At 44.3% G+C, this 72089-nt stretch overlaps 3 protein-coding genes and 1 pseudogene across 3 annotated transcripts; all 4 read right to left on the bottom strand.

Moving 5' to 3' along the window:
- Positions 1–24884: 24884 nt before the first annotated feature.
- Positions 24885–25827, bottom strand: LOC138783937 (olfactory receptor 5V1-like; annotated as a pseudogene).
- Positions 25828–41036: 15209 nt separating this feature from the next.
- Positions 41037–41975, bottom strand: LOC138783932 (olfactory receptor 5AR1-like). Its single transcript, XM_069959267.1, has one exon. The coding sequence runs from the start codon at positions 41973–41975 to the stop codon at positions 41037–41039; it is 939 nt and encodes a 312-aa protein (XP_069815368.1).
- Positions 41976–48509: 6534 nt separating this feature from the next.
- On the bottom strand, positions 48510–49436 carry LOC138783923 (olfactory receptor 1G1-like). Its single transcript, XM_069959256.1, has one exon. The coding sequence runs from the start codon at positions 49434–49436 to the stop codon at positions 48510–48512; it is 927 nt and encodes a 308-aa protein (XP_069815357.1).
- A 10338-nt stretch (positions 49437–59774) lies between these two features.
- Positions 59775–60698, bottom strand: LOC138783918 (olfactory receptor 1G1-like). Its single transcript, XM_069959241.1, has one exon. The coding sequence runs from the start codon at positions 60696–60698 to the stop codon at positions 59775–59777; it is 924 nt and encodes a 307-aa protein (XP_069815342.1).
- Positions 60699–72089: the final 11391 nt, after the last annotated feature.

The following is a 72089-nucleotide window of genomic DNA, read 5'->3' as shown; positions in this document are numbered from 1 at the left end:
GCTGGAGTGGGGATGCAGTCCTTTTTTTGAACCGCCTCCCAGTTCCCGTGTTCAGCGCTGGTCCATTCTTGAGTACCGGCCAGGCATTAAGCACTGAGGGTGGGCCCACCAGCCCTGAGTGTGACAATCTCCTGTGACTCAGCTCCATTGATTCTAATGGAGCCTTGTTAAAGAGGGAAGGGTGTTTCGTTACACTGGGAGTCGGCAGGCACACCTCCAGTGCTTAATGCATGGCCGGTGCTCAAGAATGGACCAGCGCTGAACACGGGAACTGGGAGGCAGTTAAAAAAAAGGACTGCACCACCGGCATCCTCGCTCCAGTGCCGGTCTGTTAATGTAAAAGGCTCATAACGATGTATCCAGTGGTACGTTCACTTTAAGCAATATTAAAAGAAAAACGTTAAATAAGGGCTGCTATCATACATATGTATATGTCCTTACCACTCCTCTTGGCTTAACATATTACAATTTGTATGGTTTGAGACAACCAGCTTTGGACAAAATCATTTTTGCAATACAATAAAACGCCGTCCGCTCTGTGACCATGCTTTCTACTGCAGTCCCGGCTGGATGATCTTTACTTCAGCTGAATTCAAATGCGGGCGCATCAGTGTGCACCCGCAACCAAATTCCCTGAATTTCTAATAAAATATTAAGAAAAAAAGAGACTGCCTTTCCATTATCCAGTCTAGTGTCTCAAGCTTTGTCTTTGCTTAGTAACTAATAAAACAGCCTCCCAAATCTCTTTATTCCTCAGACTATAAACCAGGGGATTTAACATTGGAACCACAACCAGATAAAGCATCGATACCAACATGTCCTGTTCTTTAGAAGCTTCAGATTGAGGTTTTATGTACATGAACGTGACTGGTCCATAGAATAATATAACTGTGATGAGGTGGGAGGTGCAGCTGGAGAAAGCTTTCATCCGACCTGCTGAGGAACGGATCTTCAGTATGGCAGAGAATATAAAGATGTAAGATATGATGACGAGCATGAACTGCGCAAAGGAAATAATGAGAACTTCAAAGACTATAACAACCTTTGTGCTTGTAATGTCTGTCGAGGAGAGAACGAGCAATGAGTTCATATCACAAAAGAAATTATTAATATTGTGTGAATAACAGAATTGTAATATGGCGGTAAGTACTGTCATCATCAGAGAATTTAGAGCGCCACCTATCCAGGAGGAGGCCGCCATTGAAATATACACATTCTTTCTGACTATTGAGTAATATTGTAAAGGCTTACACACTGCCACATAGCGGTCAAAGGCCATTGACGTGAGTGTGAAAACTTCAGCATCAGCGCATAAAATGAAGAAAAATAATTGGGCCATACAGCAAGGAAATGAGATCCTATGATCTTGAGTTACTGTTATTGTAAGTAGCTTAGGGATGATGGAGCTTGTGTATGTGATGTCTACAATGGCCAGGTTACACAGGAAGAAATACATTGGAGTATGTAATTTTGGCACCATACACACAAGAAAAGCTATAGCCAAATTTCCCAGTATAACAATCAGATAAATGATCAATATGCTGACAAATAGTTGAACTTGTGCCCAGTTCGGCATAGAGAAGGCAACAATGTAAAATTCATTTTCCGAACTTCCATTTGGACAGTCGTTCATCTTGGCCTGGGGATAAAATTTTTGGATAATTCTTTAAACTTACAATAATAATGGGGAAAAAACATGATTTTTTTTTTTCAGGATTTCATCCTCCTTCTCATTCTAATAATCAATGAAAACCCATGCCCCACCCGATTAAAATTTTGTCTCTTTGGCATACAGTGAGGTCCAAAGGCACCAAAAATAGGAGTCTGGAGGCAGAAGTAGAGGAGGATGCATGCTAGCTTAACAGCAATCCTAAATGCTGGTTTCTAAACATGAAACAGCAAGAGAGTCCAACAACATCCCATGGTTTAACATGTTGGACCCTCTTGCTCTTTCATGTCTCTCTCTTTTTTTTTTTTTTTTTTTTAAGTGACAATGACACTTCAAAGACCATACCGTAATGGTCCTTTTAGACGGAGCGATAATTCGCCCGATCACACGATTAACGATGTTGAATGAACAATGTGTTTTTTATAACGATCAGCATTTGGACGGAACGATACATCATACGGAAAAATCGTTTTGCGATCGTTTTGCGATCGCTTAAGCCTAGCTCACACATAGGGTAAATCGGTGAACGACTGTTTAGACGGAACGGAGTGAATTTTTTGTGAACCGCAAACGACAATTTAAGAACATGTTGAAAGATCAAAATGATTGATTTATCGCTCCTCGTTTGATCGTTCGCAGTGTTTACACGTACAATTATTGTTCGAATCCATATATATTTTATATATAGAGAGAATTTTTTTCATCTAAACTATAAATACAAACAGATACTGTACATGCCATTACCAGATTATATATTATGTAATATATAATGATATGTAATTCCACAATATTCCCTCTACAATGAACCCTCCCGAGCAATACTAACTGGAGTGGAAAACCTACATACCTCTATAAACACAGAGAACAATATACAGTGGTGCCTTGGATTACGAGCATAATTTGTTCCAGGATTGTGCTTGTAATCCAAATCCATTCTTAAACCAAAGCAAATGTTCCCATAAGAAATCATAGAAATGCAGACAATTGGTTCCACACCCCAAAAATAATGATTTATTATTCTGAATAACATAATGTAAAACAAGTGAAACAAACAATGAGAAACAGCAAAATATGTGATATTATAAGTTACTGTACAGTAATGGAGAGGATGGGAAACAAGGGCTGACAGAGACTGCAGGGAGTATGAAGGAATGAGCAGTGCAGATGTGGGCACATACATACCGCGCTCTCTGTCCGGGAAGAGAAAGGTTACAGCTATGAAGAGATTACCTCCACAGTCCTGTCCCCTGATGTAAGCCCCAGTCTGAAGTGGATCTGCTATGATATGGAAGGTGAGGGAGACTTCCTGGGTCAGAGTACAGTGCTGTAGGCCCCACTATGCAGACCATGCCCCTCCCCAAACCCCCTCCTACACTGTACAGGGAGCTCTTAAACCAAAGCAATGCTCTTAAACCAAGTCACAATTTTAAAAAACTGTTAGCTCTTAAACCAAGGTACCATTGTATACCTATATGTACCCTGATGCTGTATTGTTCTCCTTTCTATCCATCCTGCGGCTTTTACTGAAATACATTTGGTATAGTAGATAAGCATTAATAAATAATAAACTTAAAAAAATTACATCCAGAACCTAAATCACATAAAATTTTAAAGATGAAAACCTACAATGGAAAGATAATGTGGAAAGTGAAATTCGCTTTAGGTGCAGTGTAGCGGCTGACAGTTAGGATGTTCTCTCAGTTGTGAGGATTCTGTTTTATAACATTATAATCTAATGGGGATATTTGCCTATTGAGATTTGAACTATAATTTAAATAAATTTATTAAATGATAATTGAGTCTGAAGAACTGTCTGTGTCATTATTTTTCATACACTCAAATTGAACTGAATAAATCGCTGTAATTATTGGAAATTTTTTAAAGTTTGGTTTGGCCTGTTCACCAAAATTTGGCAAAAAAATTGGTTTAGACTAATCTTATTCTCTAATTATTTTTGATACAATGTTAGGCTGGGTTCACACTACGTATATTTCAGTCAGTATTGTGGTCCTCATATTGCAACAAAAAACAGGAGTGGATTTAAAACACAGGAAGGATCTGTTCACACAATGTTGAAATTGAGTGGATGGCCGCCATATAACAGTAAATAACGGCCATTATTTCAATATAACAGCCGTTGTTTTAAAATAACAGCAAATATTTGCCATTAGATGGCGGCCATCCACTCAATTACAACATTGTGTGAACAGATCCTTTCTGTGTTTTAAATCCACTCCTGGTTTTGGTTGCAATATGAGGACCACAATACTGACTGAAATATACGTAGTGTGAAGCCAGCTTAAAGAAACTATTCTTTCTTTTTCGAGTATCAACAGATTTGACAATTTGAAAAACCAATGGCTTTTTGCAAGTCATCAGAAAATTATTATTATTCCCCCCCCCCAATTTAGCCTCAATGCCTAATAAGACATTTTCCCAAAATTCCCTAAGTTTGCCACAGGACCATATCATATGTTTAAAATTACTACCATTTTCTCCACATCTGGGGCAGTTACCACCCTTGTCTTTCGTAAATTTTTTAAGTACGCCAGGGGTGTAATACAGTCTATGGACCACATGAAACTGAATAAGTTGATGTCCTCCCGAAGGGGACACATTTTTTATATTTTGGTAAATTTTGGGCCAGTTCTCTATTTTCCCTATTTCCTTCTCCCACCCCTGTTGACTCCTAAATGGAAAGAGGTCTCCCACTTGCAGATATTTATACAACCCGGAAATACTCTTTTTTACAAAGTGACCCTCTTTTATTCTGTCTATAATAGGGATCTTCACTGTAACCAATTTGCCGGAACGTTCCGTGGTTTTTAAAGCATTATACAACCTCAAGTAGTCGAACCATCTATCATTTTTCAGACTAAATTCATCTTTTATTTCCCTCCAGTTCTTAATTTTCCCATGTTGCACCACATCTCCTATTGTTTTTATACCTTTACCGGCCAGAGATTTTTACACCCCTATTTTTTTTCACTTCTGTTAAATTACTGTAATTCCATAAAGGGGTACTTTCCAAATATGAATGAGTCCCCACCTCCCTTTTGAGTGCCCTCCATAGTCTACCCAAAGTTTTCCCCAACGGGCCCTCATCTATCATTCCTGCTTCCAGCCTCTGAAACACATCATAGTCCAGCTCTTCATCTCCTTTCCCCAGTTGTGACAAAAAAGTGCTATCCCTCCACTTCAATAACCAAACCAACTGAGAGACCATAAAATATGTTTCAAAGGCCGGAAGTCCAAGACCACCTCTACTTCTCGGAATAGTTAAAAGCTCATATGTCATTCTAATCCTTTTTTGCCCCCAAATCAAGTAATTCATCATAGTTATTATCCTCTTAAAATGCCTTTTCTCTATCCAAATAGGAGCAGCCCCAACACATAAAGAAGTTTTGGAAGACAGACAGCTCTTAGCAAGACTATTCTGTCTATTTTTGCCAAGGGGAGTCTTCTCCATACCTCAATCTTCAGTTCCAGTTCTCTCACAACTGGAACTAAGTTCAGGCTGTTGTAGTCAAGGATATTTCTAGATATATTTATCCCCAAATACTTAAAGTTTCCCTCATCTTCCAATACCTTTAGCTGGGGAAAGGGTCCCAGAAAATCCTTATCTAGGGGCATCAATATTGACTTGTCCCAGTTAATTCTAATCCCTGAGTAACCGCCCACCTCCCTTATCAAATTAATCACTCTTGGAACTGCTGTTACCGGGTCCTGCAAAAATAAAAGAATGTCATCTGCATAGAGTGACACTCTATCCCCCTCACCCTCCGCCCTAAACGCTGCGATGTATGGATCACTTCTTATGAGGTTTGCAAGGGGTTCTATAGTCAGGGCGAAGAGCAAGGGGGAGAGAGGGCACCCCTGCCTTGTTCCCCTACCCAGTCGGAAAGGAGTCGAGCAGTGGCCGTTGACATTGACCAGGGCACTTGCCTCACTATACATTAGCTTTACTAGCCCTATAAACTTTTCTCCCAACCCGCACTCCTCCATCACCGCCCAGAGGAACTCCCACTCCACCCTGTCCAGTGACAGGATGGAGTGGGATCCCCGGCCACCAGCAATCTGCATGTTCTCAAACAGCCTTCTTAAATTATTTTTGGACAAACGCCCAGGAATAAAGCCAGTTTGATCAGGATGTAACCCGGGGTTGAGCTGTCCCCCGTTCTTGCTAGAGCCTCCTCCAATTCCACTACTGTTATGGGAGCGTCTAACCTATCCCTCTGATCTTCATCCAATTTCTTCATTGCTGCCTTTCTAATCAGGTCTCTAAGACCTTTTTTATCTTGGGCACAATCTGACGTATATAAATTCTCATAAAATTCCTTAAATTGATTTAGTATTTCATCTGGGGAATTGACTATCTTTCCAGAAGATGTTTTAATTGCTAATATTTCTCTATTCCCTCTCTGATTTTTAATAATATTCATTAACCCCTTATTGGGCAAACCAGCGCCCTCAAATCTAACCTTACCCATAAACTCTAGTTTGTTTTTTGCTTTAGTAAGCAAATAATTATCTAAGTCCTCCTGACTGGCTGTGAGTTTATTTTTCACCTCAATTGAAGGAGTGTCCTTATACTCCCTTTCCTGTGCCTGCAAATTATTTCTTAATTCCATTTCCCTAGCCTTGTACCCCTTCCTTAATTTACCAATTGTGCCATAATACTTATCCCTAATTATTGCTTTAATTGCATCTCAAACAGTGTTAGAGGAAGCGGAGTCCCAGTTTATTAAAATTAAATCTGACAGCTCCCTTCCGATTTCATCTTTATTCTCTATCAATTTTAACCAGTGCGAATTAATTTTAAGAATTTGTGTACCCCTAACTGTGTTCCTACCTGTTCTGTGTCCCTACCTGTTCTGTGTTCCTACCTCCACCACTAGGGGCTGTGGTCAGACAGACACCTCGACATATATTTAATATTTGTGATTCTATCCACCATATTTTTATTTACTAAAGCTATATCTATTCGTGACATTGTGTTTTTTGTTTTATTCCAGCAGGAGTAACTTTTTTTGGGGGGGGGGGTTTCTACACCTCCATATATCGATCAGTCCCATCTCGTTCCCAATAGTGGCGAGGGGGGAGTGATTAGGGCTCTTCAGGGGACCACAAAGCCTCAATCTGTCCATCTGCTCACACATCACTGCGTTTAGATCACCAACCACTAATAAGGGGCAACTCTCCCTTTTCTTAAAATAAACCGCCAGAGCCTCCAGAACCGCTGGTTTAAATGGAGGGGGTATATATACAAAGGCAAGCACACATTCTAACTCCTCAACCTTACAGTGAAGGAATATGTATCTGCCCTCATGATCTATCTTACAGTTAAACAACTCCCATTTCAAGCTTCTATGCACCAACACCGAAACACCCCTGGCGTAGCTGGAAAAACAAGCGTGGTACTGTTCCCCCCACCATTGTTTATGAGTTCTAGAGGTTGATTCCTCTGTCAGGTGCGTCTCCAAGAGGCATACCATACCGGGCAGGTGGTTCTTAATGTGATTCATAACTGCCATCCTCTTTCTACTGTCCCCCATCCCCCTGATGTTCCAAGTTATGATTATAAAACCCATTTTAATTCGAGTTCTATTTCCCGATCTACCGACCCAGGCCCAAGACCGGGACCTGGGTTCTGGGACCTATATACAGTAGTATGGGGGATTTGATGGCAAGGAGTACCAAAGGGAAAAAAAGAAAAAAAAAAAAACACACCCATCCCTCCCACCACCACCCCTCCCCCCACAACCCTCCTGCCCCCCCCCCATCCCACAACCCTCCCGTCATTATTTCTGACCCCAGAGATCCCACCTGAGATGTCAGTCCGTTAATAGAAAGCTCACATTTTTTAATTGCACCCAGTATTTCCACCAGCCAGCTGGGTTGCTCCGGGGTACCTCCATCCACTACCCCCAAGGATTCCCTCCTGTCCTGAGCCATATCACCACCACTTTTGTCCACTCCCTTTCCCTTCACTGTGGGGGAACCAAAGATTTTATCAATTTTAGCAGTGTTCTTCCCAGTCTTGGTGTTTTTTCCTGGGCTTCCCTTATTGGCTTTGTTAGACATTATGCTCAAGTGTACACTCCTGGTTGCTTCTTATAGGGTGTTTATGCAGTAGAAGAGCTAAATATTTAATTAACCTCTTATGTGCTTTACTAGAAGCAAGAGAGTGTTAGTTCATTCACATTCACACAACTATTAGTTGCTTTTCAATAGCCAGCTCTCAATCAACTCTCCTATATACCAATGTTAGTCAGAGGTTAAACAGCAGGAAGCTAAGAGGTTAAGATAGTTAGGTATTAGTTCAGACAGAAGGCTCTCGCTTTTATGTGATTTCCAATAACATCCACTCTCCTTAATGAGGTTTTAGTCACACAGAAAACAGAGACCAAAATTATGGGGTTTGCACCTCAATCATGCCCCCCTGCTTGCCCCGATACCGTCTTATCCAGTCAGGATCGTGTCTCCCCTGCGAAAGACCAGGGCCTCAGTCACCGCATCATATCTCAGCTGAGTCCACTCTAGCACTGCGGGCCGCTCCAGACAGAGGAATTCGCTTCAGTGCTGGATCTCTCTCACTGATCCAGACTCCGCTTCCACCTCAACTGGGCATAAGGAAGGCTGCTCACACCAGCCCACCCTTTTAGACCTACGCTGCAGCTGGCTCCACCGTCTGTTTGCTTTACAGCTCCACCGTGGACCTGGACTCTGCTACTGCCGCACTCAGGGGTGAGCCGCTCTCACCAGCCCAACCACGTGTTCCGCAAGCCACTGTTGTGGTGCCAGGCCGCTCTCACCGACCTCACCGCAAGGTATGTTTGAGGCAGACACTTTTTCTTCCAGGCTTGTCTTGTGCAGGGATGTCCGTTTCACCAAAGCTCAGACGGGGCAGACAGGTTAGGCATACCGAGGCTGCAGGGCCATGCCACGCCACATAGGATCCGGAGGTCCGGCAGCGGAGGCGTGACCTAGTTCCGCCTCATGCTCCACCCACTCCCATCAGAAAATTATTTAATTTTGGGGAATATGGAAAGGTTTGATATTATGGAAAGTAAAGAAGAAATTACCTGTTTTACAAATGAAAAGCCAATAAAAATCTGGTTGATCTGTGATAATACTAGTGAGTTGATGGCAAGGGTGTTGGTAGCAATGGGCAGTTAATACCAGAACTGCAGATAAAATCAGTGTAACCAGGTAGCGGTTTTAACATCCTCACAGTTCCATGCCCTACATTTCCGCAAATGCAAGTTTTTCTAATTTTCTGGCAGCAATTATTTGCTGTAGGGTGATGATTAGAGATCATGAACTTTTCAAAAGTTTAGTTCAGCTGGTTTCATAAAAATTTGGCTTCAAAATTTGAGTTCGTCCAAACCGAGCCTTAAACAAACTGCACTAAAATAGCTAAAATATGGCACCTACACTGGTGGGACTTTTGCCACAAAAAAGTGATTTTTATCTTACATTGCTTTCTATGGATAAAGCGGCTGTTTCAAGTGTTTATACATGTGATTTTTGTGGCATAAACCCCACTACCACAACCACCACCACCAACAACAACAACAAAAATGCATCAAAACTAGTAACAGGGAAGCCTACTAAACAAGATTAATAAGCTGCACCTTCACCCCTGTGTTTACTCCACAGTGGAGCTGTGTTTCTGCCCCTGGAGGAAAGTGAAACCAGAGCAGAAAAAATTATGGTGGCAGCTTTAGCAGCATGGTGCAAGTGGTCGTGAGCAACGTGCATACTGCAAGTCTGGTAATCCACAAATCCTTACGGGTTGGCCAGACAATAGTATGGTGGCAGGTCAGCAGCATGGTGTAAGGGGTCGTGAGTGATGTTCTTATCGTGAGTCCAGTCATCCACGAGTCCTTATGAGGTGGCAAGAGATGAGCTCAGCGAATCTGGTGAATAAAAATTCGCTGAGAATTGGGCCATCAATTTTCTTTGCCCTGCGAAGCGAATTCCCGCCAATTTGTTAAGGAAGTTCTGGACATTACTGGGCAGGAGAAAGGGATTAACCATAATCCCTAGCGCCCGTCCAATTGTCTGTAGACCCCTCTGTGATGTCAGCACTTCCCCTTACCCTCTATATAAGGTGGTTTGTTTACGGAGCTGGCCCGTCGGCTGTGTGTGGAGGAGAGCGCAGGATTGCAGCAGGCAGATAGAGCAGAGCAGGGAGACTAGCAGAACGATACAGGGACAGAGAGGAGGCGAGAGGAGAGGATAGGATAGAAGGACTGATTGTACATGATTTTTTTGTCGTTGCTGCCAACTAAGTGTCCACTAAGTGTTCACCAATTAACTGGGTGCCTATGGGAATTCACTGGGACCAGTGAAGACACAGTCCACATTATTCACTCACTGGGCACTGGGCACTGTAAACTCCTATTGAGGTATACCAATTTACTGGGATCAGTGAATGGGGTGTGCCCCTTGCATGATCAGTGCTCGCACTCCTCTCCTACTGTGTTAAACAAATTTGCTTTTATTACTCAACTGAGTGTGGGCTTTACATAATTAATGCTCGCACTCCACCACTCCTACTGTTATACAAGTTGGGTTTCATTAGGTTGGATGATTGACAGCTGATTTACATTTTTTTAATTTGTAATTTTCCAATCTTTGACACTTTCTCAAGAACATGCGTTAATAAAATTGTCCTTCTGTAATAGACCCAGTACTGTAGCTACTATGGTTTGGCTGTTGTATTTAAATTAGTTAAGATTCTGGCTGCTTCGCTCATCTCTAGAGGTAGCCTAAGGAGGATGAGGAGCCTTGACATCCACTGGTGCTTCGTGGGTGGCTTGAGGAGTATTAGAAGCGCTTACTTCCAACCGTGCTTTGGGGTAGCCTGTGTAGAATGAGCAGCCCAGGCCCTTATTGGGGGGAGGAGGAGGATATGTCACCATGTCCCTTTCCACCACTCCCCAGCTACTGGGAGGCAATAGAGTCCGGCTGGGATTAGGAGCCAGATTGATGCAGTCCACCACCATCCTACTGGGAGAAAGCATTGGGAATTGAAGTAAGTGACTTGCATCTAGAAGTCCCAGAGAGACCATCAAGCTGTAAGCATGCATCATTCTGAGAAGGGCCGGAAAGCTGTGCACATGCAGCATTCCCAGATGGACTGTCAAACTGTGCGTGTGCGGCATTCCCAAAAGAGCAATCAAGCTATGAGAGTGCAGCAGTCTGATTGAGGCTGTCACCATCTGTTGCACCAGCACCAACACATTCTACTCTACCCATGAACTTGCATACATAGTTTGGACAGAGGAAGTAACAGGTATCAGGAGACTAGTGGAGCAAGCAGAGTTGGGTGAAAGTGTTTAGTTGTGCAATATTGGCCACAGAAAGTGCCTGGTTATTAGATCATGTATGTGGCAGGAAAACTGCCTATTGTTATTGGGGGGAGGGGTAGTTTTGTTGAGGTTTAGAGTGTAAAAACATGCTAGTACAGTGATTGCTACTGCAATCTTTTATAAAGGATTATGTTTGGTGACTGTTTTATGGACACTACTTGTTATGGGCTAGAGAAACTTTATCTACAAAAAAAGGACTTCTAATTCATAGGACACTATACAGATTTATATGGGCTAACATGTTATATTATCTCATCACCACTACAGCTTTTGCTTACAGGTGTTTATAGAACAACTATAATATGGATGCTGTGTCAAGTCACTCTTAAAAGGTAAAGGGGTACTCTGTACCATAATGAATGCTGATTACACATGCTATTTAACATTGGCTTATCAAGGACTTTAAATGTTTCCCATTGGGCAGAAGACATCCCACTTTTTAACTTATGTTTCTATTTATTGTTATATTCACGCCTATTGCACTTTATTTGTGAAAATTCACCTATGCTATTGTTATTTTGCATATGAGGTATGTTTGTTATATTTAAGAGAGATATTTGCAATTATGACCCATCTGTTGCTGGTACTCAACATATAAAATACTTTTACCCATTTTAGTAAAGTCACTGTTGAATGATGATACCTTATCTCCTTGTTAGCTGATATCTACTTCACCTCATCAACACCAAGGGCATCCCTGTGATCACCTCACCTGTGATGACTCATTATACGTCAGTGAACCACCGACATCCTCCGTTTACCAGGGTGAAGTTAAATCTGTCAATCACATGTCAGGTAAGGTAAGGTGTCCTGTTGTAAAACCGTGTCTGGCAGCAGAATAAGTGTAATTGTCAATAGCAGGAAGGAGTCATGACTAGGAGGAGCATGTGTGTGTAGCGTGACCTGACGCCCCTCACCCCATCAACTCTACCCCCCTGCATGATGTACTGATGCCGATGGACGGGACTAAGATAGTGTTGTGCTGATCTGGGACACCAGTAAAAGTTCGCTGCAGTGGGGCATTCTGATGTTGGGATAAAAAAGAAAGAGAGCTCAGGAGGTGTGGGAGGACGCCACAACTGTCAGGTGCTGCTGCTGGTGCCAGTCAGGAGAGAGTTACGGTGACATCTGAAAAAAGTGTAATTGTCAATGACAGCTATTCTGCTGCCAGACACAGTTTTTCAACAGGCAACCTGAGGTAACTTGACAGGTGACTCACTTGGTTTACACACAGGACAGCTGTAAACAGGGTGCACTAGAACACAAATTGACAGGGCAGGAGCCTTTAACAGATACACAGCTTACACTACTACCCAGGCCCAGACTGGTAATCTGGCAAGCCGGGCAAATGCCCGCTGGGCTGGCCGGATTACCAGTCCGTGGGCCGCCCGGGTTGCACAATAAAAAAAAATCACTGATGCGGCCCGCTCCTCTCCTCCCGGCCCGCTCCTTTCACCGCAGCCCGTCCCGTCCTGGCCCGCTCCTTCCACCGCAGCCCGCCCCTGCTCCTGGCGTGCTCATCCAATCAACTTGGAGCAGGAGCGTGGGGCCGCTGCGGCTGGCTGTGGCGCACGCGTTGTACATGCACAACAGCCAGTCGCAGCGGCCCCACACTCCTGTTCCACATTGATTGGTTGAGCATGCCAGGAGCAGGGGCGGGCTGCGGTGAAAGGAGCAGGCCAGGACGGGACAAGCTGCGGTGGAAGGAGCGGGCCTCACGGAAAAAAGCGGGCTGCGGTGGGAGGAGCGGGCCGCACGGAAAAAAGCGGGCTGCGGTGGAAGGAGCAGGCCACGGAGGGGTGAGGTGGCAGAAGCGCCGATTCGGACAGGTGGGGGGAGGCGGTGGCAGGGGCGGGATTGTCAGGTGGAGGAGTGGAGAGGGGAGGGGGGGATTTGTCAGGTGGGAGAGTGTGAGTGTGTGGGGGGGGATTTGTCAGGCGGGATAGTGTGAGTGTGTGTGTGGGGGATTTGTCAGGTGGGATAGTGTGAGTGTGTGTGGGGGGGGGTTGTCAGGTGGGGTAGTGTGAGCGTGTGTAGGGGATTTGTCATGTGGGGTAGTGTGTGAGTGTGTGTGGAGTGTCAGGTGGGGTAGTGAGTGTGGGGGGGATTTGTCAGGTGGGCTAATGTGTGAGTGTGTGTGTGTGTGGGGGGGGGTCAGGTAGGGTAGTGTGTAAGTGTGGGGGGGGATCTTAATTAGTGTGCCCCTGTCAGCGGCCGCCCCTCCGAAACATCATGCTCAGACTAACGATAGTGCCGCCCACCCACAGCCCACGGGACCGCAAGTTTATTGGGAGGATACGGCCTGCGAGGAGATCAGAAGAGAGAAGGACCCGCTGTATTTCAGAATAAGGTGAGTATAATGTTTTTGTTTGTATTTGGCAATGCGGGGTGGGGGGGGGAATGGGGGCTGTATTATGGAGCAGAGCACAGGGGGATTACTGTGGGGGTGCAGCACGGGGGGATTACTATGGGGGTGCAGCACGGGGGGATTACTATGGGGGTGCAGAACAGGGGGAGTACTATGGGGACAGCACAGGGGGGATAACTACTATGGGACAGAGCACAGGGGGGATTATTACTATTGGGGCACTGCACAGGTGGCCTTATTATTATATCGGAGCACAGCAGGGGATTCTAGTGTGTGTGTAGGGGGGGGGGGGGGGTCAGGTGGGGTAAGTAGTGTGTAGGACTAGGACTACAAAGCCATCAGCAAAACCATGCAGCACCAGAAGTCACACTCATGCCTGATAGAGAAAAGACACGCGCTGCCGGGAGAGGAGCTGCAGGAATGGGTCACAGGAGAGTTGTTGTTTGTTTGTTTTTTTCTCTGGTGGGGGCACTGTGGGGGGGACACTAGTAATTGGAGCATAGAGGGGCTTTAATCAAATATATGGGGCACAGATCGGACTTGAAGTGAAAAATATGGGGCATAGAAGAAGGATGTAAATATACACGTGGTGTAAACTGCCCACAGCAACCAATCACAGCTCCTCTTATATTTTACCAGAGCTGAAAGCTGAGCTGTGATTGGTTGCTGTGGGCAGTTTACACCAGGTGTATATTTACACCCTTTCATAAATCTTCCCCTAAGCGTTTACTGTGCAAGAAAGAGGCAGATCAGCTAGGACAGGTGTGTGTGAGAGCCGGTGATGCAGCACATCGCACTCACATTGTCACACAGTGTGGCTCCTGGCAGTGTCACTCTGGTTGTGTCCCCTCTGTGTTACCTGGAGGAGGTGCACACTATAGAGAATGGAGGAGTACGGAGGGGGTGCACACTATAGAGAATGGAGGAGTACGGAGGGGGTGCACACTATAGAGAATGGAGGAGTACGAGGGGGTGCACACTATAGAGAATGGAGGAGTACAGAGGGGGTGCACACTATAGAGAATGGAGGAGTACGGAGGTGGTGCACACTATAGAGAATGGAGGAGTACGAGGGGGTGCACACTATAGAGAATGGAGGAGTACGAGGGGGTGCACACTATAGAGAATGGAGGAGTACGGAGGAGGTGCACTCGAGAGATTGGAGGTTGAGGGGATTGAGCTGTGTGGGGAGAGGCAGTCTTGGATCTGTGTTTCCTTTGGTGTTTGCAGTATAAGTTAATGTGGCCTGGGGTCTGAAGTTACATGTTGGGGTATGCATTTTAGGCCTGTGTCATACATTTTTTTGGGGTCCAGGTTATGAATTTATTTCAGCGTCTGTGAATTCCATTTAGTCAGCAGTCTGAGATAATTTATTTAGGCGTCGGATAGGGGAACAGCACAATGACAGGAGTGGGGAAAGATCCTCTGTAATGGCTCTGTATTCTACCTGTGACTGTCTGACCACTGCTGTATACTCTCAGCATCTGTGTACACCTGCTATGGGATATCACTGCTGTATACTCTTCTATAGTCTGCAGGGAGTAATACTTCACATATGTAAGAAAATAATGTGACAGTAGTAAAGCTAAAAAAATTTCTGCTCAACATAGTGCAATAGGTGTGTGGGGAATATATATGTGGGCTGGTGGGGTTTGTGTGCCAGGGCTGCTTTTCAGCCCCAGTCCGGCCCTGCTACTACCCTCACTATTCCTTTATCTATCCCTAATACCTTATCAACCTTCTACAACCCTCTCTAACCCTACCTTTACTTATGTCTCTCTAGCTAGTGTATGTGTTTCATACTGTTTCATATTTCCACTATAGAGGAGACGACTTGCTACAATGTACAGTATATAGTGGAGGAGAAAGTGTGATGTCACATGGGGTGCCTTCCAGCCCATTGCCAAGCTGCAAATTATTATGCGTTAGCCCCAACTTTTTCCTGTAATGTAATGTACTATGTGTGGATGCCATTGTGGCCAAATTTTGGGACAAACTTAAAAAAAATTCAGTTAGTTCCCGAATAACATTTATTGCAAAGTTCAGAACGAATCTCTGTTCGGGAAGTTAGGTTTGCTCATCTCTAGTCATAATGCCAACAAAGAGTGGTTTAACACTACGAAACCCGAGCAGAAGATTTCCAATGGATTCCGTAGCTCGTACCGATTCACGGCGGCACCCCTCTCCGTCCGTGCTATAGACATCATTCTATGCACTGGCGGATTCCGCATTCAGCCGAAAAAAATTGATGTGTCAATTCTTTCTGCGCAATGCGGAATCCGCCTGCCCATAGAAAGAAGTCTATAGAGCTGGCGGAAAGGCGTGCGGCTGTTAATGGGTACCAGCTACGGAATCCGTCGGAAATTCTCAGTTCAGGTCCCGTAGAGTGAACCCATCCAAATACTGTACCAAAAGTAAAAAAACTTGCAAAATAACAGATGCAGCACACCTTCTACAGCATTTGTGTGCATTGGTATGGTCCTACTCCTATAGTGGCTCTGATATAATTCCTGCATTGCCTTCTTATTGGCTGGGAGAGCTCTTTGCTTCAAAGTTTGACACAATATATAAATCCTAAGTCACCATTTGGCTATGCTCCTGCAGCGGATTGGTGTGAGGCACAGGTGATAGGTGCACTGCCGGGTATGCTGATATGATGGTGTGGTAGCTGAGTGGGTCTAGGGTCACTTGGGCACTTGTCACAGCAGCCTGGAGTGGTATAGGACCCACCCCAAACAGCTTGGTGTTCCGCCTCATTAAAAATTTAACCCAAGTGTGAATGTGTGCAGATTCGGGTGCGCAAGAACAGGCCAAAGTCCAATACTTAGAACAAAAGCTTAACTTACAGGACCTTAGTGCAATACAATAGAACTTTGGCAGGAGTACAGTTTAGTGTAATATAAGGAAACAATCTTGCAGTTAAGAAAGAGATCAGGGGCTTTTGAGAAGAAAGTTTTGTAGAAGAGAGAGCAGAGGAGAGAGGGTGCCTGAAGGGCCTTGTCCAAATAGATGTGTACTCTGCCTGAAACAGTTTTGGAGCTTGAAAGGATATATAGAGAAAACACTCATACTGCCCTACAGTTGCGAGCTACTCGTCCTGTAATGGTAGTACGAGCCCCAGACCTAGTAAGCAGACTACCGAGACTTCCCAATTATCTTGCACTGCACAGTGGAATGCCTAAACTTTCTGTAACTTTGTTCCACTGGGGTGAGTTCCTGTGACTGCTGATGTAACTGCCCTTAATACTTAGAGAGGTTTCTGACGTGGACAAGGTGATCCCTGTGTGGCTTCTCTTCCCCTGGTAATTTTTTTTAGCACTGCATCGTGGCTGTGTTTCTCATAAGGAAGATCTGTGGCTTGCTTGGTTGTGTCCCTGTCATGGGACCTTGCTGCTTCCTCACACTCCATCCAGAGCCAACTAACTTACACTCCTCCCACCAGGAACTAACTCCTTTCTACAGGGGTCTGTCTAAACCTGTCTGTGATTGGTGGAGGCTGTGTGTGAGGAGAGAGAGGGCAGAGGATAGGATAGAAAAAGGAGGGAAGGCACCTGTACCTCTGAATTGGCAAAGAACATCATATGACACAAAACAGTTAACCTGTGACACCTAGTGGGAAAAACACTAACTAACGTGGATATTTCATCCCACTTGTGCGAACCCGAGGGAGTTTCCTTACTCAGGTGCAATAAAGGTTTAGGGGCCGTACCAGGTCACAACATTCCCACACAGTATTTCTGTCAGTCTTTTGATCAGTCTTTTTTTAATTAAAAAAAAAAAAAAGTGGGTTGAAAACACAGAAACTTAGTAAATCTTTCCATTATAATTTTGCCCTGTCAGTTCCACTCCTGATTTTAGTTGAAAAAAGACTGACCAAAAGACTGATGGAAATACTATGTGGCCATGGAACGAAGTTCACTTGTGCTCTGGGACATTGCTTACGATAGTCTCTTGTAGCTTGAGCTGGAATTTATATTGGATTGGATTACTTGGAAGTCTGACCTCTTTTCATGTCTTCTGACCTCCATTTTTTTTTTTCCTGCTGTTTTTGTCTGCCTTTTCCTTTCTTCAAAACGGGATACGGGGTCCCTTACGTTGTCTCTGTGTTTTTATTTTCCATTTAAAAAGACACCTTTATTAAATAGTAATAGTGTCAAAGAGGCGGGGCCTATAGTTTCCTCTTTGCACTGTGGACATCACTGATTATGCAAGGGGTCGTCAAACAGTACAGTGAGACGCATCATTGCTAGAGCCCAGGGACATTATTCAACTTCTTTGACACTATTCATAGCCTGAAAAAAAGGTAATTTTATGTAAATGCACAGACACAGGTAGGAAAGGCATGTTCTAAATGTTTTTATTGATATCATTCCATCAGGGCCACTAGCTAATGGTGCATTTACACAGGGAGATTTATCTGACAGATTTTTGAAGCCAAAGCCAGGAATGGATTTGAAAAGAGGGAAAATCTCAGGCTTTCCTTTATGACCTGTTCTCTGTATATAGTCTGTTCCTGGCTTTGGCTTCAAAGATCTGTCAGATAAATTTGTAAACGCAGCATTAGTAGGCAGTCTGAGGAGGGGGTTACAGTTTAAATTTAAAAGCACACAAACTGCAGATTAGAAGACTCTATCCCGCTGTTATGTTTCCATAGCTCCCAGGACACTGAGAATGACGGTAATATTCAGCACCTTTTTTTGATAACGTTTCACTTTTACTCAATATGTAAATTAGGCAGTTTGGCATGCTGGGGGAAAGAGTACCGATCTGCCGCGAGTCCACCTCTCCTCATGCAAATTAAGGTGTTACATTTCAGTGACTCTGGTGCTGATCACTGCACAGTGCTGAATAAATATTCATGAGGAAGGATGGACTGTGGGCAGATCGGTGTACTTAAAGTGACACTTTCACCCCCTTGCATTATGACTTCTCTACACAGGTGTAATGGGTTAATTTTGCCCGTTATATCATACGTCATGGTGCTTGTTCTAGTAAAAAGTGATCTTTTATCATCTGCGGATTGTGCCACCTGGGTGGGGCTTCATGGCCGAAGAGCCACTTAGTGCCACCCACATCGGCACCATAGACCCAGTCCTTTGTGACATCATTGATGCATAGGCTCCGCTCCCTCGATGGCCATTGGTATGGGCCAACCTAGAGGGGGTGGAGCCTTGACCTTTAGGCTGGCCTGTTCCAATGGCTGTCGAGGGGGCGCGGCTGATGCACTGATGACGTCACAGAGGGTTGGGGGCTACGGCAACGTTGTGGGTGGGGAAAATTGGCGCTTAGGTCAACAGGCCCTGCCAAGTTGACATAATCCACAGATGATAAACAATCACTTTTTACTGGAACAAGCACCATGACATATGATATAAAATAAGGTATGAAAACTACACCTGTGTAGAAAAGTCATAATGCAAAAAGAGGGTGACAGTGTCACTTTAAGGAGGTAGTTCCGCTCCCAGTGCACCAAACTGCCTAATTTACATATTAGTTAAACTCAACATTTAGGCACTGAGGATGAAGGTAAGATTTACCCTTTATTCTTAGGGTCCAGTACCCTTTGGTAACATAACAGCAGGTTAAAGTCTCCTAACCTGCTGATAGTTCTCCTTTAATTATAAAACAGCTTCCCACACATCTTTATTCCTTAGACTGTAGACCAAAGGATTTAACATTGGAACCACAACCAGATAAAGCATCGACAGTAACATGTCCTGTTCTTTAGAATTTTGGGATTCAGGTTTTGAGTACAAGAACGTAAGTGGTCCATAGAATAATATAACTGTGATGAGGTGGGAGGTGCAGCTGGAGAAAGCTTTCATCCGCCCTGCCGAGGAACGGATCTTCAGTATAGCAGAGAATATAAAAATATAAGAGAATATTGTGAGCAGGAATTGTAAAACGGTAATGAGGAAAACTTCACAGAATGTAAAAATCTTCCTACTTGTGATGTCCGTAGAGGAAAGAGAAATCACAGAGTTCAGATCACAGAGGAAATTATTAATATCATGTGAGTAACAGAATTGTAATATGGAGGAGAGTACTGTATGTGCTAGAGCATTTAGGGCACCTACTATCCAAGAGGAGGCCGCCATTACAATGTACATGTTCTTTCTCATGATTGTATAATATTGTAAAGGCTTACATATCGCCACATATCGGTCATAGGCCATTGATGTCAATATGAAAATTTCACCATCAGCACATAAGATGAAACAAAATAACTGGCTCATACAGCCAAAAAAAGAGATCCTATGATCTTGGGTCAGTGTGATAGCAAGAAGCTTAGGGATGATGGAAGTTGTGGATGTCACATCTACAATGGCTAGGTTACACAGGAAGAAATACATTGGAGTGTGTAATTTTGGTACCGAACACACAAGAAAAATAATTATCAAATTTCCCATGATAACCAACTGGTAAATAATCAACAACCCCAAAAATAGGTTCACCTGTCCTTGAAAAGGCATAGAGAAGGCGGCGATGTAAAATTCAGTTCCTGAACTTCTGTTTGTACAGTTGTTCATCTTAAAAATAAAATCAATAGAAAGGCAGGGTAATACCATGGTAGTGTTGAAGTAGTGTTCTTCTCTTTAATGGGCCATTGCAAACTTACAATTTATTTTTAAGTAAAATATTTTATCTATTAATCTATCCATCCATCCCATATCTATCTATATACCTGAGTTATAGATAATAGTCATGCAATTCCACATGGCATACCCAAATTACTATGGTTAACAGGGAATCACCCAAACTCAATAATTTTTTTAACAGTTGGTTTTTTTATGGACTGCACAAAATTTTGTGGTTGTTCAAAAAGTTTTATTCCTGTTATAATCATCAACCCCGATCACATTTGGAACAAAAATTTCAATTAAATCTGTCATCAAGTTAGAACAATCTAGAGGGGGGGGGGGGGAATTACAAAGTGGAATATGCTACCTTAGTTATGGGTTTTTATGGAATATGGAATATGCTACATTAACTATGGATTTTTATGTATAAAATGGGTTTTACATAAAAACAGTGCCTGTCGCTCCATATTAACCATAGCTCCTTTCACTTTGTTCACACACTGTTGTAATTGAGTGGATGACTGTCATTTAATGGCAAATAACGTCCGTTATTGCACAATTATTGGCAATTAGGAGATCGCTGCAGGAGGTCCCGACAAGCAGAGTGACCAGGACTATCAGGCGCTGACCAGCTGTTTGTTTGCTGCTCCCCAATGGATGAAAGATCATCCATTGGGGAGTAGCAAATGGACAGCCGGTAAGCGCCTGATAATCCTGGTCACTCTGCTTGTCAGGACCTCCCGCAGCGATCTACTATCTGCATTCTTCTACCGGTTATCCAGAGCTCCAGAACGGGCTGCAGACAGCTTCTACTAATCTGAGCAAGGCGGTGTCAGGCTCGGAGTTCGTCCGCCGTAGGTGAGCGGCATCTATGTGCCTTTTTATTATTGAATTTTAATACAGTATCTTGCTATGTGCGCCCGCCGGTGCTCTCTGTCTTTCTAGAATTATTGGAAATTGGCATTTATTGGCAATTATTTGCCATTAAATGAAAGCCATTTACTCAGTTTCAGTCCACTCCTGGTTTTGGTTGCAAAATACTGAGCAAAAATACTGTGTGGAAACATAACTATGTGGAAACATAGTGTGCTGCAGCTACATTTTTTATTTGGTCCCAATGAATTTTATATAACAATGTCTAAATAGTTAGCATTAAATATGTCCTAGAGTTCTTTGGCTAAACCTGCCTTACACATATACAGTACGTAACTGTTAGAACAGACACCAAACTCTGTGTAACCTGGTCCCTCAGATATACTCCCTTCCTGCTGCACAGACATGGGGTTTTGTAGATTTGCATGCAGTAGGGGACAAATAAAAGTGAGGAACACATAACTGCCTTATCTAATTTCTAACCATATTGTAAAATTGAAATTGAAATTGTAGCATGATGGTCCAAAAAAATCTCGGGATAGATACACCTACATGATGCAAAACAGTCTGTATCTAAAGTTACATCACTAATCACAGGAAAATATACATCTACTTAAGCGTAAAACCCAAACCACACAAGTAAACTTACAAATTATAAGTTTGTATAACTTGTAAGTTTGTATAACTTACAAGTTATAAATTATAATCCAATGGGGATTTTTGCCTATTGAGATTTGAACTATAAATGTAAATTGATAAATGTGTCTCAATAATTTGCTATTTCCAAATGATATTTTCTCCAAAAGGGTAACTGTTGTTTTGTGAAATTTTTGACAAGTAATTAGAAGTCTTGCTCGATGAGGGTCTGGGTGCCGAGATGCCCACCAATTGCCGAAACTCGAAGTACTCATTTATGTCCCTTTTGTTGATATCAGCTCCCAGCTCTTCTTGGAAAGAAAGGATCGGACACATAGAATAGATGTCTAAGTCTCTAGTCAGCTAACTTATCATCCCTAGAAGTTTGTGTGTTGGAGAGCCAGTGGGACTGATAAGACACGGAGATTAGTAGTCTTCAGATGTCAGAAACTTGCATCTCTTTGCTCCAGCATCAGCCTTCTGATTTCCTTTTCATTTACCCCTTGCCCCCCTGTATGTAGTTCAGTCTAAGGACCTTCAGCCACTTGAGGGCAGATGATCAAATAAGGTAGGGACATGGGCTATTGTTGTGGTGAGTGATGTCCCGAGCTGAACCAGTTCTGTGGAATGCATTGGTTAAGAATTTCAGATCCACTACCTATACCACCAAAGCTTCAAATGTGCCCTCTAAACTCAACTTTTCAAGCAGGTCTATCAGGTTCCCTTTTCTGGTCTCCTTTACTGCCAACTTTTAAAGTATTTTATGCACCACTCCTACATAATTTTCTTAAGAGGTTTAAATTCCAAAATGTGAAATATGGAATATTTTCAAAAATTGAACAAATCAGGGAAATGATATTGAATTTAAGTTTTATGTTTTTCAAATCCAGTGTAGTAACTTAACAAAATGAGATCTGTAAACTTTCGAAACTTGAGGTAAGCCTGTAAAAAAGCAAACACCCCCAGGTGTCAGCAGGATGATTTTTAGTACACTGAGAGGGTCAAAATGATTGACCCTTGCTAGGTTGATAATGCTTGGTTTGTACATGGCTGGCACTGATTGGCTGACCGCCAAGAGGCCCCGAAGCAAGCAGGAGCCTGGAGCAGGTAATGTATGCTCCAGGGCTGGGGGAGTTAACGGCGCTGAGTTTCACATACTCGAAGCGTGATGACAATCCCGCTGCGAGTATGTCAGTCAATTCAAATGCATGGGCAAATATCCGCAGAAGATTTCGCTGCAACGAGAAATCCGCTGCAGATACACTATGTGTGAGGGCACCCTTAAAAATTTAACTGTACAAAAAAAAAATTAAATTTCCATTCCAAAAAAAAAACAAGCAGCATTTGTTTGGGTCCTTTCCAGCATGCTATTACCCGGGGCTCAGATTGCCATCCGATTGCTTTCATAATTCCAAGTCCTATCATGCCCATACACACAGCCAATGGCAAGATTGGAGTTGCAATTCTGCAGCAGTTGCAAAGCCACAGGTGGAATACATAGTACACAGAAGCTGTTGCTAAACTATAACTCCCAAACTCCTAAAGGCTGTCTGGACATAATAGGACAGAGTATGATCAGTATGATAGCTATTTTACAGACTAACACTAAGGGGAGGATTTACAAAGCGTATGCCAGAGGCGTACGCCAGGGAGAAGGGGCAGATTCACCCCTTCTCCCTGGCGTACGCCTCCCATATGCCCGGCTCGCCCGATGGGCAGGCTGGCGGAGCTTGGGGGTGTGGCCTCCTCCCGCGCCTCATTTGTCATGATTTACGCCTACTCGCAAATCATGACGCAAATCTACACCTGCTGGAAGCAGGTGTAGATTTGGTACGCTGGGCGCAGATTTGTGAGTCCGGCCAGCTACATTTACTAAGAGGCGTAAGCGGGGCCTAATATAAGCCCGGCGTACAAGTACCCCCCCTAACACACAAACACAGACCTGAAAAAAACTTTATTGAAATAAAACAAAAAAAAAAGCTAGACCTCTTGCTAACTGCCTTTTTCTTCATTTTCTTCCTGAAGTTGTTCGTCTTCTTTTAGTTAAAAAAAAAAAGTCATGTATTGCCCTGCCTAGGAATAGAGTAGGCAGAGCTACATTCAAAAAGGTTGGTGGGGAGCAGGAGGCTTGTAAAGCTGCTGACCCCTAAAAATGGAACATGATGTCAACATTTATTTATGTAATGACATTAAAAGAAACGTTAGAAAAGAAGCAAGACAGGATGCCAATTTGGGCAAAAAAGGTTGAAAGAAATAAATAAGGCAAAAGAAGGGATTACAAATGACAGTAGGTTCTTTGTTACTGCTTCTCTGGCCCCTAATTATCCCCTGCCCTGATATCACAGCGGACAGCTCCTCTGTTTATACATGGTATTCTATGGAAGAGCATTACACTGCAGTGCATGGGTGGAGGAGACATTCACTGTGACACCAGTTTTACAAAATATTTGTAAAGATGGCCAACCCCTTCAAGTCTCCAAGTGTCAGGTTTCTCTGAACTTTGCTCCTGTTTAAATGTAGAATAGCTGTTTTAATAACTGACATACACTTCACAAAGAGGGCATCCTACTCTTTTAATTCACTGTAGCAAATCCTCAAATTAGCATCAGAATGGAAAACATTTTAGAGCAGCATTTGAGATGGAAATCCAGCTCTACTGTGAGTAAGCCTTTGGCTTGTTTGTAAAAAAAAATTTCTGCATCTCCTCTTCTTTTACTTCATTCCCTCTTCCCTCTCTACCTCTCCCCTCTCATTAGACTTCTTTGGGCAGTGTAACCTAATCCCTCAGTGAAATTGAAAGTACATCCTTCCTCCACTTTGAAATATGCTCCCTTTCTTTCAATTCCTCTTATTTTAATTAATTCCCTCTCCCCATCCACTTCTCCCCTCTCAATAGATTTCTATAGGAGTAATTGATCCCTCAAAGTACATCTATAGTGAAGTTCAAAGTACATCTATACTCTACTTTGAAATGTATTCCCTTTTAGTGATGAACAGATAAGGAGTTGATGGGGGCATATATATATATATATATATATATATATATATATATATATATATATATATAATTTCCCCCCACACACATTTTTTTTTGTACTATTTATTAATGCAAAATAGTTTGAAATGAGATTGAAATTTAGACAAAAATGGATGATCTGTGTTCTTGTGGAAGCTGTAGGAACTAGTGTGGGAGGTTTTTCATTGTACCAGCTCACTGTAAATGCTGCTGTGAGATTCATATTCAGCTACAGTCATATCACATGTCATCTTTATTACTTGCTTTTGTATATTCCAATTAGCCTATAATAGGTTGTCAACCCAGACACTACGTACAACCAAACATAACAAATGAAGATTGTGTGTGCCCATTATCTAGGCTAGAACTTTGCCTTTATTAGTTTAGTTATTAATAAAATCGCCTCCCAAACATCCTTATTTCTTAGGCTGTAAGCCAAAGGATTTAACATTGGGACCACAACTGGGTAAAGAATTGACAGCAACATGTCCTGCTCTTTAGAATCCTCCGATTCTGGTTTTGTGTACAAGACTGTAAGTGGCCCATAGAATAAAATAACTATGATGAGGTGGGAGGTGCAGCTGGAGAAAGCTTTAATTCGTCCTGCCGAGGAACGGATCTTTGATATGGTGGAGAAGATATAAATATAAGAGATTATAGTGAGCAGGAATTGCACAAAAGGAATAAGGAAAACTTCGGCAAACATAAAAATCTTCCTACTTGTGATGTCCGAAGAGGAAATAGAAATCACTGAATTCAGATCACAAAAGAAATTATTGATATCATAGGAGTAACAGAATTGTAATATAGAGGTAAGCATTGCATGTGTCAGAGCATTTAGGGCACCCACTATCCAAGAGGAGGCCGCCATTACAATGTACACGCTCTTTCTTATAATGGTGTGATATTGTAAAGGCTTACACACTGCCACATAGCGGTCATAGGCCATTGACGTGATAATGAAAACTTCACCATCAGTAGACAAGATAAAAAAAAAACAACTGGACCATACAGCCAGGAAATGAGATCCTATGATCTTGGGTCAGTGTGATAGCAAGAAGCTTAGGGATGATGGAAGTTGTGGATGTGATGTCTACAATAGCTAGGTTACACAGGAAAAAATACATTGGAGTGTGTAATTTTGGCACCATACACACAAGACAAATAATGGTCAAGTTTCCCAACATAGCCATCAAGTAAATGGTTAATATCCCCCAAAATAGTTCAACTTGAGACTGTGAAGATGTAGAGAAGGCGACAATGTAAAAATCATTTCTTGAACTTCCATTTGGACAGCCGTTCATCTTAAAAATAGAAAATATCGTAGTGCTTTATTTAGTGATGACACACATATACTGCAACATAAAACAAATGTTATTAAGGTTTTCCTGAGAGGGGAAAAAGAAAAAAAAAAAGTCACTGTGCTCGACTAAGCATCTTGTGTTGGGTTACTGCAAGTCACATTAGAACTCCAGCAGTGTGCCGGCAATTGATGGCATACCTCCAGAGTTCTAATGTGTCTTGCAGTAACCTATATGCTTTTTTTTTTCTTCTAATTTTTGTACATTTAATTTACACATCCACAGCCAAAGAAGACAACATTGACAGCCGAGCAGGGTTAACCACTTCCTTCCGCAGGACGTACCGGCTCAACCTGCGGTGGGTGGGGAGATTCAGAGGGGGGCCGTGCCGCGACCCCGCTCTGAACCACAATGATCCCGGCTGCTTTCTGCAGCCTGGAACCACAACTATTAGCGGGTGCAGCCGATCGCCGCACATGCTAATAAGGACAGTTAAATGCAGCTGTCAAACATGACAGCTGCATTTAACAGTCCTGTGAAGTCCCCATCCCTGGTTCCTAGTGGCCGGATCTCCCCCCGCGCGCGTGGGGGGGGGGGGGGTTGAGGGTAGGGCGATCCAGTTTACTGGCCGGGTCGGGGCTCATGACACTGATCCAAGCTCGGCAATCCATGTAGCCAGAATAATAGAGCACTGATCTGATGGATTCCTATGGAGTGAAAGAAAGAGAGAAAAGGTAAAATTTCCCCGAAATACCCCTTTAAATAAGTTAAATGTGGGAGGCCTTAATACTTTTCTTTTAAAATATAATATTATAAGTTATGGGCACTAGATTAAATGTGATAGAATGTTGATCCAGGCATTCATCCTGATTGCCATATTGAAGTCGGGAAGGAATTTTCCCCCTATGATGGGGCAATTGGCATCTGCCTCATAAGGTTTTTTGTCTTCTGGATCAACACAGTAGGGTTTCTTTAGGTTGAACTTGATGGACTCTTGTCTTTTTTCAACCTTAGTAACTATGTTAGTATGTATAGTATAGGCAATCAAGCAAGTGTTGTTAAAAGGGGACCAAAGGGAAAGAAAACAGCTTTAACATTTTTTTAAATATTTGTAAAATTCACTCCCACATCTGTAAAACTTCTGAACTATTAAATTTTAAGGATATAGTCCAACTGCGTCAGGGGCTCTTCATTGGGACTTTCATCACAGTTTTTGTCTAGCACTGGCAAAAGGAACTGACCAGACCACTGCATCAAATTGTATTCGACTAAAAGATAGAAAGACGGCAACGCGTTTCGAACCCTTACGGTTATGGTCATTTCCACTGGGGGTTGAAGGATTTTGATTGCAGATGTATATAGTACAATTAATAATGGCATAAAAGAAGCTCAAGCTGCAAATATATATATATATATATATATATATATATATATATATATATATATAATTAAAAGTTATGGTTCCTGGAAGGCAAGAAATCGTGAAATTCTATTGTCGGGGACAAAAAAAGGAAATTTCCATTGTCAAAAATATCAGGAAATGGATTGAAGAGAAAAGAACTGTGGCTCAACAATGGAGATGATATTGGGTTAAACAGGTATTTGATAGAACCTCCTAATAAGAAGTTTATAGCAGGTGAAAAAGCATTTGTTCTATTGCATATGGATATGTCTATATATATATATATATATATATATATATATATATATATATATATATATATATATAGATAGATAGATAGATAGAGATATATATATAAATAATCAGGATGTTTTTCCACTTCATGATGCTGCATAGTCTGCAATGTCACATCACATTAGTACACTCAGTCATTATAAATAATATATAGACTGACATCCAATCACCGAAACCAAATCATTTCCTACAGAAGAGAACTTACGATTTAAAGATGTAGATGAGCTATGCACAGTGCAGCAACTCCCAAAAAGGGCTTCTAGTCAGTCTGCCTGACGATTCTGTTTTATAACATTATAATCTGATGGGAATTTTTGACAATAGAGATTTGAACTATAAATGTAAATGATAACTGAGTCTGATTTATTTCTTAATTATCCTGATATGTTATTTTAAAGACTGCATACTGGTAGGCACCACAACTTTTTTTGATTTATTGAGTGCTGCACCATTTTCTCTACATTATATATGGACCGGAGTGCAGGCACCGCTACTATGGAGGACTCTAAAAACTTTGACAAGAAGTTCGCCCAGGGGGCCAATTTTACAGAGGATGAAGAGAATCTGATACTTGCTGGACTCAAAGGTGATCCTAAGTTTCTACATACACCTTCAATTAATGATTTGAAACGAGAACTGGAACAAGAACGTAAACGAGAAATAGGACTTAATCTACACCTGACTACCCTCGGGGAATTTTATAAAAACCGCATGATTCCACGTGGCATGCGCTCCCGACTGAAACCAATTATGTATACCACCAATAAGGACTTTAAACAGGACTTTGAACAAATCTCCAATAGGTATGCAAGAGACATTATGTTGTTAAACATGAAATATTTACAGAGAGATCTTTTTACCATGGAGACTAAGATTAAAAAATTAGAAGACAATCTCAAACTAATGTTATCCGAAGAGGAGCTAACTGCTTTATTAGCAAAAGTTAAAAACTCATTGGAGAGGCTGAAAAGGATATTACCGAAGTGAAGAAAAGGAAATGGAGGAGAGATGCTAAGGACTATGATCTAGGGAATGTCTACACTTGGGATAATGATGCCAGCAATGCGAATGTCGGATGTCGTGGTAAAAGGAATCGTATTATCAGTGATAACTCTAATAGTGACTCACCAGCCAAAGTTTTTTTAGGCACACGGAAATCCCCAGAAACACCAACCACCCACAGACAAGAAGGGGAGGCAGGAGGCGCAACCGCTATCGCAAGACCTCCCATCATCAAAACACCGAGGGTCCAACCAATGCGCCCACCGAAGGAGAAGCGGAAGGGCAAGGACAATGTTGTAACAGAGAACAATTGATGGTAAATATCTCTTCTTATCAATTGAATGAGACACAAGTCAATGTATTGAATAGAGGTTTATCTTTTTGTCCAGGCAATAATGTGGATTGGTTTGAATTAGAACTTGATTTGTGGAAATTCTTTAGGCGGATCAAACTTAAGATCTGGAGCACTACCATCGGTAACACCAGTCTTGTGGTGGGACCGGAGGTAGATCCTCCAGAAATTTGTTTGAAAAATTTCAACCTCTTAACCAAAAGTGACTTTACCCCTCTTATGACATCTCACCCCGTGGAGTCTTTCATTTCAGGAGTTAAGGGGGATATATCTAGGTTGAAAATGAACACACCAGTGGGCTTCATTAGTAATCCTAACATGACAAGGGACGAGATGCAGGCGTTGGGAGACCTTGTGCGTAACCACGACATCACCATCAAACCTGCGGACAAGGGTGGTGGTGTCGTGGTTATGGACACAGTGGACTATATGGAGGAGGCATATCGTCAATTAATGGACGCCAATGTATATGAGATATTGTATAGAGATCCTACAGCCGATGTACAGTCTAAACTCAAGAGTATCCTTAATGTGGCCTTAGCAGAAGGATGTATTGATAAAAGAACATGGGAGTTTGTGTGGGTGGAACATCCGGTTATTCCATTGTTCTATCTCCTCCCCAAAATTCACAAGTCACTTCATAAACCCCCAGGACGACCTATTGTGTCTGTGTAGGGTCTGTGTTAAATAAGGCATCCATTTTTTTGGATAGAGTTCTGCAGCCCTATGTGACCAATATGAAGTCATATATACAAGACACCACCCAATTCCTCCTTAAATTAAGAGATGTAGATGCCACAAAAGTGAACTTTATAGCCTCGTTGGACATAGCGAGTCTATATACGTCCATTGGACATGATAAGGGCATCAATGCCATAAAAAACCTCCTACTTACGTCCGAATTCTCCACTCCCTGCCAGACCTTTTTGGTACAACTCTTGGATATTGTGTTATCATGTAATTTCTTTATGTTTGACAACAAGATTTTCCTACAGCGCAAGGGGACTGCGATGGGGTCTAATGTCGCACCTACTTTCGCTAACCTGTATGTAGCTTCACTAGAGGAATCACACGTCTATGTGTCCCACCATGCCCAACACATTGTGGGCTGGTGGAGATACATTGACGATGTGTTCCTGGCATGGGGGGGTGATGAAGAGGGTCTGATCTCTTTTTACGGTTTTTTGAACAGCATGGACCCAGACATACAGTTCACCATCTCATATTCTGATACAAACACCCAATTTCTTGACACTCATGTATACCGCTCCAACGACAAATTTCTCACAAAACTATACACCAAACCAACTGACAAAAATACATTACTTAAGTTTGATTCCAACCATCCAAAAAATACCATACAATCTCTTCCAAAAAGTCAATTCATGCGGATTAGACGTATAGTCACTGACGAGACAGAATTCCAACACACATTGTCCAATTTTGCTAACAACTTCCACAAAAGGGGATATCCTAGATCTGTCACACAAAAATATATGGAAGAGGTCTCTGGGATGCAGAGAGAAAACCTACTACATAAAAATATTGACCCGGATACTGGCAGTAGAATTCCCTTTGTCACACAATTTAACGGCCTGAGTGGTAGCATTTCTAAAATCATTCACAAACATTGGGGGGTACTACAACGGGGGTTCTCGGATATTGACAGCTTCCAGACTAGACCCCTCCTTTCCTACAAAAGAGCCCCTAATCTTAGGGATCGGCTAGTACATGCTAAGACTCCAAGTTTGCCTCAACCAACACAACTGTTATTAGGGCCACTAAGACCGGGATGCTATGCATGTAGGAGATGCGTAAATTGCAGATATGTCATTAGAGGGGACCGATTCATCCATCCTAGTACGAGGAAAGAATACCCCATTAGACAACATATAACATGTGAGACAGATTGGGTAATCTATGTGATAGTTTGCCCTTGTCCCCTAATATATGTAGGGGAAACCTCTTTGGATGTGAAAACACGTGTAATCCAGCATAGGTACACGATCAGGAAAAGGAAAATGGATCTACCGGTACCTAAGCATTTCTGCGATAAAAATCATGCAGAACAAGATCTACGTATTATGTTCATTGAACACACTACAGCCCCGGTTAGGGGAGGTGACAGGTTGGCTAAACAAAGAAGAAGGGAACTTTTCTGGATTTTTGAATTAAATTCCCTAAAACCGCATGGTCTGAACGTAGACTTTAAGATTACCCCTAGAATTTGTGGATAAGGATGAACCTAAGGTGTATGGCAAGTGCAGATTTTTGTATTTCCCTGTATTTTTGACCATGCATATATGGCAAATAAGGTTATGCAGAGAATTTTTTATCTTGCATGATTATTTACTTTCTCTTGTATTTTTTTCAGATACTCAAGCATCTCTCTTTTGGAATCGAAGGGAACATCACCACATGATGATTTTTGGTTCAGACCCCTCATCTTGGCAATTTTTGTCCTACACTGATATTCAGACCTTGCGTTTTTTCCACTGTGCGATCTTTACACCTGCGAGCTTAGAGATACGTTACTGGAATTCACGCGTCTACTGTATGGGCTGGGACACCGATCTGGAAACCCCAGGTGTTGGAGGCGATGGATTTAGTGTATAGGATCTAGAGATACACGGTGTGTGAGTCCGAGATCCTTGTACACCGATCGGTTGCGTGTGTTGTTGCTATGCAGCGGCCCGCACCATTCGTTCTGGTCTCCTTTACACCAAGATGTGGGAAGTACGGACAATATTGTCCAGATAAGGCCGATATTATCAGTATTAGGTGTATCACACCGGACGTGTAACTGTTCTCCAGTTTATATGTTATTCCCGAAGCCGCAGCATAATACATACCAGCAATTATATGGTTAAATCCAGTCACCACTACGTGGGTTGCCGCCCTGTAAGTCTCCTCATTGGCTGACATCCCACGCATGCGCTAAAGGTCTAGGACAACGCCGCTGAAGTGAGATCGTGGGGTCCGTGTCTGCTATAGGACCGCTGTGAGTGATGATCCCCAAGATTCTTTTTGTAATATATTTTTTATGGACTTTATGTACTTATGGACTTTATGACACTAACTTAACACTGTGGACCGATATACACAGATATTGATTAGCACGATCCACTTATTTTGTAATGTCTTGTAACACGTGTATTTATGTTTTGATTTCCTTCTGTGACACTGATTAATGATTTGATACACATGTAACCAATTGTGATTCACTATGTATTTAAACACTTGCTTTGCCATATGTGCTTTAACACTGCTTGAAAAAGGACTCATTGTGAGTTTGAAACGTTGCGGTTTTGGGCGAATAAATCACGTTTTTCCACTACTTTGGAGTGCCACAGTGATTCGTATATTGTATATTCCAGCACCTATGGTCTCATGGGTGCATACTGGTAGGCACCACAACTTTTTTTGATTTATTGAGTGCTGCACCATTTTCTCTACATTATATAGATAGATAGATAGATAGATATAGATATATATATAAATAATCAGGATGTTTTTCCACTTCATGATGCTGCATAGTCTGCAATGTCACATCACATTAGTACACTCAGTCATTATAAATAATATATAGACTGACATCCAATCACCGAAACCAAATCATTTCCTACAGAAGAGAACTTACGATTTAAAGATGTAGATGAGCTATGCACAGTGCAGCAACTCCCAAAAAGGGCTTCTAGTCAGTCTGCCTGACGATTCTGTTTTATAACATTATAATCTGATGGGAATTTTTGACAATAGAGATTTGAACTATAAATGTAAATGATAACTGAGTCTGATTTATTTCTTAATTATCCTGATATGTTATTTTAAAGACTACGGGGGGGGAGATTTATCAAACATGGTGTAAAGTAGAATTGGCTCAGTTGCCCCAGCATCCAATCAGATTCCACCTTTTATTTTTACAGGACCAAGACTGCGCAAATCAGTAGTAGCAAGATAACAGGTATTATCTCACACTCACAGTATACAGCCGTATACAGGATATATAATTGTTTTTTTAACACAATAAAATTAAAGAGCTGGTCAACTCCTTTACAGGATGCAGAGTGCGCAAATTAGTAGTAGAAAGATAACAGTTATTGTCCCACACTCAGAGTATACAGCCGTATACACTTTCAGTAGATAGTGCCTGTCTCACAACAACTTCTAAATAGATGGTTTTTATACTTTTGCCCTAGCAAGGGATTTTGAAGGTTCCTTCCTACCTAACTTCACCTAAAAGCTTTCTCTCCCTGGTATACAGTTTGTCCCTTTCTAGCTCCCACCAGCAACTCGAATCTGAACACGAACACAAGAACACAAATCTGAAATCACTACTCTTATATTCAGGAGGTGACGTAGTTTAGCCACCCAATCACAGTTAGAGTTTTTTTTTTTTTTTTAAGTCCTGCCTATTCCTAGTGCCTATCCCTCCCCCCTGCATGTTTATTGACTTGAAAAAAGCGCCAGGGGGGTGGAAGGACAAATCGGATTTTTAGTGCGCTGGCGTTCGAATATTCAAACGCATTCGAATAGCGTACTTTTTGATCGAATAGTATTCGCTCATCACTAGTGGTTGGTAACCTTCATATAATATACCATGATTCCCACCTCTGGGATCCTTGTCTGACCTGCCCAGAAACTGGTAAATGGGGATTAGGTAATATTTGCATAAAGCTGTAGAAAGTTCCTCCGAAATCACTTTTTTACGGGTGGTCCAAGGTACCTTAATGAGTATCGATTAATATAAATACATGATATGGTATCAGGCATGTCAAAATGTTTTTGTTGCAATGGGTCTTACTCTAGAGACCTGCTACTATCTAAAGGGATAATGTACAGCCGGGGGAGAGCTTGGCGGCAGTGCAATCCACTCGCTAATTCTAACACTTCTTTAGCCACACTATAATGGAGCTAAACTGTTGGAATGAGCAAGCGGATGGGGAGTGGATCACACTGCCACCATGCTCTCTCCTCGACTGTATCTATTGCAGTGGGTCTCAAATAACGGGAAGAGAGTATGGCAGCAGTGCGATCCACTCACCAGTCTCTTGCTAATTCTAACACTGTGCATCGTACACTATAATAAGGCTAAAGTGTTTAAACTAATAAGCAGATGAGGAGTGGATCACACTGCCACTGTGCTCTCTCCCTGGCTGTATCTTTGTATCACAGCAGGTTTTAAATAGACATGTCAAAAGTTATTTAGAATAAAAAGGTATTTTTTAATCCAACACTATCAGGGAGTGATGTTCTGGGTAATCTGGTGTCCTTGTGAAGAATAAGGAAATATTTAGAAAATACAAAGATTAAAAGCTGCCACCTCCCCTCACCAACGCTCCCCTTTCTCCTCCCTGAGGAAATGTAATGGGATCACTGTGTAAAAAGAGGATGCAATACTGATAATGATGGAAGTGGACTCCTAACAATTGGACCATCTTAAAATTTTATATGCCCAGAAAATCCTTTTAACAACTTCACAAGAGATGGGATCTGCTGAGTACCAGGGGCTTTTTACACAGATTATTTGTATTTGTTTTATACACAAAAAATTTGCGCTAGTTTTTGGCCAGACGCTTATTGCACAAATGTTAGCAACTTTCATGTAAGCATATCCCCCAACAAGAAGAGGACCCATCTGCAGACAGCTGTTTTGTGGATCATCTGTACAGAGCAGAATGCTGGTTGGCTGTGAGAGAGCCTCCTACATACATCCAGTTGGAATGGAATGAATAACTATGACTTGAGTAGATGACACATGTTTATTTAATTTATTGTGTGCTTAGAGAAATTGTTTGGAAAATTAAATTCAAGGTGGCAGCCACAATTCAGCCACTGTGGCAGCTAGATTTGGTCACCTGTATAAAGTGTATGACCAACAGATGATTTGAGTGAAGAGAAGGTTTGGGCATGCGGGATTTTACCACCTGAGCCTTACCCCTCCCCATTAACAACATGTGAACCTTTAGCCATGCAGATTCATGTCAATGGGAAGACCTGAAGAGATAACTGTCGAACGACAGTCAACAAATGTGTATGGCCATCTTTGGGATAAAGGACCTGTGTGACTGCATAGGAAACATTCCTATTCACCTGTGAAAAGAGCGCCACGCTGACCAGTCAGCAATGCATATCAGCAACCTACAGTGTCTGCCTATATTATATCCACAAGTGGCCGAGAGGGACAAAGCACAATAAAGTTTGATACTGTATCAAACTCAATCTTCTCGGCCACTCTTCCGAGTTATTCTGTCCCCCACTACTGCAGTTCTTATCAACACTTCCTGACAGGTACTAAGAAGTGGTAAGTAAGGGGGACCAAGCACCATCATAATGGCAACATCAGGGCAGGGGCGAAGAGTTATATCATGTAGATGGCAAATTAAGATGGGAACAAACTTGTAGAGAAGAGAGCAGGTTGCTTTATTCAAATTCCCTTTATTAATTTATTGTGGATAGGGAAAAGGTTGATTTATCTGGTAATACTCTTATAGTTAAATAATGTAGCTTAAAGGGACAGTGTCACATTTTTGATTTTTTTTTTTAATAAAAGGTATTTAGAGAAAATAAGTGTGTTCTATTTTTTTTTTTTTTTTTTTTACATGGTGCTTGAGTGTTTTTTAATCAATTTGATGCCTGCACAGGGGGCTGCCATGTTTATAGTGTCTGTGTGTGACGTCATTTCACGACACACACACAGACACTATTCGGCACCTCCAGAACATTGGAGTGAACCGACGGAGTCCGTCTGGTTCACTCACACTGGAGGCTCCGTCACTGTGTACTGCGCATGTGCATAGACATGCGCAGTACACAGCTGAAGTACATGGGGCAGGGTGGTGGGGCCATTTTCGTGAAGCCACTGGCCAGCAAGAGGCACGAGAGGGGAGGAGAGAGAGACCGCACAGTGAGTGTGCTGGAGAACACTGTGCAGCTCTCCCCCCCCCCTCCCCCGCATCCCCCCACCAACCGTTCAGCGCACCGCCGGCGACGCCGCAGGCCAGGCAGGGGTGGTCTGGGTAGGACAGTCCCCCCCCGTACAGTCACCGGGCCGCTGTGAGCTTCGAGCACGGACAGGCTGTAATACACCGTCCCGGAAGCTCACAGCTGCAGCCTCGGGGGCACTGACTTCTCTCCTGCTCGGTGAAATCATTGTTGCAGAGCAGGAGAGAAGTCAGTGCACAGAGTGGCTGCAGCTGTGAGCTTCCGGGACGGTGTATTACAGCCTGTCCGTGCTCGAAGCTCACAGCGGCCCGGTGACTGTACGGAGGGGGGGGGACTGTCCTACCCAGACCACCCCTGCCTGGCCTGCGGCGTCGCCGGCGGTGTGCTGAACGGTTATCGGGGGGAAGCTCAACGCGGCCCTCTAACTGTACTGGGGAGCCTCTGCCCTGCCTTCTCCTCGTGCCCCCCCCCCCCGGTTGCTATCCGTGCCCCCACCACCACCAGTTGCTCCCCCTGTCACCCCAGCCTCCCCCTCCCCTGTCACCCCAGCCTTCTCCAGCCTCTCCCTCCTGTCACCCCAGCCTCTCCCTCCTGTCACCCCAGCCTCCTCCAGCCTCTCCCTCCTGTCATCCCAGCCTCCTCCAGCCTCTCCCTCCTGTCACCCCAGCCTCTCCCTCCTGTCATCCCAGCCTCCTCCAGCCTCTCCCTCCTGTCACCGCAGCCTCTCCCTCCTGTCACCCCAGCCTCCTCCAGCCTCTCCCTCCTGTCACCCCAGCCTCCTCCAGCCTCTCCCTCCTGTCACCCCAGCCTCCTCCAGCCTCTCCCTCCTGTCATCCCAGCCTCCTCCAGCCTCTCCCTCCTGTCACCCCAGCCTCCTCCAGCCTCTCCCTCCTGTCATCCCAGCCTTCTCCAGCCTCTCCCTCCTGTCACCCCAGCCTCTCCCTCCTGTCACCCCAGCCTCTCCCTCCTGTCACCCCAGCCTCCTCCAGCCTCTCCCTCCTGTCACCCCAGCCTCTCCCTCCTGTCACCCCAGCCTCCTCCAGCCTCTCCCTCCTGTCATCCCAGCCTCCTCCAGCCTCTCCCTCCTGTCACCCCAGCCTCTCCCTCCTGTCACCCCAGCCTCCTCCAGCCTCTCCCTCCTGTCATCCCAGCCTCCTCCAGCCTCTCCCTCCTGTCACCCCAGCCTCTCCCTCCTGTCACCCCAGCCTCCTCCAGCCTCTCCCTCCTGTCACCCCAGCCTCCTCCAGCCTCTCCCTCCTGTCACCCCAGCCTCCTCCAGCCTCTCCCTCCTGTCATCCCAGCCTCCTCCAGCCTCTCCCTCCTGTCACCCCAGCCTCTCCCTCCTGTCATCCCAGCCTTCTCCAGCCTCTCCCTCCTGTCACCCCAGCCTCTCCCTCCTGTCACCCCAGCCTCTCCCTCCTGTCACCCCAGCCTCCTCCAGCCTCTCCCTCCTGTCACCCCAGCCTCTCCCTCCTGTCACCCCAGCCTCTCCCTCCTGTCACCCCAGCCTCCTCCAGCCTCTCCCTCCTGTCACCCCAGCCTCTCCCTCCTGTCACCCCAGCCTCTCCCTCCTGTCATCCCAGCCTTCTCCAGCCTCTCCCTCCTGTCACCCCAGCCTCTCCCTCCTGTCACCCCAGCCTCTCCCTCCTGTCACCCCAGCCTCCTCCAGCCTCTCCCTCCTGTCATCCCAGCCTCCTCCAGCCTCTCCCTCCTGTCACCCCAGCCTCTCCCTCCTGTCATCCCAGCCTCCTCCAGCCTCTCCCTCCTGTCACCCCAGCCTCTCCCTCCTGTCACCCCAGCCTCCTCCAGCCTCTCCCTCCTGTCATCCCAGCCTCCTCCAGCCTCTCCCTCCTGTCACCCCAGCCTCTCCCTCCTGTCACCCCAGCCTCCTCCAGCCTCTCCCTCCTGTCATCCCCGCCTCCTCCAGCCTCTCCCTCCTGTCATCCCAGCCTCCTCCAGCCTCTCCCTCCTGTCATCCCAGCCTCCTCCAGCCTCTCCCTCCTGTCACCCCAGCCTCTCCCTCCTGTCACCCCAGCCTCCTCCAGCCTCTCCCTCCTGTCATCCCAGCCTCCTCCAGCCTCTCCCTCCTGTCATCCCAGCCTCCTCCAGCCTCTCCCTCCTGTCACCCCAGCCTCTCCCTCCTGTCACCCCAGCCTCCTCCAGCCTCTCCCTCCTGTCATCCCAGCCTCCTCCAGCCTCTCCCTCCTGTCACCCCAGCCTCTCCCTCCTGTCACCCCAGCCTCCTCCAGCCTCTCCCTCCTGTCATCCCAGCCTCCTCCAGCCTCTCCCTCCTGTCACCCCAGCCTCAGCCTCCCCTGTCACCCCAGCCTCTCCCTCTTGTCACCCCAGCCTCTCCCTCCTGTCACCACAGCCTCCCCCTCCCCTGTCACCCCAGCCTCCCCCTCCCCTGTCACCCCAGCCTCCTCCAGCTTCTCCCTCCTGTCACCCCAGCCTCTTCCAGCCTCCCCCCGTCACCCCAGCCTCTTCCAGCGAACAATAGCCTGTACATATACACACACACACACATATACATATATATATATATATATATAGAAACCGAGAAGAGGCAGCACTCCAATATGTGGTGAAAAACGGAAGATAATTTATTCACCCATCAATGTGCAACGTTTCGATCTCCCAATGAGATCTTTTTCAAGCAAGATCTCATTGGGAGATCGAAACGTTGCACATTGATGGGTGAATAAATTATCTTCCGTTTTTCACCACATATTGGAGTGCTGCCTCTTCTCGGTTTCTTTCATTACTAAGGTGGTCCTGGAGTCCGTCCACTGAGGTTGAAGCACCCACCTGAGCCACAGTGCCACACAGTGCCGTCCAGCCCTATATTCTTACTTTATATATATATATATATATATATATATATATATATATATATATAGACACACATATAGGCTACGTTCACACAACGTCAATAAACGGCCGCTAAGAAACTGCCATTATTGCTGCAATATGACTGCAATGGCAATACATTGAAGTCAATGCGGTGTGTGCATTGGACGTCCGTCCTCCCATTGACTTCAATGCATTGCCATTGCAGTCAGTTAAATTGTGGCAAAAACGGCCGTTTTTTGGCAGCCGTTTATTGACGTTTTGTGAACCTAGCCATACACACATTAAGGCTATGTTCACACTACGTAAGTTTCCAGCCGTAGCGTGTTCCGTGAATAAGCGGCCGGAGACTTACGTAGTTTGCGTACAATGTTAAGTATTTGATCCCGGCTGCACAGTTCACACTACGTAAGAACTTACGCCAGGATCGTATACGGCGACGTAAAAAATGAACCAGACCATTGTTTCCGGACGGAAATGCTGTAACTTACGCGCGTAGCGTAACATGCGGTCCCTTACGTAGTGGTGATTTCTTCTTTTTTCCACTCTTCTTTGCCGTTTCAAAAGGTTCTGTGTGGTGTCCGGGGCTAGGCGAAGCTTTCCAAGTAAAAGACCGCTGTCAGATCACTACGTATGCCGCTCGGGAAGCGTAAGTAGACTACGTACGGTCCGTATGTAGCCGGCCGCAACTAGCGTAAATCTCCGGCCGGAGTTTAACACGTATATATCCGGCCGTGAAAATATGCGTCCGGATATATACATAGTGTGAACATGGCCCTAGGCTACGTTCACACTATGTTCAACAGCATCCGTTGCATCCGTATCAGATGCAGGAACGTTCTTTATTCACAATTGATTTGGTGGCTGTGCCCGCAAATCAATTAGCCATTCACTCCAGTGCAATGTGCGGCCGTACTGCACATTGCGCTGTGTGAACAGCTGATGTTTCCAGACGCTGTTCAGTGAACAGTGTCCGGAAATAATGTCCAGGAACATTATTCTAACGCCCGTTCTAAAGATCGGGCGTTAGAATAACGCTATGTCAACACAACGGGCGACATTGCATTGACTTCAATGCAATGCCACCCCTGCAGTAAAGAACGGACACTGAGGCAATTGCAATCAGCATCTGTTCTTTACTACAAAATGACGTTATGTGAACATAGCCATACACACATATATATATATATATATATATATATATATATATATACACACACACATCTCTATCTATCTCCTATCTATCTATCTTTCTATCTATCTATGGCTGCGTGCACACTACGGAAATGCCGCGTATAACCCGCGGCGTATTCCGTCGCTCGTCCCCGCCCGTGCCATAGACATGTCAATTCTTTTGACGGAATGCAGAATCCGCCCGTGCACAAAACGGTGTCTATGTCACGGGCGGAAATGCGCGCCGCCGCGTGCGGAGATGAGCAACGGAATACGCCGCGGGTTATACGCGGCAATTCCGTAGTGTGCACGCACCCTATCTGTGTAATGTGTGACACAGCGGACACCAGAGAACAATACTCTGGTGCCTTTACTCTCCTGTATATGTATACCCTCTACCTGTGTAATGTGTGACATGAGTTATCTGTATGAGTGTAACAACAATACTATGTGCATTCGGGGGATGGGCGGCTGTATGTGGTTCTGCAGCGAGTTGAGGTGTATTAGGAGGTTCTGCAGCAGCTGAGGTGTATTATCGGCTAGGGACATGCTTCTTGTATCTGTACTGCTGTGCAGACAACAACAAAATGGCTCTGCCCAACAGTACACATAATATCACCTTTCTCCTCTTTGTTCTTTTGTGAAAAGAGGGGGGAGGTGATGATGTCACAGCAGCTGAGCAGGGACTGCCTCTTTTTTTCAGCATCCCTATTTCAGGCTGCTTTTACCAGCAGTTTCCTGCTGGAGCTCCCCCTGGTGGCCATCACTGGGAAATATGGAAAATTCGATCGTTAATTTTTCATATTTCCTTACATGTAAAAAAAATAAAAAACACATATAAATTAACAAAAAAAAATAACAAATTCACTTTTAACACTTTCAAAAAAATTTTTTACTTGCCGACACATTCCCTTTAAATAAACTGTTTTCTATTAAGACAGAAAAGGAAACTTTTTTTCTGAGTTGTCTCATCTGAAGAAGATATTCCAGACGTTGCAAGTCAACTTGTTACTCTACCATCTTCTCCACACCAGGCCCCTGGCAACAGCCTGTAGAGGTTACCAGCCTACACATTGGCACTGCCACTACCAATTGACCAATCTTGTCAGTTCCACTCCTGTCAGATACATTTAGGAATTTGTAATTCTTATTCCATATCCCTTCGAGTATACACAAAAGTTAAAATTAAAGCTGCTAAAACCTTAACATATTTTGTTTCAATGTTACAATTGCTCCCCAAACCTCTTTATTTCTCAGACTATAAACCAGAGGATTCAACATTGGAACTAGAACAAGATAAAGCATGGACAGCAACATGTCCTGTTCTTTAGAATCTTTTGAGTCTGATTTTATATACAAGAACATACTTGGTGCATAGAATAATAAAACGGTGATAAGGTGGGAGGAGCAGCTGGAGAAAGCTTTCATCCGTCCTGCCGAGGAACGGATCTTCAGTATGGCAATGAAGATAAAGAAATATGAGATAATGGTGAGCGTAAATTGTAAAAAGGTAATAGAACAAAGTTCAAAAAACATGAAGATTTTCCGACTTTGAATGTCAGAAGAGGAAAGTACAACCAGTGAGTTCAGGTCACAATAGAAATTATTGATATCACGTGAATAACAAAATTGTAGAATGGATGTTAGTATTGTATGTAGAAGAGAATTGAAACCACCAAGTAGCCAACAAGAGGCCGCCATTGTAATGTACACGTTCTTCGTCATTATTGAGTGATATTGTAAGGGCTTACATATTGCCACATAGCGGTCATAGGCCATTATTGTCAGCATAAAAATTTCACCATCAACAAACAAAACAAAGAAAAATAACTGAATCATACAAGAAGTAAAAGATATTCTTTGGTCCTGAGTCAGGGTGATAAAAAACAGTTTGGGTACACAGGTTGAGGTGGATATGACATCTACAACAGTGAGGTTACACAGGAAGAAATACATTGGGGTGTGTAATTTTGGAAACAAACACACAAGAGAAATTATGGTCAAGTTTCCCAACATAGTAAGTATGTAAATAATTAAAATTCCAAAAGAAAGCGCAAGTTGACCCGATGAAGACAATGAGAAGGCAAAAAGGTTAAAGTCATGGGTGAAACTTGCATTTAGACAGTCGTTCATGTTTAGTTTTGGCTGTTATTTTTGCCTTCAGCAATGGAAGGATTGTTGTGCGGTGATCATCTTGGTTCTCAAGAACAATAATAATAATAATGTCATATACAGTATGTCTGTCCTAAAATGGTGGCAATGAAAATTACAAGTCATCCCACAAAAGAAAGTCCTCTTAGCTATCTGACTGAAATCTAAAAAAAAAATCATACAGGCTCAGAATAAGGTGACAGAAAAACAAGCTATTTTGCATGAGAGAAATGAGAAAATGATATACATTTGCTATGATCTTAAATGAAAAGATAAAATAAAATATATTATTTATAACACACCGTCAATAGTGTGAAAATAAATCTCAAAAGACAAAGTATATAAATAAATTCTTTCAAAATATCAACTCTTCTCACAAAATACAAGATGTCCCTTGACTAAAATGAAAAAAGATTAAAAAAAAAAACATATGGAACACAGGTGGGAAGGTTTTTTGTTTCCCATAAAATGCCACCACTATAGCTGCAGTGCCATCTGTTTCATCACACCTCTTTTTGCATCAATTTCATTCCTGAGTCATGTGACCTCTGATCAGCCGCCTCAACTCAACACATTATATTATTCTTTCTAGTTTTTTTTTTTTTTTTAGACTACAGTATTTCAGCACTTTACTTCTTAAATCCTTTTCTTTTCTAATACATGAGTAATAAGAAACATAATTATGTGTAATAAACTACTACAAGTACCAAAACTATATTAAAATACTATATTAGGTGTATATTTCTGTCACGTTTATTGAAGCGTCATTACCTCAATACCTGCGTTAGCATCTGTATCATTTGGCCTTGTTCATCTGGTAAAAAAAAATCCATGCTTATAAAATGTGATAATTCTCCAAGGTTCCTGACCCACTGGGAAATTAAAGCTACCTGTCGTATAATGATAATTAAGTAAAATAATGAATAGTTATTTATGGACCAAGAAAACAAAATTGCCTAATAGATGAACGCAGGCCGAATCAATGTATGGTCTGTAATGTATCCTTCCATTTATGTTATACAAATTTTTATTTTATTTTATTTCATTTATTTTCATCACTAAAACTTTTAATTGTGTATTATGCTGCCTATAGCTGAACACCTGACCTTATAATAGTTTATTTGTAACATTTAAGATTTTATTATGAATATTTATGATTATGTTATGGCCGCGGCGGTGTCCTGTGCTTCGGGCCGCCATACTGCTTCTGCCGGCAGTAGTGTGACAGCGGACACTGGAGCCCACGTGCAGGACACAGTGCTGCTGTCTCTTCAGGTCCACAGAGCGCCTTGCTCCCCAATGTCCCAAAAGGCGATCGCGCCCTCGTCTTCTAGGGCGTGAGCGCGCCGGCTGCCAAAGATTTAAAGGGACAGTGCATCCCTAATTGGTTAGTTGCACCAATCATCTACCCTATCAATAAGACACCTGTCCTGACATTCCCTGTTTCAGCCTCTGCATGCTTCCCTTAGCGTGTAGTCCCATCTCTCAATGAATCCTGCCCGTGATCCCTGCCCGTGGTTCCTGCCCATGCTTTCCACCGACAGTCCTGCTGTGTTACCTGTGGTTCCAGATGTAAGTTCTGCTATGTACCTGTGTACCTGCTGTAGCCTAGCCAGGGGTGGAAACTTAGGGGTTGCCCGCTGCAGTCAACCCATCCTGCCTTGCGGCGAGCACTGGTGGAGACCGACGGCCCCTTATACTCCACTCCTTGGTGCATCTTACGCCATCACTAGCGGTGGAACAGTGGATCTAAGCCTCCTGAACTAAGATTATTTCCGAACTTCAGACAGGTTCGGGATGAGGGGCCGCATGTCTCAAAAAAAAAAAAAGAAAGTTATTCTCACCTTTCCACACTCCACTGTGGCTCTCCGGTCCGATCCTGTTGTCTTCTCTGGTGAAGGCCTTTTCAGCCAATCACAGGCTGTCTGGGACGGGACAGCACAGTGACCTGTGATTGGCTGAGCAAGCTGTCACTCTAGAGACAACAGTGACAGCCTTCATGCAGTGTAAATGATCAATTTTGATTGTCTATTCCTTGTGGGATTGTCCATTCCTTCAATTGATTTTCAGTGTCTCGTATTTGTGTATTGGGTAATGTCAGAAAATATTAAAAAAAGGGTTTCTTAATTTTAGTAGTGTCTGGGATCATGGATAGAAGAGCCACCTGAGGGGTTAGTGTCACTTTTAGGTTAAGTTAACAGACTGTCAAAATGATGACCATTTCTTTTTTAAATGACAGCTACAGATAATGATCATTGCTCATAATTTACTGATGGGCTTCCATCATCAAATTGATGTTTGTTTTTTTTTACCAGTTTTTCCCTGTTGGTTTCTTGTTTCACCACTAACACAGTGTGGCACAAAAATTTTACAAAATCCGAAACACCTGTGTTCTCTTGTTGTATAGCAATGGATGCTGTTAAACTGTCGGCCGCTGGGCTGCATTCAGCATGTTCCTACAGGCGATACTTCTGTTTTTACAATTGACTTGAGGGAACCGTTAGGTGTGCCCGCAAATCAATTAACCATTCACTTCAATGCAAAGTGCAGCCGCCGCACTTTACATTGTGTGAATAGCTATTATTTCTGGATGCTGTTCCTTGAACAGCTTCCTGAAATAACAGGCATGTACATTATTTTAACACCGTTCTTTAGAATAAATGATGTGTGAACACAACGGGCGGCATTGCATTGTTGATTGGTTGTGTGAACATAGCTTAACTCATGTGATTGTCATTTGGAATTTTCTGCATAAGGAGAAAGAGTCTCCGGCTTCAAAGAAAGCAGCACTGAAAAAGACTTCAGATCCACAGAGAGGTGTGTAGCAGGCAATTTCCTTAATTAGGGACTAATGTTATACAAATAAACATAAAAAAAAGAATAATGATTTAAAAAAAAAACAGTAGCACTCCAAAAGTTGTGAATGGTGGTTTATCCATCGTACACATTAACAGCAACATTTCAACTCCCACCCTCATGGCTTGAGAAAGACCATGGGAGGCAGTTGTAACTGTGATATTACTGCATATGATGGAATAAACCCCCATTCACATTTGATATCATAACTAGAGATGAGCGAAGCAGGCAGAAATTTGTTTTGCGAGGTTTGCAAATTTTCGGTCGAACTAGTTGAGATTTGTGAATCAAATCTTAACAAATTTAAAAAACTGACAAACTATAGGAGCTACAATACTGGGACTATTATAGAAGGACGAATTTGTTAACACATGTTCTGGTTAAAGTGTCAAAAATTGGAAAATGACAATAAAAAAATGGCAATCAGCCAATCAATCATTCATTCAATTTTCACCATGGACAGCAGTGGACGTGGGTGGAACAGCAGCATAAAATATATAAACTTTCTAATTAACCATTTAACACGTTCCAATCCCCTTTTCAAGTACCCTTTCACCTTCCCTTATGTGGAACCTTTTGTATCTCCTGTTAGTTTAAGTGGCACCAGTATGTGACAATATAATTTGGATTTCAATTTAGTTTTCGATTTTAATGTAGACGTAGAGTGACCCAGCGTTAGCAAGTTCAATTGCCGGGCCATCATCATTAACAGCCTTCAGGAATGACTCGGGATGGTCGCAAAAGGCTTGGATGAAGGTTGCAGATCCCAGTAAGACCCAGTGGTCATGCAAATACTAGCCAGGCTGGTATTGTGGAAAAGAACCTTCAAAGTTCCTGCTTCACGGCAGTCAGTAGTCAGTCCTGGAGCCAGCACTCATCAGAAGGGTCCTCACCCCATCCACAGAGCCCTACACAGAAGTTATCCCCTTTTGTTCCTCTACGCTGTATACACCCGTGGTCTGATGCCTAGGACAGCCCCTTGCAGGGGGAGCAGCACCAGGGAGAAGGGGGAAAGAACTGCTTGGTGCTAAAAACTTTTTATTTTTTCAGTCTCCTACTTCCCATTCAGACTTGCCAGTAAATTGTGTCTTTTCGAGGTGGTGAGGTATGATTGTATTGGTAAGGTCTGGTATGGCGGTGTTATCCAGTTACAGTATGGCGGTATTGGTCAGGTCTGGTATAGCAGTCTAAAATGTAACGCCTGGAGCTATCACCTACCAATCTATCAATCCTGTGGTGAGAAATCCATCAGACAATATGCAGACGGCTCTAATCACTAATTCAATGTGCAAATTTGTTTATATTTGAAGCAGTTAAAAACCATGGAAAACGCAATTCCTGACAATGTTTCTACATGTAGAGAAATTCATGTGGCCGAAAACCACGCTCCCCAAGATGGGGCATCCTCAGGTTTAGTGCCTAGGGCAGCAGCAGATTTTAATATGGCCTTGCCTCCAAGTTGTTGTAGCCCCCTCTCCTGCCCCTCCATAATGAATTAAAACTTTTTTTTTACTCATCTCTCCAGTCGTTACCACAGTTGCTGCTGTGCCAGATGCGATGTCATGGAGTCAGTCATCACTGCTGCTCCAGATCACTTCTAGATTAGAGGTCTAATGAAGCCTGTGATCTAGAAGTGAAAAGCAAAGAGAAGAGAGCTAATTGCTCCCTGCTCTAAGCCTCTTGTTGGCACCAAACAGAGACCACCAGGGACACATAAATAGTAACTCACACTCACTGACTGAATGACTTGCTGACACGCAGTTTCTTCAATCTGATTGCAGTTTTTTGTTGTTTTTTTTATCCCGCTCAGTGATGTGTGGCCGCCATGTCTTTTGCGAATCTCCTTGACAAATCTCTGTGAATTCGCTTTGCAGAACAAAGTGAACTAACAGCGCAACTTGCAGAAAATCTTGCTTCATGCGATTCGCTTCACTCATCCCTAATCACAACTTTTAAAATACTTTTTTTAAATTCCTTTGGGCTACCTGTGAGTTCTTTTGAAATGTTTGCCTTCCAAAATATTAGTCTGATGCGAGTTACCATCCTCTAAAATTGTTCAAGTGATTAACCTCAAGTTCCACTTACACATCCTTTTGTACCAGAAGATATGAGTTGGTACAAAAAGGCAAGAGTAAATTGCAGTAATGAATATGTATGTTCTTAACCCCTTCACGTCCACAATACGTGTATATATGTTCCTGCTGCCGGTGCCTTGTTCAGCAGGAACGTTCATAAACGTTCCTGACTTCTGAGGCTTTAGTTGTGCGCGGGACTCCTGCAGTGAGAGCAGTCCTGCATACATCAGTGTGGCCGGAGATAATGACAGGCAGCTGCAATTCCACAGCTGCCTGTCAATAACCTCTTAAATGCTGCAATTTAAAAAATAAAAGTTTTTAAAAGAATTAAAACAACCCTTATAACCCCCCTCAATTAAAGTTTGCCCATTATAAAAAAAAAACATGTAAAAATAAATAAATAAACAAACATATTACATATCGTAGTGTGCAGAATTCTTTGCTCTATTGAAATATAACATTACTCATCCCACACAGTGAACAGGGTAAAAAAACCACACCAGTATTGGTGATTTATTTTATTTCAGAAAAAAAAATAAAAAATAAAAATCAATCCAAATTTTTCTTTTACACTAGTATGATACTAATGAAAACTAGAGATTATGGCGCAAAAATGACACCCCAACCAGCCCTGTAGGTGGAAAAAAAAAAGCGCTATGGCTCTTTGAAGGCGGGGAGGAACATTGCATTAATTTGAACCGGACATCTGGGCACCAATGACCTTGGTCATGAAGGGGTTAATAGGTTTCAACAGTCCATTTAAACTATTTGCATAAATTTGAAGTTTCAGGTTAATGCCGTTCATCAGGCATTGGAACAAACAAAAAATAGACAAATAAATATAAGGGATCAAAATTTATGCAAGTAAAGCCGTAAGCATGAGTATGTTTCAAAACATTTAAAAAAATACATAAAAGTAGGGAAAAGGCTAAATGTAAAAGAAGAAGCTCCACTTGCCCTCTGCATTAGTTTTATCAAAGTTTACCTGTCCTTATGAATACTCACCTGTTTGGCGTACACTCGCTGCTGCCACCGGACGTTCAAATAACTATAGATATGACACATTGGGTCAGTTCCATGCACAAACACTATTGAGTCAGAATAGGACTCCCATGGTTCCTTGGTTTTATCCATAGTTACCCGAACTAACAGCAGCAGAAATGTGGCTCGGAGAAATGTTAGCTTTTAGTCCAATTTATCTGTGATCCTGCAACCCAAAAACATTCTCCTGTGCAAACAGCCATTTTTAGGGGATTTAACTCTTTCCTATGAAAACAGCAAGTTTTTGACATTCAATGCCTCAAATAAAAGGAGTGTGAACGAAGTCTAAGGGGAACATTTGTTAAGTCAGGCATTTTTGTGCCACGCTTAAAGATGTCCCTGCCCCCGTTCTGTCCCCTCCCTGCCCCTCTGGTGCGACGGGTGTAGTGAAGCCCGAAGCGAAAATGTATTCGCAAAACAAGCGTATGTTAATACATTTATTCACATTTGGCCCCTCTATTCCAGAAAATTGGAGATACACCAGATCATAAATGTCCCCCTAAGTGTTTGTATGGTTCAGCAAGGCCGTTTTAGCAGGTGTTTCTTAAAGCAAGATGTTTCTTAAAGCTGTTATTACATTTTTATTTCTTAAACTGTATACCAGTGGGTTTAACATTGGCACAACTCCAATGTAAATCATGGACAGCAGTTTGTCCTGTTCCTCGGATTGTCCATTTTCAGCTTTCATGTTCAAGCTGAGAGATGTCAAGCAGAATAAGAGCACAGTGGTGATATGAGAAGAACACCTTGAGAATGCCTTTTGCCTTCCTGAAGATGTTTTGATCTTCAGGATCGTAGATATGATACGCATATAAGAGCTAAAAATTAGTATCATGCACATAAATCCCACAGTAAACCCATTCACTATTATTAAAATACCGATGTGTGTACTGTCACCGCAGGATAGCTTCAGGATTGACATCATATGGCAGAAGAGATGATTGATCTCCTTGGAATCTGAGAATGACAGCTTTGATATCAGTAGGGTGTACACCATGGCGTTTACGGCACCCAAATTCCAAGACACAAATGATAACAAGGAACATTTCAACTTATTCATGAGAAGAATATAATGCAGTGGAACACAAATCGCCACATATCTGTCATACGCCATGGTTGTCAATAGATAAAACTCAGTGGCAGCACAGAAGACGTAAAGGAATAACTGAAGCAGGCATTGAGAATAGGATATGCTTGTGTCTTCAGTTATCATAATGAACAACAGCTTTGGTGAGATGACGGAGACGTATAGGATGTCCAGCACCGACAAGTTACATAGGAAAACATACATTGGAGTGTGAAGCTTGGGAGCCAGACATACAATTATAAGGATAATAAGGTTTCCAAGTATGGAGATCAGATACATGAAACAGATCCCAATAATAAATGCAAGTTGAAGATGAGGATAGTTGGAAAAAGCCACCAAGTGAAATTCTCCTTGTGTCGAACAATTATGCAAAACTGAAGTCATTTTTTTTTTTTTTTTTAAGAAAAATGTATTCTAAATGTTTTAGGTATATTAATCCTCAGGCTGAAATGAGCAAAGGATGAGTTTTTTAAGCAGACTGTGAAAAATCTTAATCCATCTCAGCAATTCAAGTAATACTTCTTTGGAATAATGCCAGCAAACTATGGAAATCGACAAATCTGACAGAAGAGAACTCTGTATGTGTCTGCATGAAATCAGAGGTATAAGAACATACATTATAGGGCTATTAAGTGGGTACTATTACCATAAAAACTCCTCTACCGACTCTGTGTAGTTTCACGTGACCAAGACAAAATGCAATATCTTATGGAAAAGGTCCAACAGAATCCAGAGGTATTCCTAAATGCTTTGTTGAGCAGGTCAGCTTACATAAATACAACATTTCGACCCCCGTCTTTGTCAAGTATCCGTTGTATTTATGTAAGCTGGCTTGCTCAACAAAGCATTGAGGAATACCTCTGGATTCTGTTGGACCTTTTCCATGTGAAATTGTTTATACCCACTGAGGGATTGTGGGTTTACCAGTGTGCATCCTACCTACCAGGCACCCTTGAGTCCACTGGTGCTGCTGTACCTATCAATTTCTTGTAAATGCAAAATGCTAGTGTTACTCACTTAGACAGAAGGAAGGAGGCGAAGAAGTGTGCATCTCCCCCTGCTCGACCTCCTGATTGGTTGCCATCTAGACACTCAGACCATGACTGATAGAGACTTTTGATTAGAGATGAGCGAACCGGGTTCGAGTCGATCTTAACCCGAACGTTCGGTATCTGATTATCTGGGGCTGCTGAACTTGGATAAAGCTCTAAGGTTGTCTGGGAAAACATGGATACAGCCAATGACTATATCCATGATTTCCACATAGCCTTAGGGCTTGTCATGGCCACGGCGGCGTCCCGTGCTCCGGGACGCCGCCGCAACCGCCATCCAGCTCAGGCAGCCGCCGGGGTCCTGGTGCAGGGACCCGGCGCTGCTGTCTGTTCGGCCCCGGGGGGCGCCTCACCTCGTCCCGCTCCTCCTTCCGTCTGTGCCGGCCGGCGCGCGCGTCCCCGCCTCCTAGGGCGCGCGCGCGCCGGCTGTCTCAGATTTAAAGGGCCAGTCCGCCCCTAATTGGTAGTTGCACCCAATCACTCCCTATAAATCCCAGCATGCCCTGTCCCCTGTGTTGGAGCCTCTACATGCTTCCCATAGCGTTTGGCCCAGCTCCCTGTTGTTCCTGATACCTGTCCGCTACCTGGTCCCTAGTCCTTGTTCCTGATTCCTGTCTGCTACCCAGTCCCTACTCCTAGTCCCTGGTTCCTGCTTCCCGTCTCTCTGCTGTTCCTGTGTTCAGCCTGTCACCTGTGGTACGCTTACACGCCACTGTCAGTACCTGCTCCTGTCACGCCTCGCCTGCCGTCACCAGCAACCAAGCCAGGGGTAGCGACCTGGGGGTCGCCTGCCGCAGCAAGTCCATCCCGCCTTGCGGCGGGCTCTGGTGAAAACCAGCGGCCCCTTAGACTCCGCTCCCTGGTGAGGTTTGTGCCATCGCTGGTGCCGGTCCAGTGGATCCACTACTCCGGGCGTTACAGTAGGCTCCAACCATGGATCCCGGCGAGGTGCCTGATCTCCGTGACGTCGCCAGAGTGGTCGCTCAACAGGTTCAACAGATCCAGCAGCAGTCGCAGCAAATCCAGCAATTGACTGCCGCCCTACAGCAGCATACTACAGGCCAGCGCCCACCACCACCTGCAACCACTTCGGGACTTCGATTGGCCCTCCCGAATAAATATGGAGGTGATCCCAAGTTGTGCAGGGGATTCCTGACTCAATGCACAATGCATATTGAACTGTTAAGTAGTCAGTTTCCCACCGAGCGCTCTAAAGTGGCCTTTATCATCAGCCTATTGGAGGGTAGAGCTCTGGCCTGGGCCACGCCACTGTGGGACCGTGATGATCCTGTTGCTGCCAATCTCCGGGCCTTCCTGGCCGAGTTTCGCTCCGTCTTTGAGGAACCTGCCCGTGCCACCTCAGCCGAGACTGCTCTTCTCAACCTCTCACAAGGGAGCTCCTCTGTCGGTGACTACGCCATCCAGTTCCGCACCCTGGCAGCTGAATTGGACTGGAATGAGGCCGCCCTAATAGCCACCTTCAAAAGGGTCTATCCAGCCGAGTGAAAGACGTACTCTCCGCCCGCGATCTTCCTCCTTCTCTAAACGATCTTATCCTACTGGCTACCAGAGTCGACAACCGGTTTTCCGAGAGAGAGGAGGAGGTCCGGCAGGAACGACGACTGAGCCTGCCCCGTCGCCTTCCTCGGCTGGCACCGGTGTTCCAGAGTCCCGTTGCTCCCATACTCCAGTCGCCTCCAGAAGTCCCTATGCAGGTGGAACGAGCTCGCCTGACGACTGATGAGAGAGCCCGCCGCATGGAGCTGAATCTCTGTCTCTATTGCGGTGGTGCAGATCACTACCGGCAGAGATGTCCCCAACGTCCTCAGCGTCCGGGAAACGCTCGCACCTAGGTCCGGTGGGAGAGGCCTCCCTAGGTGTGAATGCCACCTCTCCAAGGTTGACTATACCCGTCTCCATCCAGACACCTACAGGGCAAGTTTTCCAGACTTCTGCCCTCATCGACTCTGGCTCTGCTGGCAGTTTCATCTCTGCTTCTTTGGTCCAAAGATGGCGGCTACCCGTGATCCAGCTAGCCCAACCCCGGTCTATCTCTTCGGTTACGGGGGAGATTCTTACCGAAACTGTGCACTGCCAGACGGCACCCCTAGCCCTCCGGGTGGGCGCCTTACATCAGGAGAGGATCTCCTTCTATGTGTTGAGCCATTCCTCCTCTAACATCCTGCTGGGCCTTCCTTGGCTGCAATTTCATGCCCCTAAGCTGGACTGGAGAACTGGGGAGGTTCTCAGCTGGGGCCAGGACTGTCATAACCGGTGTCTGAGATCTCCTCAACCCAAGTGCTCTACGAGGTCTCCTGCTAATGACAAGCCTCTAGCCGGTCTACCAGAGGACTACCAAGATTTCGGTGATGTTTTCTCGGCCAAGGAGGCGGACTCTCTACCACCCCATCGGGTCTATGATTGCCCTATAGACCTTCTTCCCGGGGCATCTCCTCCACGTGGTCGGGTATACCCTCTCTCTGTGCCCGAGACTGAAGCCATGTCCTCCTACATCCGGGAGCACTTACAAAAGGGCTTTATTCGTAAATCCACGTCTCCCGCTGGCGCAGGATTCTTCTTTGTCCAGAAGAAGGACGGTTCCCTTCGCCCATGCATAGACTACCGGGGCTTGAATAAGGTGACTGTTAAGAACCGCTATCCTCTTCCACTTATTCCTGAACTATTCGACCGTCTTCGTGGAGCTAAGATCTTCTCCAAGCTGGATCTCAGGGGAGCGTATAACTTGATCCGTATTCGTAAAGGAGACGAATGGAAGACCGCTTTCAACACCAGAGATGGGCACTACGAATACCTGGTCATGCCATTCGGCCTATGTAATGCTCCAGCGGTCTTCCAGGAATTCGTGAACGACATCTTCCGAGACCTCCTCTATGTCTGCGTCATTGTCTATTTGGACGACATTTTGGTCTTCTCCCCGGATCAGCAGACTCATGTGGCACAAGTGCGTCAGGTCCTCCGAAGACTACGGGCCAACCATTTATACGCCAAGCTTGAAAAGTGTGTTTTCCATCAGCGCAGTCTTCCATTTCTTGGCTATATCGTCTCCGACCAGGGTCTACAAATGGACCCGGCCAAGCTCTCAGCTGTCCTCCAATGGCCACGCCCTGTGGGACTTAGAGCAATCCAGCGTTTCCTTGGATTCGCCAACTATTATCGGCAATTCATCCCTCACTTTTCTACCCTGGTCGCACCCATCGTGGCTCTCACTAAAAAGAAGGCGGACCCCAGACGTTGGCCTCCAGAGGCCGAACAAGCCTTCAATAGCCTCAAGTCTGCCTTTGCCTCTGCTCCTGCCCTAGTCCGCCCGGATGTCTCCAGGCCGTTTTCTCTCGAGGTCGATGCTTCTTCTGTGGGCGCAGGAGCCGTTCTCTCGCAAAGGGACACAGCAGGCAAGACCAGAACATGCGGGTTCTTTTCTAGGACTTTCTCCCCTGCCGAGAGGAACTATACTATTGGGGACCGTGAACTCCTGGCCATTAAGTTGGCACTGGAGGAGTGGCGTCATCTACTAGAGGGGGCTAAACACCCCGTTAACATCTACACGGACCACAAGAACCTCCTCTACCTCCAGTCGGCTCAACGCCTCAATCCCCGGCAGGCCAGGTGGTCTCTCTTCTTCTCTCGGTTCAACTTTACCATCCATTTTCGTCCAGCCGAGAGGAACCTAAAGACCGATGCATTATCCCGAGCATCCGATGTCATGGGGCAAGAGGAATCTCCTCGTCACATAATACCTCCCGACCGCCTAGTACCAGTTGCTACTTCTGCTCTGCAGAGACTGCCCCCCGGGAAGACTTATGTGCGCCCCGCGCTCCGTAGACGCATCTTGAAGTGGGGGCATTCCTCTTTGGTGGCCGGGCACCCAGGAACTCAAAAGACTGGGCAATTGATCTCCCGTCACTACTGGTGGCCCAATCTCCTCCAGGATGTCAAGGATTTTGTGGCTTCCTGTGCAGTCTGTGCCAGGAATAAGTCTCCCCGTCAAAGACCTGCCGGCCTACTTTTGCCCTTGCCAGTCCCGGACCATCCCTGGCACCACATTGGGATGGATTTCATCACCGACCTACCACCATCTGCGGGCAATACTGTTATTTGGGTGGTGAGGGACCGCTTCTCTAAAATGGCTCACTTCGTGGCTCTTCCTGGGCTACCCTCTGCTCCTCGTCTGGCTCAGTTGTTCTTCCGACACATCTTCCGCCTGCATGGACTTCCTCTTCACATTGTGTCCGACCGAGGCTCTCAATTTGTCTCTAAGTTTTGGCGTGCCCTCTGCTCGCAGCTCCAAGTAAAGCTGGACTTCTCATCAGCCTACCATCCCCAGTCTAACGGGCAAGTGGAGAGAGTCAATCAGATCCTGGGTAACTACCTACGGCATTTTGTGTCCAGCCGCCAAGACAACTGGTCCGACCTCCTTCCATGGGCGGAATTCTCCTATAACCATCTGGACTCGAGTTCCACAGGCAAGTCTCCTTTCTATGTGGTCTACGGGCATCATCCTCGTCCTCCTCTGCCTCTCTCTCCATCCTCTGGGGTCCCAGCCGTGGAGGAGCTGTTATCTGACCTGCAGTCGATCTGGGAACAAACTCGACAGTCCTTACTCAAAGCCTCAGAACGCATGAAGGACCAGGCTGATAAGAAGAGGAGACCTGCCACAAATTTTCGTCCAGGTGACAAAGTCTGGCTCTCGGCCAAATATGTTCGACTCAAGATTCCCAGCTACAAGTTGGGTCCCCGATTCCTTGGTCCTTTTTCGGTGCTGAAACGCATAAACCCTGTCACCTACAAACTTCGCCTTCCCCCTACTATGCGGATTCCAAACGCCTTCCATGTCTCCCTCTTGAAGCCTGTGGTCCTCAACCGGTTCTCCGATCAGTCTCCGTTCTCTGTTCCACAAGCCGTCTCAGACGACGTCTACGTTGTTAAAGATATTCTGGCCATGAAAACTGTCAGAGGGAGACGTTTCTTCCTGGTGGACTGGAGAGGATTTGGTCCGGAGGAGAGGTCCTTGGAACCCGAGGCTAACATCCTGGATAAAGATCTCATCAAGGGGTTCCTGCAGGCAAGAAAGAGGGGGAGGCCAAAGGGGGGGGGTACTGTCATGGCCGCGGCGGCGTCCCGTGCTCCGGGCCGCCGCCGCAACCGCCATCCAGCTCAGGCAGCCGCCGGGGTCCTGGTGCAGGGACCCGGCGCTGCTGTCTGTTCGGCCCCGGGGGGCGCCTCACCTCGTCCCTCTCCTCCTTCCGTCTGTGCCGGCCGGCGCGCGCGTCCCCGCCTCCTAGGGCGCGCGCGCGCCGGCTGTCTCAGATTTAAAGGGCCAGTCCGCCCCTAATTGGTAGTTGCACCCAATCACTCCCTATAAATCCCAGCATGCCCTGTCCCCTGTGTTGGAGCCTCTACATGCTTCCCATAGCGTTTGGCCCAGCTCCCTGTTGTTCCTGATACCTGTCCGCTACCTGGTCCCTAGTCCTTGTTCCTGATTCCTGTCTGCTACCCAGTCCCTACTCCTAGTCCCTGGTTCCTGCTTCCCGTCTCTCTGCTGTTCCTGTGTTCAGCCTGTCACCTGCGGTACGCTTACACGCCACTGTCAGTACCTGCTCCTGTCACGCCTCGCCTGCCGTCATCAGCAACCAAGCCAGGGGTAGCGACCTGGGGGTCGCCTGCCGCAGCAAGTCCATCCCGCCTTGCGGCGGGTTCTGGTGAAAACCAGCGGCCCCTTAGACTCCGCTCCCTGGTGAGGTTTGTGCCATCGCTGGTGCCGGTCCAGTGGATCCACTACTCCGGGCGTTACAGGGCTTTATCCAACTTCAGCAGCCACCGCTAATCAAATGCCGAAAGTTGGGGTTCGGATCGACTCGAGCATGCTCCAGGTTCGCTCATCTCTACTTTTGATATTTCATGTAATGGTGGAGTCCAGTTAGCACGATATAGCATATGGAGGATGCATGCTGGTTAAGCCGACAATTCCAATTGAAGGCTATGATAGACTTACAGAAATGAGAACGTCCAACAGCACCTAGAGGTAGTTTACTTAAATCTAAATCTATTTCTCCTACGTTACCCGTAGTTGTGTACTTTTCAGGTTCATTAATGTCTATTGCCTTTTAAAATTCACAGATATATATCTATGCTGCAACACATTGTGAAACAATGTCTAGGGAGTTTATATCCCCAGATGAGATTACTACAAATATAATCTAGAAATTAGAAATCTATTTATATTTAAAAATCTACTTCCGCCTGAACTGGTAACTTACAACTACTCATGCAATGAAACATATGTATTAAAATGAATAAAATATATAGTGTAATTAATCAATTTAAAAAAAAAAAAAAAGGGGATTTGGTTTCACCCACAGTCATCCTATTCTGTATGCTCTCAAGAGCAGGTCTCTAATTCTGTACTTTTAATATTCTAATTTATTTATTGTAGATTTCAATATATAATCTGTATTGCATTTATATGTTGGTGCTATACAAATAAATATTATTATTATTATTATTAATATTATAGATATCTGATTCTAAATAGCTGTATAGTAAAGATGAGTGAACTTTTGAAAAAATTTTGTTCGAACAGTTCATCAAACCTTTACACAAAGTTCAGGTTCAATTCAAACCGAACCTAAGGGTACAAACACACACACCGTATACGCAGCAGATACGCAGCAAATATGCAGCGGATCTGCAGCAGATTTGATGGTGCAGATTTGATGCTGTGTTGTTATTTAGATATAATCTGCTGCGTATTTGTTGCGTATTTGCGTATCGCAGCATTAAATACGCTGCGTATACGGTGTGTGTGTTTATACCCTAAACCAACTGCATTATAATAGCAGAATGATTGAAGCTATTTTAGTTGTAGTATTACAGAGAATAGGTTTGGCAAGAGTAGCTATTGCAGTGAAAAAAAAAAATGAAAATTTCATAGTGCGAAAAATGTCATTTCACTTTCACCATATCTGACACGTTACAGCACTGAAACTGTCAGTAGCAGATGGTATTGGCCGTTTCAGTGGATGAGTGTTGCAAAATGGAGCTTTTTCTCAGTAGAGCCGTGAAAGTGGGGATCAGCGGTGTAAATTAACTTCTCTCCCAGCACAGCAGTGGACGTTGGTGGATCAGTGGCGTGAAATGAAGTTAGTTTTCTCCCTGGACAGCAGTGGACATTGGTGGATCAGCAGTGTAAAATTATGTTTTATTCCTGGTCAGCAGTGGACATTGGTGGATCAGTGGCATATCAAAGTGGCAGCACCATGAGGGACAACCTATTTTACCCAGAGTGGCCTAGAACAGACACCTGGAAGTGGCAGCACCAGCATTGGCGTTTTTTTAGACCCAAAGGGGCCTAGCACAGACCTGGAGGTGGCAATGACAGAAGTAGTATCCTTTTTGATCCTGAGGGCCTAGCACCCAGACCTGGAGATAGTAGCAGCAGCAGTAGCACTCTCTTCAACCTGAAGGGGCCATAGACAGACATGTGGAGGTGGAGCTATTTATAGGTTCTCACAACGTGTATGTTGCATCTCCTGCATGAATCTCTTTAAGTGTTTAAGTCTCCAACTTGCTTAAACTGGGAAGGGGGAAACCCCTGATGGGGTATGGAGTGACCTTCCCTCCGAATGAATGCCCAACAACTACTGTAAGACAAGGTAGCCTGCCTTTCAACAACAGTTTGCTGTTGGAAGTAGCTTTAGAACTTTTTTATATTACAGTTAGAAGACAGCATCTTCAGTGATATACAGGTATACCTTATCAAGAACTCTTCCTATACCGTGATACCACTCAAGAAACCTCAAGAATGGTTAAAACCTCACACAAGAGTTACCTATCAGCAACCATTGTGGAAATGTCCTCTTTGTGAACTACAGTCATAGGGATTTGAGTCTGGATATTACTGTTTTTGGGGCATGGGTTGCACAGTGCAAAGGCATAAAGCTGGTGTGGATATATATGCCTATGCCGTAAATAGTTTGGAGAAAACCACAGATGATTATGCAATTAATTGGGGTCTAAGGGGAACATTACATTTTTTTTAAAAGTGCATATGGTTATGGGCACTTGGATAGACACTGGCTGTCATGTGCCTTAATGCTGGGTGGTGAATTAGTCCTTTACATTAGGCACAGGCAGAGTACTATCCAGGCTTGATTCATTTTGGGGAACGTCAGCATCTCCACACTTGGGCAAGACAGCCTTATCCTTCTGGGTGTTAAATTGGCCCCTGCTGTGCTAATCACCCTCTAGGATGCTATGCTGCTGGCTGGGCATGAAAGCATGGACAGAGCAAGCTCAGAACTGCACAGGGTCTATAACGTTTAGGGGAAGGGGTGAGTCCAAGTAAGAAACCACCTGGTGTTTCAGCTGCTGACGTTTCATGCCGTATGGATGCTGCTTGTTTGGTTCCTCTCCTGATCAGTGCAGAAATTCACTCATGAGCTAATGCAGTCTCAAGTGGCTACCACAGCTACTACTGCTGCCCTTCACGACAAAGGGTGTAAATTTACGCCCTATTGCCAGTAAGGGGGTTAAGAATGGGGCCGCGTGGTGCCGCCTGTAGCCCGGGACCATGGCTATTAGCGCGCACGGTCCGAATGCCGTGCCCGCTAATAAGGTAATAAGATGCAGCAGTCAAAGTTGACAGCTGCATCCGATTACCTGATGCAGCCGTTCCCTGTTGTCTAGTGGCAGAGATCGCCCCCCCCCCCGGGACGTTGTCCCAGAGGAGCGATCTCCGTGACTGATGCCGGCCGGGGTCTCTGCCAAGATGGTGCTGATCCCTGCTTGGCACTCGTTTGTTTTCGGCTGCAGCAGCCGAAAGCAAACGAGTGCCACCAATCTCATTGATCTTTGCTGTATAAGTATACAGCAAAGATCTCAATGAGAGATCAGACTGTATATACTAAAAGTCCCCCAGGGGGGCTTCTAGTATACAGTAAGTGTAAAAAAAATAAAATAAAAAAAAAAGTGTTGTTGTCAATAAAAAGCCCCCTCCCCTAATAAAAGTCTGAATCACCCCCCTTTTCCCAGGTTATAAATAAAAACAAATAAATGAACATGTTTGCTATGTTTGCATGTTTGTGCATTTTTGGTCGCATCAAATCCAAAAATTTTTTTAATAAAAAGCGATCAAAAAGTCGTATATGCGCAATCAAGGTGCCAATAGAAAGTAAACATCATGGCGCAAAAAATGACACCTGACACAGCCCCATAGACCAAAGGATAAAAGCGCTTTAAGCCTGGGAATGGAGCGGTTTTAAGGAACATATACAGTATTTGTTAACAATGGTTTGAATTTTTTACAGGCCATCAGATAAGAGAAAAGTTATACATGTTATATATCGTTTTAATTGTAATGACTTGAGGAACATGCATAACGAGTCAGTTTTATCCCAGGGTGAATGGCGTAAAAACAAATACCCCTCAAATAAACAAAATGCTTTTTTTTTTTTTTTTTTCAATTTCACCACACATTTATTTTTTTTCTGGTTTTCCAGTGTACTTTATGAAAAAAATTCAGCCTGTCATTGCAAAGTACAATGAGTGGCGCAGAAATTAAGGGCTCATGTGGGTTTCTAGGTGGAAAAATGTAAGTCTTTTGGCTTTTTAAGCACAAGGAGGAAAAAACGAAATTGGCTCTGTCCTTAAGGGGTTAAAAGATATTTCTCAAAGCTGTTATTACTTCCTTATTCCTTAAACTGTATACCAGTGGGTTTAACATTGGCACAACTCCAATGTAAATCATGGAAAGCAGTTTGTCCTGTTCCTCAGATTGTTCATTTTCGGCTTTCATGTTCAAGCTGAGAGATGACAAGCAGAATAAGAGCACGATGGTGATATGAGAAGAACACCTTGAGAAGGCCTTTTGCCTTCCTGAAGATGTTTTGATCTTCAGGATCGTAGATATGATACGCATATAAGAGGTAAAAATTAGCATCATGCACATAAATCCCAAAGTAATCCCATTCACTGTTATTAAAATACCGATGTGTGTACTGTCACCGCAAGACAGCTTCAGGATTGACATCATATGGCAGAAGAGATGATTGATCTCCTTGGAATCTGAGAATGACAGCTTTGATATCAGTAGGGTGTACACCATGGCGTTTACGGCACCCAAATTCCAAGATAAAAATGATAACAAGGAACATATTGACTTATTCATGAGAAGGATGTAATGCAGCGGAACACAAATCGCCACATATCTGTCATACGCCATGGTTGTCAACAGGAAAAACTCAGAAGCAACACAGAAGACGTAAAGGAATAACTGAAGCAGGCATTGAGAATAGGATATGCTTGTGTCATCAGTTATCATAATGAACAACAGCTTTGGTGAGATGACGGAGACGTATAGGATGTCCAGCACCGACAAGTTACATAGGAAAACATACATTGGAGTGTGAAGCTTAGGAGCCAGACACACAATTATAAGGATAATAAGGTTTCCAAGTATGGAGATCAGATACATGAAACAGATCCCAATAATAAATGCAAGTTGAAGATGAGGATAGTTGGAAAAAGCCACCAAGTGAAATTCTCCTTGTGTCGAACAATTCTGCAAAACTGAAGTCATATTTTACTTGACAAGGACCCTAGATAGGAATGAAACGTTGAATTTATGTAAGCTGCCTTGCTCAATAAAGCATTGAGGAACACCTCTGGAGGCTGTTGGACCTTTTCCATACAAAATTGTTTATACCCACTGAAGGATTGTGGGTTCACCAGCGTGAATCCTACCTACCAGGCACTCTTGGGTCCATTGGTGCTGCTGTACCTACTACCAATTTCCTGCAACTGCAAAGTGCAAGTCTCACTCACTTAGACAGAATTAAGGAGGCACAGAAGTGTGCATCTCCCCCTGCTCGATCTCCTTATTCGTTCTGATCTAGACACTCAGACCATGATCGATAAAAAGTCTTGACATATCATATATGGTGGAGTCCAGTTACAGCAATATTTAGAATTTTCAACAGCACCTGGAGGTAGTTTACTTATATTGAAACCTATTTATCCTACGTTACCTATAGTTGTGTATTTTTCCGGTTCATTAATGTCTATTGCCTTTTTTAAATCCACAGATATATATACCTATGTTGCGACACATTGTAAAACAATGTCTAGGGAGTGTATATCCCCAGATGACTTATTATTACAAATATAATAAGAGGTAATCTAGAAATTAGAAATCTATTTATATTTAAAAATCAACCACTGCCTGAACTGGTAACTCACAACTACTCATGCAATGAAACATGTATCAAAATTAATAAATTGGTAATTGGTAAAAGAGTATTTTGGTTCTTACGGATACCTGATACTAAATGGCTGTATGGGTAAACATGGGATAATTTGACAAAAGTTAAGGGTAGCCTGGAAATAAAAGGAAATGGAGCAGCAAAGGCAGCACAGTCTACACTAAAGTATGTACTGTACAATTAAAGATGAGTATACTTGAAGTTGTATTTCACACAAAATCTTTTAAACACTGTGTAATAGCCCACCTATAGGTTCATTTATTATTTAAAGCAACTAATTATGCTCTCTACGTGATTTTAGAGCTTTTTCTGCTGACTCACCCCCTATGGATGCAAAAAATTAACTAAAGGGGTCCTCTCCATATCGCTCCTTCCTCGTGACTTCCACCTTCTGAGACAATGATCATGTGTCCTCCATCTCTACAATGGGCTGGGCTAGCGATTATAACCTTGCCCATTGAAGAAACGGAGGACACATGAGCCACTGACATCACCTTTAGTGGATCGTGCCTCCAGTAAGAGCACGTATATTGTGCGTGCGCAGATTATCCACTTTCAACAGTAGTTCTGTGGGCTTCTATCTGTGCCCCTTCCCCCTCCATCCATTTCTCTCCGACCACCTGTGCCCCCCCCCTCCCCATAGTCCATGATGTCCATTTTAAATATAGACCACCTCTTAGAAAAACTTGTGACTCAGGAGCAGAGGCAGCTAGAAAGAAGGGAGAGGGCTCAAAATACTCAGGGGGAATTGTTAAGTAAGACCAGCAAGGCTTAGGAGCATTTCATTATTTAGCTCTTGAGCAGAATACAAAAGGTCTTTTTATATTAGCATACTTTTCGGCAATGGCCCTCTGTAAATGAGTGCCAATGAGCGAGATTGGCGGATGTTTGCAGTTCCTTTACATGGCACCAGGAATCGAGTGGCTGGGCACGAATAATCCTTGTATCATTCTTGCAGCCATGGAAATTGAGAGCATCTATCTATCTCCACATATATCCATGCTGTCAGTTTCCAGATCACAAAGCAGTACATACTTACCTAGTAGGCTGCTGCTGTGATATGGTATCCCCTCCTCCGGCTCTTCCATCCAGCCACTGTGTCTTCAGGCCCCACCTCCTTCTGAATCATTGACAGCTGTAGGAGGTGGGGCCTAATGACACAGCGTCTCGATGGGAGAGCTGATGTCAGATAGGGACAAGGGACGACAAACGGATAAGTGCAACCCTAAAACTGACACCTGCCCCAGCTGTCCCTGCCTACTTGCCAAGTCAGCCCTAAACGGCTGTGGACAACTGGGTGTCATTCCCTAACCTGATCTGGTGAACACAAAACATAGACAGACGTACAAGCACAATGATGCACAATCCAAGGAATAGTCACGTCATTCCTTGGTCCACACCAAAAGTCAGATTTCACGGAATAGAAGTCAGTATAAATGCTAGGTCAAGAAAACACTAGATCAATAGGCTCTATTGCAGGCAAGGGATGGAAAACAGGGGAAAGTACTTATGGATGGGGTGGATGGGTGATTTGTATTGCTGTGGTTTTAGTTGTATGAACTATGTTTTTTGTGTGAGTAAAAATTAATAAAATATGCTAAAATAAAATTAAAAAAAATTCCCTTTACTCTAGGTTTGAATGGTTACATGGCCCAAATTTGAACATGTTGGTTGAATACTATCAGCAATTTATAAAATTAATCAATTTTGCTGTACCCCTGTACACTTTCTTTCTTAATTTGTGCCACACCAAAGGCTACAATAAAGAAGCCCATTTTGTGGGTGTTTAAGGCACATCAGTTATTTCATGTTTGCTTAAGCTGATTTATCCAAACCCTTTTCCTTCTATACAAACGATTGAAGATGCTTGAGGCAGTTCTGACCGAAGTTTAAGATGGCAGAGAGAAAGTGAGCACCTTTATCAGCTGAACCCTTCGGGACAGTGAGAAAAATCCAGAGAAGCACAGTTTATTTATTCCACAAGAGAAAAGAGTATAGCAGCAACTCACCAGTGTCTTCTTAAAACCACTCTATTGCGTTTTTTTCCAGTAAATTCAAACATATTACTGGACAATGCTTGGAAGAAGCCAGATCGGCTTCTTCCAAACTGATGAAGTGCCATGCAAGGGCGTGAAACTGTGAGTCTGGCTTTTTCTAAGTGTTGTCTTGCAACATGTGTGTGGATTCAAATCCAATCCAATTCAAATGTGTGTGGATTGCTCTTTTGCAATAAAAAGTGGTTTTAAAAAGACACTGGTGAGTTGCTACTATACACTTTTCTCTCTCATGTGGACTATGTATGAACTTATTACTTACTGAAGCATTGCAACACCATAGTCTCACCTCTGAAGTGATAAAAAGGCTCTGATGTCCTGGGGCATAGAAGCTATACTGAAAGTAGGGCAAACTATTTTGTCTTCACTAGAAATGTACAATTTATTTATACTAAAGATGCTGGCCCTATTGAAATCTTGTTGGTAATTTGTGCTGTAACCAGTGTTAAGTGCATTTGAACACCACCAGAAAGAGTACTTTAGAGCAGGGATGGATGGCCATAGTAAGAAATGGTAATGACTAGGATGCAGTTAGTTAGCTCCCTTTGTGCTTCCGACACAGTAGTTATCCCCATTTGTGCCCTGACACTGTAGTTAGTGTCTTTTGTGCCCCTGCAAAGTAGTTAGTCCCCCCTGTGCTCCCACATGGTAGTTATCCACACCTGGCTCCTGCCGAGGCTCTGAGTCCTCATTTCTCCCCCAATTGTTGGCACACAACCCACACAACCTTAATGGGGTTGTCCAGTGAAAAACTTTTTCTTTTAAATCAACTGGTGTTAGAAAGTTATATAGATTTGTAATTTACATCTATTCAAAAATCTCAAGCCTTCCAATACTTATAAGCTACTATACATCCTGCAGGAAGTGTTGTTTTATTTACATTCAGACACAGTGCTCTCTGCTAACACCTCTGGCCGAGACAGAAACTGTCCAAAGCAGTAGCAAATCCACATAGAAAACCTCTCCTGCTCAGGACAGTTCCTGTCTCGGCCAGAGATGTCAACAAAGAGCACTGTGTCTGAACATAAATAAAAAAAAACTTCCTGCTGGATATATAGTACCTTATAAGTATTGGAAGACTTGAGATTTTTAAATAGAAGTAAATTACAAATATATATAACTTTCTGACACCAGTTGATTTAAAATAAAAACAATTTGGCTGGACAACCCCTTTAACTAAAATGACAGCGACAGGGAAGATTCTGCCGCCCCCTGCAGGACCGCAGAATCTGCCATCTGAGGCGGAATCCTCATTTTGCCTCATGGCAAAAGCAGCCCTGCTCAGGACAGCTTCCTTGGAGTGAGTGGCGTAAGAACATCTGCTATACTCTGTAGTGATTATGCTGTGCAGATGGAATGGAATCAATAAAAGAATCATTATAAGCAAAGGAATACTGCAGTTAAAATTTACCTGTCCTAAAGATTTCTTGTGCAGATCGGCATGCAGTTGCCGCTGTTGCCTCAAGATTGCATTGCTGTGAATATGTCACATTTTCTCATACATTGAACACACGCACAAAATGCCATCTTCAGGCTTCATATTTTACTTTATTATGCGCATGGAACCTTTGTGACGGTACCCTTTTAAAAAATTTCTCCTTTTGTCCAACTTTGCTATATTAATTGGTCATCTCCTCTTTGCTGATAGCCCCCTAATGCATATGAGGCGCAGAGGAGAAAGGTATGTCTTTTACCTTCCTCCTGTCAGGTCAGGACGGTACGGACACGACAAGACAGTAGGCCCTAAGTCTGAACCCACCCACTGTCACTACCTACTTGCCTCAGTCGGCCCTAGGCGGCCACGGACAACCACAAAGGTGTTCCCTATGCTGTATAAGTGACACACAAAATGGGACAGACAAACACAATAGAGAAGGGTAAACGAGGCAAGTCAAAACCACACAGACAACACAGTACAAAATCAGCAATACAAACGGATAGTCAAAGGGCAGGCGGTAGGTCGGATAACATGTCCAACAGTCAGAAAGAATTAGGAGGAGAATAACAGGAGTAGACATGGGTAAGCTGGGATCCAGGTATGAACCAAAATAGCCAGCATAGAAGTGAGCAGCTACAGTGGGGAAAAAAAGTATTTAGTCAGTCACCAATAGTGCAAGTTCTCCCACTTAAAAAGATGAGAGGCATCTGTAATTTACATCATAGGTAGACCTCAACTATGAGAGACAAAATGAGAAAACGAATCCCGAAAATCACATCGTCTGATTTTGTAAGAATTTATTTGTGTCACGGCCGCGGCGACGTCCCATGCTCCGGGCCGCCGCTGAGACCTCTCTCTGCCCCATGCAGCCGCCGGGGTCCATGTGCAGGGACCCGGCGCTGCTACCTGTTCGGCCCCGGGGGCGCTTACCCCGCCCCGCTCCTGTCCCCGTCTGTGCCGGCCGGCGCTCGCGTCCCCGCCTCCTAGGGCATGTGCGCCAGCTGTCTCAGATTTAAAGGGCCAGTCCGCCCCTAATTGGAAGTTGCACTAATTACTCCCTATAAATCCCAGCATGCCCTGTCCCTCGTGTTGGAGCCTCTACATGCTTCCCATAGCGTTTGGCCCAGCTCCCTGTTGTTCCTGACCTCAGTCCTTGTTCCCAGTTCCTGTCCACTGTCCCGGTCCCTAGCTCCTGTCCGCTGCTTAACCCGTTGTTTCCTGAGTACTGTCTGCCACCTGCGGTTACGCCTACAGACCTCTGCCTGCACTTCTGCCTACTGCTCCTGCCACGCCTCGCCTGCTGTCACTAGCAACCAAGCCAGGGGTAACGACCTGGGGGTCGTCTGCCGCAGCAAGTCCATCCCGCCTCGCGGCGGGCTCTGGTGAAAACCAGCGGCCCCTTAGACTCCGCACCCTGGTGAGATCCACGACTCCAGGCATTACAATTTGTAAATTATGGTGGGAAATAAGTATTTGGTCACCTACAAACAATCAAGATTTCTGGCTTTCACAGACCTGTAACTTCTTCTTTAAGAGTCTCCTCTTTCCTCCACTCATTACCTGTAGTAATGGCACCTGTTTAAACTTGTTATCAGTATATAAAGACACCTGTGCACACCCTCAAACAGTCAGACTCCAAACTCTACTATGGTGAAGACCAAAGAGCTGTCAAAGGACACCAGAAACAAAATTGTAGCCCTGCACCAGGCTGGGAAGACTGAATCTGCAATAGGCAACCAGCATTTGGATGATCCAGAACAGTATTGGGAGAATGTCCTATGGTCTGATGAAACCAAAGTGGAACTGTTTGGTAGAAACACAACTTGTCATGTTTGGAGGGAAAAGAATACTGAGTTGCATCCATCAAAGACCATACCTACTGTAAAGCATGGGGGTGGAAACATCATGCTTTGGGGCTGTTTCTCTGCAAAGGGGCCAGGACGACTGATCCGGGTACATGAAAGAATGAATGGGGCCATGTATCGTGAGATTTTGAGTGCAAACCTCCTTCCATCAGCAAGGGCATTGAAGATGAAACGTGGCTGGGTCTTTCAACATGACAATGATCCAAAGCACACCGCCAGGGCAACTAAAGTGTGGCTTCGAAAGAAGCATTTCAAGGTCCTGGAGTGGCCTAGCCAGTCTCCAGACCTCAACCCTATAGAAAACCTTTGGAGGGAGTTGAAAGTCTGTGTTGCCAAGCGACAGACCTAAAACATCACTGTTCTAGAGGAGATCTGCATGGAGGAATGGGCCAACATACCAACAACAGTGTGTGCCAACCTTGTGAAAACTTACAGAAAACGTTTCACCTCTGTCATTGCCAACAAAGGATATATAACAAAGTATTGAGATGAAATTTGTTAATGACCAAATACTTATTTTCCACCATAATTTGCAAATAAATTTTCTGGATTTGTTTTCTCATTTTGTCTCCCATAGTTGAGATCTACATATGGTGTCAATTACAGGCCTCTCTCATCTTTTTAAGTGGGAGAACTTGCACTATTGGTGACTGACTAAATACTTTTTTTTCCCCACTGTAGCTGTAATTTATCCAGGATTAGAGGCTAGGTCCAGCAGCTGATTGGACCAGCCCTGATCCCAGCACCAGGGTTAGCTGAAGCATTAAAATCCTGCAGAGCTCAGGTTGACTCCTGCATTGCTGGATGAAAAGCAATCAGGTGTGTCACAACAAACCAGGCCCAGTTCACACCAGGCTTCTGCACATTCCTGACACCTCTTCGGCACCGTTCCCATTTAGTTAGTTGTTGAATCCTCAGTCCAGAGCACTCCTAAACGGTGCTCCAGGCCAGGGATTTAACTACTAACTGCATGGGAACAGCGCAGAGGAGAAAGGTAAGAGACATACCTTCCTCCTCTGTGCCCCATGCACATTAGGGGGCTATCAGCAGGTTACATTTTACATTTGAATGAATGAATATTTTGTGTGTGTATTTTTTTTTTTTTTTTTTGCTATACGAAAACTTTAATACAGAAAGACATGTCAGCCTACACCCTACATCAATTAGACACTTAAAATGACTAAAATTACTTGGTGGCTCATTGTTAATATTCTATCTGTAGAAAAAAAAAAAGAGATATTATGGAAGTGTTCGTTACATTAATTTCCCTGAAGACTTTCCATTTTTTATTAAGTGTAAGGATATAAAGATCACGCAATTTCAGTAAAACAACCTATGCACCCTACTTATGATGGCCGTTGCTTACCTCACTTTCACTAGGTCAGAGCACCAGAAAATATGCACTGTCCGGAGGTAACCGGTGACGCTGTATGCTTCACCACTTACTGGGTATATTTGGATCCAATCTGAATTTAACATCTAAATAAAAGAAATCTTCCAGAAATTAATTATAGGAGTCTCACCTATCTCTATTCCTAACAGCTAATGCAATACATTTGTTAAATCATTTGAAGTCAAAATGGAAAGTTTTGTTTCCAGTCCATTGTAGTGATGTAGAGGCTAAATAATGAAAAATGGTGCCGCTGCCCAAATATTCCTAAATCTACTTATTTATATAGATCGAAATAAATTAACAATGATATCAAAAAAATGCAACATTAAGCCCGGACTTTTTCATCATTCCTTTTGGCAATTATAATCAAGCAAATATTCACCTCTTTGCTGTTTTCCTTCTGCTCTATTTGATTTCGCTCACATGGAACCAGTGTATAATGGAAGGAAGGAAGGAAGGAAGATAGATAGATATTCAAATAAGTAGCAGCACTTCGTATGTGCAGGTAGATACAGGGTGCAAGTGAACCAAGTCTTAACCCTTCTAGTTAAATAATATATAGTGATGAAAAATCGACGGCACTCCCAACATTGGTGAAAACTTCAAAAATTTGTGTTTATTCACATAGGTGCAGCATAAAACACAAAATTTTGTTGAAAATTGCTGATATAGCAGACAAAATGTTGGGTCTTATGCTGCACCTATGTGTGCAAACACACAATTTTGGCGTTTTCACTAGTGATGAGCGAGTACTAAAATGCTCGGGTGCTCATTACTCGAGACGAATATCTCCCGATACGCGAGGGCTCGTTTCGAGTAACGAACCCCATTTAGGTCAGTGGGAAACTCGAGCATTTTTGCAGGGGACCCAAATTCGGTAGAGGGAAGGTCGTGTGAAAACCTGTCAACCTCAGAAAATGATGGAAACACCACGGAAATGGACAGGAAACAGCAGGGGTAGCATGTATGGATGCCTCTGAGGCTGCCTAATTGCACCATTATGCCAAATTCTGGTCAACAGCCTGGTTAAAACAGAGGTAGGCATATGAACCACCCAAAAACTCAGGGAACACAGGGAACCATTAAAAACTAGAGGTAGCATATGATGAACCACCCAAAAACTTTGCCTGACAGAGCATGTCGGTGAGGACACAGAAAACCATTAAAAACAGAGGTAGCATATGACCCACCCCAAAATTTAGCTTGACACAACATGGCGATGAGGACAGAGTGACCAAGGTAGTGAGCCTCCCACAAATTGGCCAGACACAGCATGGCAGTGAGCACACAGATAACCATTAAAAGTGATTGGGGAAGCAAGTGAGCCTCCCAAAAAATTGGAGTGAGGCCAGGGGCTGGGATTTATAGTGGACACAAACCTTGGTGCTGACCGCTAACTGGCTAGGCCAACTGTCAGTCACCATCAAGGGTACACCTGATGCCGATCAACCGGGGGTGATGAGGCCCTGGCCGCGGCTACACAAAGAAAAATATAACACAGCTGGCTGGTTGCCGGGGACGCAATCATCTCCTCCGCAGATGTAGTGATGTCAGAGCATGGCGGTGAGGACACAGAGAACCATTAAAAGTGAGTGAGGTAGCAAGTGAGCCTCCAAAAAATTAGGCCAGACACAGCATGGCTGAAGAAGACTTGGCTGTTGGCTGAAAATTGGAGGAGGAGGAGGAGAGGAGATACCAAGAATCTTCATGTTGAGCTGCTTTCCCCGGGTGGACAGTTGAATTCAGGTGAAATGCAGGCTTTGTTCATTTTTATAAACATCAGCCTGTCAGCGCTATCAGTTGACAGGCAGGTGCGCTTATCAGTGATGATGGCACCAGCTGCCCCAAAGAACCGCTCTGACAACACGATAGCGGCAGGGCAGCCCAGCACCTCCAAGGCGTAAAGCGCCAGTTCGGACCATGTATCCAGTTTTGCAACCCAGTAGTTGTATGTAGCAGAGTTATTGGGAAGGACGTTGGTATGGTCAGCAAGGTACTCCCTCACCATCTTTCTGAAGGCTTCCCCCCTACTCTGTCTAGACTGGGGACGGTTGGCATAGTCTTGCTGGGGTGCCATGAAACTGTCAAAGGCCTTGGAGAGTGTTCCCCTGCCCCTTGCCAAGCTGCCTGCTCCACCCCTTCTCTCCCCTGCTCTTTGGACCACAGAACTATGTCCTCTGGCGCTAGTGGTGTCAGATGGGAAGTACGTTTTCAGCTTCTGCACCAGGGCCTGTTGATATTGATTCACTCTCATACTGCAGGAATGAGAGTGGAAAAGTTCTGTTTGTACCGAGGGTCCAGGAGGGCGAACATCCAGTAATTGGTGTTGCCCAAAAAAAATTTAACCCGAGGGTCACAAGAAAGACAGCCTAACATAAAGTCAGCCATATGCGCCCGGGTCCCAACACGCAAGAACTCCCTCTCCTCAATAGGCTCAATTTCCTCCTCCTCCTCCACCAATTTCTCCTCTTCAGGCCATAAACGCTCAACATTTAAGGAGTGAGCATGGTACCCTATTCAGTCGCGGCAGCAGTCTGCTCCTGTTCCTCCTCTTCTTCATCCTCCTCACCCTCTACTCTGTGGTGAGAAACTGCTGTCAGGGTGGTCTGGCTATCTAGCGGCGGATCTTCTTCACCCATTTCCTGAGACGAAGGCAAAGTCTCAGACTTCAGGCTGAGCAGAGAGGTTTGAAGCAGACACAGCAGCGGGATGGTGAGGCTGATGATGGCGGCATCGCCGCTGACCATCTGTGTTGATTCCTCAAAGGGGCCCAGTACCTAACAGATTGCAGACATCCACGTCCACTCCTCATTGTAAATCTGAGGTAGCTGACTGACCTGACTACCGCTTCGCACAGAGGTTGACATCTGGCATTCCACAATGGCTCTGCATTGCTGGTAAACCCTGGCTACTAGTGATGAGCGAATAGTGAAATATTCGAATATTCGATATTCGTACGAATATCTCCCAGATATTCGAACGTTCGATCGAATATTCGATCCCATTAAAGTCTGTGGGAACAAGTATTCGATTATTGAAAAACATCTATTCGACCACTTGGAGGTTCACCAAGTCCACAATTGACACCTCAGGAAAAGGGGATTTGAACGCTTATGGAATATTTTTTGAATATTCGGCGTACTATTCGATAATATTCAATACTATCAAATACCTTACTATTCGATCGAATATCTATTCGATAGAACAGTATTCGCTCAGCACTACCGGCTACCATCTGGAAGGTGAAATTCCACCGGGTGGGCACGTCGCAAAGCAGTCTGTGAGCCGGTAGTTGCAAGCGCCTTTGCACTGCCCTAAGGGTGGCAGCATCCATGGTTGAATTGCGGAAATGCACACAGATGCGCCACACCTTGGTGAGCAAGTCAGCCAAACTGGGGTAGGTCTTAAGGAACCGCTGCACCACTAGGTTGAACACGTGGACTAGGCATGGTACATGTGTGAGGCTGCCGAGTTGCAGAGCCGCCACCAGGTTCCGCCCATTGTCACACACAACCATGCCTGGTTTGAGGCTCCGTGGCACGAGCCAAAGATCTGTCTGCGCCGTGATGCCCTGCAACAGCTCCTGGGCCGTGTGCCTCTTGTCACCTAAGCTCAGCAGTTTCAACACCGGCTATTGGCGCTTACCCACCGCAGTGCTGATGCAGCTAGCGCTACGAAATGGAGACGACGTGCTCGTGGAGGGTAATAGAGAGGAAGAGGAAGAAGAGGAGGAGAAAGAGGTGTACAAATCATGAGAGACCACGACCGAGGTAGGCCCCGCAATCCTCGGTGTGGGCAGCACATGAGCGGAACCAGGGTCAGACTCTGTCCCAGCCTCCCCCAAGTTGACCCAATGTGTCGTCAGGGAGATATAGTGTCCCTCCCTGCCAGGACTTGTCCACGTGTCCATGGTTAGGTGGACCTTGTCACTGACCGCGTTGGTCACGGCACGGATGATG

The sequence above is a fragment of the Dendropsophus ebraccatus genome, chromosome 1, assembly GCF_027789765.1.
Source record: "Dendropsophus ebraccatus isolate aDenEbr1 chromosome 1, aDenEbr1.pat, whole genome shotgun sequence".
NCBI lineage: Eukaryota > Metazoa > Chordata > Amphibia > Anura > Hylidae > Dendropsophus > Dendropsophus ebraccatus.
This window is presented reverse-complemented; position numbering and strand designations above follow the sequence as displayed.

What these genes read in the sequence shown, in the direction of transcription:
- LOC138783932 (XM_069959267.1), bottom strand. Translation starts at nt 41,975, where the DNA reads ATGAACGACTGTCTAAATGCAAGTTTCACCCATGACTTTAACCTTTTT.
- LOC138783923 (XM_069959256.1), bottom strand. Translation starts at nt 49,436, where the DNA reads ATGACTTCAGTTTTGCATAATTGTTCGACACAAGGAGAATTTCACTTG.
- LOC138783918 (XM_069959241.1), bottom strand. Translation starts at nt 60,698, where the DNA reads ATGACTTCAGTTTTGCAGAATTGTTCGACACAAGGAGAATTTCACTTG.